General features: G+C 41.2%; 1 protein-coding gene across 1 annotated transcript; it reads left to right on the top strand.

Moving 5' to 3' along the window:
- Positions 1-18,802: 18,802 nt before the first annotated feature.
- Positions 18,803-52,378, top strand: LOC311144276 (ran-binding protein 9-like). The gene is made up of 14 exons (XM_084180290.1): positions 18,803-19,344; positions 22,406-22,517; positions 23,069-23,121; positions 32,487-32,654; positions 36,735-36,757; positions 39,316-39,500; positions 39,947-40,059; positions 42,374-42,482; positions 42,610-42,764; positions 44,092-44,206; positions 45,511-45,635; positions 46,028-46,179; positions 46,967-47,078; positions 48,932-52,378. The coding sequence occupies exons 1-14, from the start codon at positions 19,128-19,130 to the stop codon at positions 49,060-49,062; spliced, it is 1,770 nt and encodes a 589-aa protein (XP_084036416.1). The 5' UTR covers positions 18,803-19,127; the 3' UTR covers positions 49,063-52,378.
- The last annotated feature ends 13,567 nt before the right edge of the window (positions 52,379-65,945 follow it).

Here is a 65,945-nt window from a genome sequence, read left to right as displayed (position 1 = left end):
TCTATTTTAATCAATGTAGGCTACAGAAGTAGGTTTTTACAGTCATTGTCATCTTACTGTATGTTGCCACCATGTAGCCACTGTTTTGATTTTGTGTTGCAAAATTAAAAAGAATAATGATTGGTCATCATCCACAGCTTTGACAGATGTACAGTATCTCTTCATTAAATGGATAACATTTGGTAAAATGTGGGGGTTGGTTAGTTTGTTGATGGACTCTGATGCAAACCAATTTTGATTGCATGAATACAGCGTACTGAGACCATAGATCATATGATACAGCATCATTGTAGCGTGCAGGCACTAAACATGACTTTCTGGAAACAACATACAGTGGGGGAAAAAAGTATTTAGTCAGCCACCAATTGTGCAAGTTCTCCCACTTAAAAAGATGAGAGAGGCCTGTAATTTTCATCATAGGTACACGTCAACTATGACAGACAAAATGAGAAAAAAAATCCAGAAAATCACATTGTAGGATTTTTATGAATTTATTTGCAAATTATGGTGGAAAATAAGTATTTGGTCAATAACAAAAGTTTCTCAATACTTTGTTATATACCCTTTGTTGGCAATGCCACAGGTCAAACGTTTTCTGTAAGTCTTCACAAGGTTTTCACACACTGTTGCTGGTATTTTGGCCCATTCCTCCATGCAGATCTCCTCTAGAGCAGTGATGTTTTGGGGCTGTCGCTGGGCAACACAGACTTTCAACTCCCTCCAAAGATTTTCTATGGGGTTGAGATCTGGAGACTGGCTAGGCCACTCCAGGACCTTGAAATGCTTCTTACGAAGCCACTCCTTCGTTGCCCGGGTGGTGTGTTTGGGATCATTGTCATGCTGAAAGACCCAGCCACATTTCATCTTCAATGCCCTTGCTGATGGAAGGAGGTTTTCACTCAAAATCTCACGATACATGGCCCCATTCATTCTTTCCTTTACACGGATCAGTCGTCCTGGTCCCTTTGCAGAAAAACAGCCCCAAAGCATGATGTTTCCACCCCAATGCTTCACAGTAGGTATGGTGTTCTTTGGATGCAACTCAGCATTCTTTGTCCTCCAAACACGACGAGTTGAGTTTTTACCAAAAAGTTCTATTTTGGTTTCATCCGACCATATGACATTCTCCCAATCCTCTTCTGGATCATCCAAATGCACTCTAGCAAACTTCAGACGGGCCTGGACATGTACTGGCTTAAGCAGGGGGACACGTCTGGCACTGCAGGATTTGAGTCCCTGATAGGCGTAGTGTGTTACTGATGGTAGGCTTTGTTACTTTGGTCCCAGCTCTCTGCAGGTCATTCACTAGGTCCCCCCGTGTGGTTCTGGGATTTTTGCTCACCGTTCTTGTGATCATTTTGACCCCACGGGGTGAGATCTTGCGTGGAGCCCCAGATCGAGGGAGATTATCAGTGGTCTTGTATGTCTTCCATTTCCTAATAATTGCTCCCACAGTTGATTTCTTCAAACCAAGCTGCTTACCTATTGCAGATTCAGTCTTCCCAGCCTGGTGCAGGTCTACAATTTTGTTTCTGGTGTCCTTTGACAGCTCTTTGGTCTTGGCCATAGTGGAGTTTGGAGTGTGACTGTTTGAGGTTGTGGACAGGTGTCTTTTATACTGATAACAAGTTCAAACAGGTGGCATTAATACAGGTAACGAGTGGAGGACAGAGGAGCCTCTTAAAGAAGAAGTTACAGGTCTGTGAGAGCCAGAAATCTTGCTTGTTTGTAGGTGACCAAATACTTATTTTCCACCATAATTTGCAAATAAATTCATTAAAAATCCTACAATGTGATTTTCTGGAAGAAAAAAATCTCAATTTGTCTGTCATAGTTGACGTGTACCTATGATGAAAATTACAGGCCTCTCTCATCTTTTTAAGTGGGAGAACTTGCACAATTGGTGGCTGACTAAATACTTTTTTTCCCCACTGTATGTGCAGGTTTTATTTAGTCCGACTCAGGACAGGTGTGTTTGATAAAAGTTACTGTACATTAAGAATAATAAGTCGCAGTTAATTCTAACTTAAAACAGATTCACTGTAAACAAACATTACTGACAACCTGAAAGGGTTCATCCACACAGACTGTGTGATAAAGAAGGCGTAACAGCGCCTCTTCAACCTCAGGAGGCTGAAGAAATTCAGCTTGGCCCCTAATGCCCTCAAGAACTAATACAGATGCACCATTGAGAGCATCCTGTTGGGCTGTATCAGCAATTGCACCGCCCACAACCGCAGGGCTCTCCAGAGGGTGGTGCGGTCTGCACAACGCATCACCAGGGGCAAACTACCAGGACACCTACAACACCCGATGTCACAGGAAGGCCAAAAAGATCATCAAGGATCTCAGCCACCCGAGCCACGGCCTGTTCACCCCGCTACCATCTAGAAGGCGAATAAAGTACAGGTGCATCAAAGCTGGGACCGAGACTGAAAAACAGCTTTTATCTCCAGGTTAAATAGTCACCACTAGCCGGCCTCCGCCCAGTACCCTGCCCTGAACTTAGTCACTGTTACTAGCCGGCTACCACCCGGTACTCTATCCTGCACCTTAGAGACTGTTGCCCTATGTATGTAGTCATTGAACACTGGTCACTTTAATTATGTTCACATACTGTTTTACCCACTTCATATGCATATACTGTATTCTAGTCAAGGCTCATCCTATAACTACTGCTGTACACACCTCTTCTATTCATATCATGTCCATACTGTCTATACACACAATTATATACAGTGTCTTCAGAAAGTATTCATACCCCTTGACTTATTCCACATTTTGTTGTATTACAGCCTGAATTCAAAATGGATTAAATAAAAACAATTTTGACTCACCCATCTACACACAATAACCCATAATGACAAAGTGAAAACATGTTTTTAGAAAGTTTCACAAATTTATTGAAAATGAAATATAGATATCTCTCATTTACATGAGTATTCACACCCCTTTGCTATGACACTCCAAACTGAACTCAGGCGCATCCAATTTTTTTGATCATCCTTGAGATGTCACTACAACTTGATGGGAGTCCACCTGTGGCAAATTAAGAAATTTGACATGATTTAGAAAGAAACACACCTGTCTATATGAGGTCCCACAGTTGACAGTGCATGTCAGAGCAGAAACTATACCATGAAGTCCAAGGAACTGTCCGTAGATCTCCGACATAGAATTGTGATGAGGCATATATTGGGAAAGGGTATGAAACTATTTCTAGAGTGTTGAAAGTTTCCAAGAGCACAGTGGTCTCCAAATATGGAATTACCCAGACTGCCTAGAGCTGTCCGTCCGACCAAACAGGCAAGAAGGACCTTGGTCAGGGAGGTGACCAATAACCCAATGACCACTCTGACAGAACTACAGAGTACTTTGGCTGAGATGGGAGAACCTGCCAGAAGGACAACAGTCGCTACAGCACTTCACCAATCTGGGCTTTATGGGAGAGTAACCTACCCTAACCAGAAACCGTGGATAGATGGCAGCATTTGCGAAAAACTGAAAGCATGAACCACCGCATTTAACCATGGCAAGGTGACGGGAATATGGCAGAATACAAACACAGTGGTCGTTCCCTCCGCAAGGCAATCAAACAGGCAAAATGTCAATAGAGACAAAGTGGAGTCGCAAACACGAGACGTATGTGGCAGGGTTTACAGACAATCACGGACTACAATAGGAAAACCAGCCACATCACGGACACCGACGTCTTGCTGCCAGACAAGCTAAACAAGTTCTTTGCCCACTTTGAGGATAACACAGTGCCACCGACGCGGCCAGCTAGCAAGGACTGTGGGCTCTCCTTCTCCGAGGCCGACATGAGAAGACGTTTAAACGTGTTAACCCTCGCAAGGCTGCCGGCCCAAACAGCATTCCTAGCCGCGTCCTCAGAGCATGCGCAGACCAGCTGGCTGGTGTGTTTACGGACATATTCAATCTCTCCCTATCCCAGTCTGCTGTCCCCACATGCTTCAAGATGGCCATCATTGTTCCTGTACTCAAGAATGCAAAGGTAACTGAACTAAATGACTATCGCCCCGTAGCACTCACTTCTGTCATCATGAAGTGCATTGAGAGACTAGTCAAAGATCATATCACCTCCACCTTACCTGTCACCCTAGACCCACTTCAATTTGCTTACCGCCCCAATAGGTCCACAGACGATGCAATCACCATCAAACTGCACACTGCCCTATCCCATCTGGACAAGAGGCAAACCTATGTAAGAATGCTGTTCATTGACTATAGCTCAGCATTCAACACCATAGTACCCTCCAAGCTAATCATTAAGCTCAAGGCCCTGGGTCTGAACCCCGCCCTGTGCAATTGGGTCCTGGACTTCCTGACAGGCCGCCCCCAGTTGGTGAAGTTAGGAAACAACATCTCCACTTCGCTGATCCTCAACACTGGGGCCCCACAAGGGTGTGTGCTCAGCCCCCTCCTGTACTCCCTGTTCACCTATTTCTGCGTAGCCATGCACGCCTCCAACTCAATCATCAAGTTTGCAGACGACACAACAGTAGTAGGCTTGATTACCAACAACAACGAGACAGCATACAGGGAGGAGGTGAGGGCTCTCGGAGTGTGGTGTCAGGAAAATAAACTCTCACTCAACGTTAAAAAAAAACAAATGAGATGATCGTGGACTTCAGGAAACAGCAGAGGGAGTATCCCCCTATCCACATCGACGGGACAGCAGTGGAGAAGGTGGAAAATGTTAAAGTTCTTCGGCGTACATATCACTGACAAACTGAAATGGTCCACCCACATAGAGAGTGTGGTGAAGAAGGCGCAACATAATCTCTTTAACCTCAGGAGGCTGAAGAAATTTGGCCTGTCACCTAAAACCCTCACACACTTTTACAGATGCACATTTGAGAGCATCCTGTCGGGCTGTTGTCGTATATGATGAGTGGTAGCAATTATTGCTGTCAACAAAAAGTCCGCTATGCTGCATCGTGTTCGAGGCTTTTATTAAAATCACGAATTTACAGCATAGATACAGACTCGTGATGTCCGGAGAACGGCTCCCCAGATTGCTATGGCCGTTCTGACGTCTCATTGTTTAACCCCTATTTATAAACAATGCAGAGGGAGGGGTGACTCCCTCTTCTGGCCAATCACCAGTCTCCCCTGGGGCATCACCCTCCCAACGCTACATTTGAACTAAGATCATAAAACAACATTCTTTGTTCCTCCAAAACATTTAACAAAGGCATAATCTTCAGATACGATATTCCCCCCTTTCGAGACGAAATAAACGTCTCGAAAACAAACAGAATAAGATTATGACTATTAACCATTTATCTTATTGAGTATCTTTAACATTAAACCAAACACATTCTCCTCTAGAGTGTAAATACCTTTCTATGAAATACCTGTTTATGAAGTGAGAATACATTACTATGACATATGAAGAAATCTCTATGAAGTATGAATACATTACTATGACATATGAAGAAATCTCTATGGAGTATGAATACATTACTATGACATATGAAGAAATCTCTATGGAGTGTAAGAGCGAAAAACTGTCCAGCAGCCATCCATCCATATCAATCAAGACAGTAAAATTCTCTCACGGTCCCTCTGCCCCAGGCAACCACCGTCGGTACTCCAGATAACCTCATAACTCATGTAAATGCATTTGAAACTATAATACAATTAACTACACATGTAAGCCCCTGTAAACAAAATCCTATCCAATAACATCCATTGTACGGCTGGTCAACCCATAGGACCGGACAATGAAACTCTCCCTTCCTAGCCTCTCTGTCCCTAAACATTCACCGAAATAATCAAAAACATCTAAGATCCTTACATGTATCCAATTACATCAAACATCATTCTACAAAAATTAATCCCTGAGGCTATTACACAATTATGTATTACACATCAAATATGTCTATATTTCATTGCAGACACTGGAATGTAGTCCACTACACTTCCTCTCCTCCGTAGTCTCGACCTCCGTATTCTCCTCCGTAGTCTCGACTTCCACTGCATCGTTGATGATGGAATCGGAACCTTTCCACACCCTCCTTGTTTCATCTCCTCCAGTCATATTGTCCCTTCATATTGTCCCTTCATATTGTCCTTGTTTGAATATTTCAATCTCCACATGTTCTCCCAAATGCTTCTGGAAGAAAATAAAAGACCAAACAGTATCTTTTGCAAAACAACATTTTCAAATTAAACCTCAACATCAATTTAAGAATATAAAAATGACATATAAATGATGTATGAATCACATTAACCTATCTCCCCCTTGATTCATAAAATCATTCTAAAATCATACTAAAAAAAAATGTTTTCCTTGAAACAATAAAAATAAAATGATCAAATAATCAAAAAGGATATTTATCCATTCAGTAGTCCATCTAGACCCCCTCGTCCGTCTTCGTCCAGATCCGGAACAGTCAACACCGGCATCATTCTCCAACCTATTTCAATCTCATAGCTTCCTCAAAAGTCAGTAACATATTACACAGTGCTATCAAAGCTGTCATTAACCCATCACTGCCCCTACTGGCCTAATTGATCTTGCAACCAAATCTTCTCAGATCTCCCAAACACATCCCTTATAATGCATATATAACCCCAGTGATCTTATCTAAACTATCTGGACTCAAAAGATAACTAATATTTATCAATATGATCTTCCCAAATGTTACACCATACCATGAATAAAGTCCCCCCTTCTCCCTTAGACTTATTCTTCAATGATAGGCTTGAAGCCTATGACATGTCCCTTTTCATCCTATTTTGAACTCTAATTTCAAATTGATCTGTGTTCGGTGCTATTCCTCTTTTAATAGTAAAAGCCTCATATGGAAGCTTCAACGTTGACATGTAACCAAATCCTGTTAATTCATAATGTAAGAATATATATTTTATCATCACAAACCCACCCAATATCTCTAAAATTCCCCATAGTCATAAGCAAAAGCTAATCTTTTACCCATCAAAGTCCTGCTCTTCTTACTACCTGATACCTAAAAAGTAACATATTTCTCATTACTACCCTTAAGGTCATGCTTATCCAAACTTATCATATAACATCACACTCTGATCTTCCCATAAACATACCCCTTACCTCATATGTTTTATTAGAACAAAAACAACTTTTATCCCTCAATATTTCACCTGAATACTTCATGGTTCCATTGTTACCTGATATTCTTTTCCCATTTAACAATTCCCATAGGGTAATTCATTTAACCCAATTCCACCTAACCCTAGGCTTAAACCACTGTTCTGACAACTACATTATTTTATCTGTCAATGACTGTTGCCAATACCTCAGTCATGACAAATCATAAGACTGACCCACACCTGATAGAGGCTGCGCAACCGTCTAACATGCTTGGGATGGAATTCTCAACAGACATGGACCCTCAAGATTCCTCACTGATCTTACAGAATGAGTTAATCTATCTCTAATTTCCACAACAGAAGAACGAGCGGTACTGATCAGATACCCCTCCCTGTTCCGTCATTAAAATCAAAGACCTCATCCTGTACAGTGGGGAAAAAAAGTATTTAGTCAGCCACCAATTGTGCAAGTTCTCCCACTTAAAAAGATGAGAGAGGCCTGTAATTTTCATCATAGGTACACGTCAACTATGACAGACAAAATGAGAAAAAAAAATCCAGAAAATCACATTGTAGGATTTTTAATGAATTTATTGGCATATGATGGTGGAAAATAAGTATTTGGTCAATAACAAAAGTTTCTCAATACTTTCTTATATACCCTTTGTTGGCAATGACACAGGTCAAACGTTTTCTGTAAGTCTTCACAAGGTTTTCACACACTGTTGCTGGTATTTTGGCCCATTCCTCCATGCAGATCTCCTCTAGAGCAGTGATGTTTTGGGGCTGTGGCTGGGCAACACAGACTTTCAACTCCCTCCAAAGATTTTCTATGGGGTTGAGATCTGGAGACTGGCTAGGCCACTCCAGGACCTTGAAATGCTTCTTACGAAGCCACTCCTTCGTTGCCCGGGCGGTGTGTTTGGGATCATTGTCATGCTGAAAGACCCAGCCACGTTTCATCTTCAATGCCCTTGCTGATGGAAGGAGGGTTTCACTCAAAATCTCACGATACATGGCCCCATTCATTCTTTCCTTTACACGGATCAGTCGTCCTGGTCCCTTTGCAGAAAAACAGCCCCAAAGCATGATGTTTCCAACCCCATGCTTCACAGTTGGTATGGTGTTCTTTGGATGCACTCAGCATTCTTTGTCCTCCAAACATGACGAGTTGAGTTTTTACCAAAAAGTTCTATTTTGGTTTCATCTGACCATATGACATTCTCCCAATCCTCTTCTGGATCATCCAAATGCACTTCAGACGGGCCTGGACATGTACTGGCTTAAGCAGGGGGACACGTCTCGCACTGCAGGATTTGAGTCCCTGGCGGCGTAGTGTGTTACTGATGGTTGGCTTTGTTACTTTGGTCCCAGCTCTCTGCAGGTCATTCACTAGGTCCCCCCGTGTGGTTCTGGGATTTTTGCTCACCGTTCTTGTGATCATTTTGACCCCACGGGGTGAGATCTTGCGTGGAGCCCCAGATCGAGGGAGATTATCAGTGGTCTTGTATGTCTTCCATTTCCTAATAATTGCTCCCACAGTTGATTTCTTCAAACCAAGCTGCTTACCTATTGCAGATTCAGTCTTCCCAGCCTGGTGCAGGTCTACAATTTTGTTTTTGGTGTCCTTTGACAGCTCTTTGGTCTTGGCCATTGTGAAGTTTGGAGTGTGACTGTTTGAGGTTGTGGACAGGTGTCTTTTATACTGATAACAAGTTCAAACAGGTGCCATTAATGCAGGTAACGAGTGGAGGACAGAGGAGCCTCTTAAAGAAGAAGTTACAGGTCTGTGAGAGCCAGAAATCTTGCTTGTTTGTAGGTGACCAAATACTTATTTTCCACCATAATTTGCAAATAAATTCATTAAAAATCCTACAATGGGATTTTCTGGATTTTTTTTCTCAATTTGTCTGTCATAGTTGACGTGTACCTATGATGAAAATTACAGGCCTCTCTCATCTTTTTAAGTGGGAGAACTTGCACAATTGGTGGCTGACTAAATACTTTTTTCCCCCACTGTATCTCCATGATGAATCTATATTCTCTCTACTACTCTCTGTTCTCCTATTTTAACCCTATTCGTACTATCATTGACAGCACTCTCCATCCATAACATAACCCCCTGAGTCCTTCTTGCTAACCCCCTTTAATTTCAGAACAGTTGTTGTCGATGCCATACTCCCTACATCGTATCATTAATCCCTTCCAAAGTTACCATTAAAGTAGTTGATTTAGTTGCTGTATCAACCCTAATTACTTCTAGTGCAAAGGTTCCCATTATCCTCGGTGTATTATCTACTGTTGGAGTGACTACTGTCCATTCAGTTCTACTCCTGAACTCCCTCAATGACTGTGGAGGCTACAACAGACCTCAACTCTTCCATTATAAGCCTTACTTTATGAATTACATAGCCCTTTACCCAATAATTCTGAACCGGAACAAATTCTAATGCTTGCACTAGATAAGTACACATATTCTCCCTGACCTTTCTCTGTAACATTACGCAACATAAGTGAACAGTCCCTCCTAACCCTCTTCTAAACTATACCTCCTTTTACTCCTGGTCCTGATAACAATACTTATTCTCCATAATTATCTCTCCATATGGGAGAAACGTCCCCATCCTAAACCCTAATAAGTATTTTTCCCTAACATTGGTGCTGTATTGATTCCCTTATAACCAAATGCAATATATTCATGACTTTAATAACTATCAATGTTGAAAGAGTTAAATTGCTTCTCCCTGTTGTTCTAATAAACTGAAGTGTTAATGTCCTTAGTTACTCCTAGTTTTCCCCCGTTTTCCCCTAAGACTTTGACCTCTTTACTTGTACTTCCATCCATCACCACTAGTGTCACTTTTTCCCCAAATCTCAGTCCTATCTCTAAATCCATGACTTTCAAACCTTTGATTATAACAAATACACCTATAATTACCTTGATCTTCCTGCTGGAAACTGTAACTATAGATACTCAATCACCCTCAATCTTCTCTTATCAATGCCTCGACTCCTAACAGATCTAAACTCCTACCCTATCTTCCCACTAAACTTTAAAATGTCCTTCCTCACTATTCTCTCTCTGTCTTACTACTAACTTTGAAACTTAGCTTACTGTCTCAGAGTTCTTCCAACCCTAATCTACTCCTAACTTATTTTAATCTAATCTTTTCTCTCATAACATTTAAAACCTTTTCCCCTGATTTATTCACAAAATTCCTTCACCACCAAATTTGTAGAATATGTGATTGGGAAAGTTCCCCACCTGCTTCTGACTCATTACACACAGACTTGGCAAAACGACTAACCACCTTTTAGCCTAGCCTGAAATCCCTTAGTGTAAGAATGTAACCCAGAATAATAATCACCCCTTTTAACTTTTCAGACAGATTGTCTTAATAGACAGTCTAGTAAATTATCATCCTTCCTATGATATTATCTTTTTAAGCAAATGATTCCCAAAAACCCTACTTTTTAAAATATTCTACCAGACAGTCAGTCGTCTAGTGTACATCTTATTGTACGCTTCAATTTACACCATGCATCTCTTTCCCAACAATGCCATAGGTATATTGTCCTAATATTAGTATGTCTCTTTTACTTCCTCTTTGACTTTTATAGCAGAGCTCAATTGATTCCCTAAGAGTAATTAAACTGTTTTACTACATCAAATCCCTATCCTACCCTAATTAATTTTACATAGTGAGATGTTTAACCTCTTTAAGCCTAAACCCAAATAAGTTTTTCCCCTATTCACTATCACTTCTAATGGCCGGTTGTTTCAACTGTTAGCTATTTTCTCTTCTCCTCTAATCGAGGCTCTCAGCAATGCACCCCCCTTCCGGATCTTCTAGACACTAACAGGTGCCATTATGTGTCTGTCCAGAAACTGGCTTTGGATATGAATCAACTGGTACCCCCCTTGACTGGTACAATTGCATTGGATATTGTTCAGTTAAAGCTGTAACAGTGATTGTTGATTTGGTTCACTCTGATTCTTCATAACCAAAACTTATCTTCTCCCCCCGTTGTATGATTGAGTTTTCAGAGTTTCTTCTTCTCCAATTCTTGGGATCCTCTCAGCAGTTTTCTTAGTCCTGTTCCTTCTCGTCATTGACATATCAGTATTCTTCAACCTTAGTTCTAAGTTCTGTCCTCGAAATATCATCTTCCATCATCTTCTTACTTTTCTTCTGTGCCAGTCCTTGTAGGACAAACTCCTCTTGAAAATAAAGCACCTTTAATCTCCAAATCTTCATCGCTTTCTTCATCTTCAACTTCCATCAGAGATCAAATCTCACGTATCCTTCTTCGTTTCTCTCTTGCCAACTTCCTTCTGATCACAGAGTCATATCCACCCATGACCTCTCTCAATCACTCTCATCTTCATCATCCTCATCTCCTTAAGTTCCCAGACATCCCGGTTTTCCTTCCTTCTGGAGTTTTGAATTCATCTTCATCTCTGAGGCAATAATCACTCTCCTGAATGATGACTGAAACTGAGGATAAACATCCCTAAGCTGTACTTTTTCTTCTCGTAAGGTGGGTGTCTTTTTGCTGAATCCATATGTGAGAAAGGTGTACTAACTTCTGCCATTAGTCTCTCCTAACACTACCTTAGTTAAATAATTACTATTTTAGTCAATTTTCCCCTATATCAACCCTTTTAACTTCCTTTATTGTGACTATCTTATTTTAGACTGTATAGCCTCTGGCTTCCCCCCTTAAATTATTAATATAACCCTAACAACCCCAACAAAAAAAAACAAAAAAAAATTCTTTTTTTTCCCCCCCCAAAAAAATACAATAAAATATGAATATTAAAAAATTCAATTAAATGCCTTATTCAAAAACCATTTAATTAAAAAATTAAAAACCAATTAAAAACTCAATTAAAAATTATGAATAATTTAAAACCAATTCTTTATTCCTATATCACCAATTTATCAATTAGTGTTGGCTATCTTACCACAACCCATCAAATGCAAGTAAATGCAAGTTAGTCATCTTCAGACTAAAATACCCATAAACAAAGCCTTCTAACCTTACAACCCTTCAATACTCCAATTCCCATAACCCCTTGCTCTATTAGCTCTAATTATCTTAAATTTACAGAACAATCCTCAATCCATCCTTGATTCCCAACACATCTGTAATCAAACTCCAGTGATACACAGAGCCACCAAAATACAATTTTTAATGAAATAGTATTTGCCAAGCCTATGTAAAATTGTCATAACATCACATATTCTGTTAGGATGATTTTGTGTACTAGCCTGATCCGATCCTCTCGTCTGCCTCGTCACACCTTGTTCGTGACGCACACGTCAGCCCCTTCTCTCTCTCTCCTCTCGTTCCATGTTCCTCTCATATTTCACAAAAACATAGAAACACACACGATTTCAGCAGTTAATGCAATCACTGAGTATTTCCAACCATTCAATATTCATTCGTTCTACATTATTCACTCTAAGACTAAACTCAGAACTAAATAGATCGCTCAAAAACATTTTTTATTTTAATCCGTCTTTTAATTATTTAATTCAATTTATTATAATCCGCTACCATATATCTAATTTATAAATTCAATAGGCTACAAAACAAGTTTCATCTTTAACCAATCGCAGTTTAAACTAGAATCATCGTGTTAAAATTTCTCCTCTGTCTATTTTCCCTTGCAGGGTAACGCCAAATGGGACCTATGACCTTAAGCCACCATTTTGTTTTGTAGGCTTAGCCCAACCTCATTTCGTAGTTTTTAGCCCCGTAAAATCAACACGTGTCCTAATCTCGTGTCATAAACTCCCCCTTTCTGTAGGGTAGTATCGCAAAATTAAACGCATGCGCACATCCATCAAAAACACATTTTCACCTCCACTAAACGGATACCAGTCCAGCTGTACCTTTCGTTCCCCTCCTAGTCAAACAACATTTAACAGCGCTCACAAAACATACAACCTGACTTACAGACAGTGACAAGTTTAAGAGACTTTAATCCATCGCAATGGAATCTCTAAGGATATTCGTTAGCATGTAGCACACCACACAATTAGCATGTAGCATTAGCATTTAGCTTAGCCTAAGGTACACTGCGACACAAAACACAATTAGCATGTAGCATTAGCATCCACCTCAGCCACCATGTAGAATGTAGCATGATTCACACTTTAGCATTAAAACAAATTAGCCTTAGCAACGATGCACCACGTGGCCTGAAACAATCAAGCATTAGCCACGAGGTACCACGTGGCCTGAAACAATCAAGCATTAGCCCTAGCCTCCAGCTAACTGCGGCCTACTAGCTATACAAATGAACACCCAGCACCGTGGCCAAATCATCATCATCGCAATTATCTCCGTCTAACTTTTTGTTGCCTTGAAAGATGAATCTCATATCAAGCGGTTATCCCCAACATATCTCCCGTCGGCTATAGAAGAAGTATAACATAAATACAACCATTCACTTCATAATTCCCGCTTAAGGAATCAACCTGACCCAATCTAACTAAGTCCGGATTTGTAGCCCATTCCTAAAGAATCGCCTCGATCAAGAGGTCTTTTCCGTATTCACGGTGCCCTAACTATGCAGACGTCTTCCAACATTTATACTCTACCAATCCATTGTCACCCGTTACCAATGAATTATACACTTTCAATACTTAAATCCTACCGTTTAATGCTCTACATTCCAATTAACTGCCGTTCTTGATGGAATAAATTTTAGCAGACTCCAGTCGACCGCAATAACACCACCAAGGCCAGGTCATAATGGAACATCCCCTCAGTGTACACAAGTCATATCCAATCTAACAACCTCCGAAGCGGTAAGAACACTCACCCTTTTCCATGCTTCAGAGAGAGAGTTAGGCCGGCGGTTGACTGAAACAAGGAGGAGACGCAAACCCAGCCCCACGTTGGGCGCCATTATGTCGTATATGATGAGTGGTAGCAATTATTGCTGTCAACAAAAAGTCCGCTATGCTGCATCGTGTTCGAGGCTTTTATTAAAATCACGAATTTACAGCATAGATACAGACTCGCGATGTCCGGAGAACGGCTCCCCAGATTGCTATGGCCGTTCTGCCGTCTCATCGTTTAACCCCTATTTATAAACAATGCAGAGGGAGGGGTGACTCCCTCTTCTGGCCAATCACCAGTCTCCCCTGGGGCATCACCCTCCCAACGCTACATTTGAACTAAGATCATAAAACAACATTCTTTGTTCCTCCAAAACATTTAACAAAGGCATAATCTTCAGATACGATACTGTATCACCACCTGGTACGGCAACTGCACCGCCCACAACCGCAGGGCTCTCCAGAGGGTGGTGCAGTCTGCCAAACGCATCACCAGGGCCAAACTACCTGCCCTCCAGGACACCTACAGCACCCAATGTCACAGGAAGGCCAAAAAGATCATCAAGGACAACTACCACCCGAGCCACTGCCTGTTGACCCCACTATCATCCAGAAGGCGAGGTCAGTACAGGTGCATCAAAGCTGGGACCGAGAGACTGAAAAACAGCTTCTATCTCAAGGCCATCAGACTGTTAAACAGCCATCACTAGTACAGAGAGGCTGCTGCCTAGATACAGACTTGAAAATCACTGGCCACTTGGAACACTAGTCACTTTAATAATGCCACTTGAATAATGTTTACATATCTTGCATTACCCATCTCATATGTATTTAATGTATTCTAGACAGAAGCCACTCCTGAGAAAAAGGCACATGACAAAAGGCTGGAGTTTGCAAAAAGGCACGTGAAAGACTCAGATCATAAGGTAAAAGATTCTGTGGTCTGATGAGACAAAACTTTAACTCTTCGGCCTACATGCAAAGTGCTATGTCTGGAGAAAACCAGGCACAGCTCATCACCCATCTAACACCATCCCTACCGTGAAGCATGGTGGTAGCAGCATCATGCTATGGGGATGCTTTTCAGCGGCAGGGACTGGGAGACTGGTAAGGATAGAGGGAAATATGAATGGAGCAAAATACAGGCAAATCCTTGATGAGAACCTGGTTCAGAGTGCAAACAACCTTAGACTGGGGCAAATATTTATATTCCAACAGGACAATGACCCCAACCACACAGCCAAAGCAACACTGGAATGGCTTCAGAACACGAATGTTAAAGTCCTTGAGTGGCCCAGCCAAAGCCCAGACTTGAATCCCATTGAAAATCTGTGGCAAGACTTGAAGATTGCTGTTCACCGTTGCTCCCCACCTAACTTAACAGAGCTTGAGAAAATCTGCAAGGAAGAATGGGAAAAAATCCCCAAATCCATATGTGCAAAGCCGATACAGACATACCCAAGACGACTCAAAGCTGTAATCACCGCCAATGGTGCTTTTACCAAGTATTGACTCAGGTGTGTGAATACTTATGTAAATTAGATATTTCTGTATTACATTTTCACAAAATTTCTAAATACATGTTTTCACTTTGTCATTATGGGGTAATGTGTGTAGATGGGTGAGATTTGTTGTTGTTGAATTCAGGCTGTAACAACAAAATGTGAAATAAGTCAAGGGGAATGAATACTTTCTGAATACAGATTCTGGACTCTGACATCGCTTGTTCTGATATTTCTTAATTACTTTACCTTTTTGGGGATTTGTGTGTATTGTTAGTTACTACTGCACTGTTGGAGCTCGAAACATAAGCTTTTCACTGCACTTGCGATAACACCTGCAATATATGTGTACAATAAAATTTTATTTGATAATTGTGAGCTGCTAAATGTGAACAAAGCTTAAGTATCTCTAATGTTATTTGTTTTTGACATGGCAGAAAAGCACTGGTAAGCTTTCCTACATCTTATCTGTACAATTTGGGAGATATAATATTAATATAGAAAGAAAATGAGCAATTGGCATAATCAACACTGAATTAACTATTCATTATCAACTGCATTTTTTGGGTATTAATATATAGAACTTCTTGCTAGCCATGCAACTGTATTGTTCTGCTTACTTTATGCTCTACCAACTGATTTGGAACCATCTTATTCTTATCCTAACTGTTCCTTTAATAATTCTGAGCAAAATAAATAACAGAAAGTAATCCAGGGAAGCAATCTGGTCATGTCTAGAAGGAACATTACATCACTTCAGATTCCTCTAAAATGATACAATGAGCATTCCCACAGGGTGGTGTGAGGGAACAGATATTTCCAGGGCTGCATTCCAAACCAAAAACTCCCTCCCTCCCTTCTGTGGTTGTCTGTAACTCAGTTGGTAGAGCATGGCGCTTGCAATGTCAGGATAGTAGGTTTTATTCCGGGGGCCACCCATATGTAAAAATGTATGCACGCATGACTAAGTTCCTTTGGATAAAAGTAGCCGCTAAATGGCATATATTATTATATTTTCTCGTCTGTCCTTGATGACCCACCGCTAACAGATTGGATAGCACCAGGATAAGGCAAAGAAACACGGCAGAAACAGTCTCCCAATTGGAGGGCTAGGTGGAGGCATCGCCATATTTGACACCAATTTGATACCTTCATATCAGTTTCTGTAAGAACTATTTGGAATCTTGGCTATTGGAGTATATCTTCACCTCTCAACGCAGCTACACAGGAGAATTCAGTATTCACCAAACAGTTATTCACTAACTAAACCAAGGAGTAAATTGTGGTGTGGTCAAGTAAAGCTGAATGGACTTATGGGGAAAAACACTTCTGGAAATCTATCCAACTGTACAGATGTTTTCATTCCAATCACTGACGTTCAATCCATGTCATGTGTCATATTTTTGAGGAATAACATCAATGACATCACAGTGACATTTCCTCACTACTCCCTTACAAATAATAGTCACTATCTGGGGTGCGTTCATTATGACAGAACGGTGTTCAATGTTTAATTCAATGGAAGGTACCGTACTGAACGACCAGTTGAGGACGGTGTGATTAAGGTGGCCCAGAGGGAGATTGTGTATCGTGTGTGCTGCACAAGTTTTGCAATTTCAAATGTTCACACCCATGTTGGTCAGGCCACACCTCACCGCACCCACCAAAACGAGAGCAAACGTAACTCAAATGCTGTTGAAGAATGATGCACACCGTTTTGGGGAAACGCACCGTACAGTACAAACTGTCACCCAACGTAGCAAACATTGAATCGAACTGAACACACCCCTGGGCAAGTCATAAATCCCACCTATTTCTACAATTAATCTTCTTAAAATCTGATTTTAAACCTAACCCTAAATACACTGCTAACCTTATGCATTAGCCTAACCTTAAAGTAAGACCAAAAAACACTTTGTTATCTTCATAAATGGACGATAAAGAACATGTTGACTTTGCCGCTTTCCCACCTATTGGGAACCCTTACAAACACAGGTGAATGTTTTATAGAATATGGGAGAACAGGGTAAAGTGATAACCTCGCAAAGCCGCCTGATCCCGCGAGTTTACATTAAACACTGACCAGGCGGCTTTGTGAGGCTAGTAAAGTGAGCCAGTGGGTAAGTTGAGCTACACCTATTATCAAGATAAACACACACACAACAAATCAAATAATCACAAATGTTGTATAGGAAGAAGTAGCCAAATCATTTACCCTGGGGGATTTGAGAAAAGTAAAAAAAAAAAAAGTGAGCTAGGTTCAACTTTGAATTATTAGGTGATTATTATATAGATTTTTTATTTCATTTGTGTGACCACAGTGCTAATTGTAAAAAAATGAAATAAAATAATTTAGGAAAATGTGTGATAACGCCATAAGGCTCAATTTACACTGTCTTATTCAAATACCTTCATGGGACAACATATTTATTTCATGTTGACATTGTAGTTCTATAATTATGGCGGCGTTCTAGGTCATGTACATTGCAGACATGTTTTGCAGATTGTAAAGGCATTAATGGGGTTTCTGCACCTTCTGCTTTAAAGGGGAAATCTACTGTTGGGCCTGGAGAAAGGTAACCACTCTCAAATTCATAGACATAGCTATGGATGCAAGGATTGACCAATCAATATATATAAAAATATATTTTTAAGCATGTTTTGAGGCTATACAGTGTATGTTTATATTTACACATATTGGAATAAAACAAGTTTATATTTTGAGTTCTGGTGGGGTATGACTGTCGAACTAAGCTCATGAGGCATTTATAAGTTATATTCTTCAAGAATCAATATGGCTATATTATTAATTTATAAGTCCAAAAATGGATGTAGCAACTGATCTGATACAGATCTGATTGGTACCAGGCTGAATTATATTTGATTATTTCTTCATTCATTGATATAACTTCTTAATTTCCCAAAGATATATAGGACAAGACCTAGAATTACCCCCACTTTCCCCTACTGTCATTTCTGGCATTAGCCTATTTGGTGAAAAAATTAAAATTTTCCAAGAGAAAATTACTTCATATAGAGTTTGGGGTTCTGCAGACCAAGTAGGCTAAACATGATCAACTGTTTGTGAAAAATGTGAGGTTAGAACTTTGAGGGATGCATTCATATGTTTGTTATGTGTCTGTAGCTATTTTCCAGGGGTGTAATAATTACTCCAAACAGCTGCAACGACAACTAGCGTTTATTTTGGACAGGTTCCGCAAACAGACGGACCTACCTGAAACGGTCCATTAGAAACGCTCGTTTTCGACTGGAGTAATGAGTACACCCCAGTCTTCTGGAAGTGTGACTGGACCTCCTCTAAACCAATCAGATATGTGCATTAGCACCGACAAGAAGCCGTACTTTGTCGATGTCTATTAGATCTAATAATATCCTCGAGATAAATATTTTTTCGTAAATGTTACACTTTTCCCCAAAAATGCTTTAGCTTGGTAGGTTTTGTTCGTTATAGCTATGTGTTCGTCTAAGATCAGCTACAGAACCATTTTAACAATACGCTTGTTTAGTTGGCTAGCTAGCTTGTGGCTAGCATTAGCCAGCTAACGTTAGCTAGTTAAACTAGCGAGATTTTAAAATACTTGACAGTTTATTGTGGGACCATTTCGCTTATAATAGTTGTTTGAATCATTCTAACAACGGTTTGATAGCCATGTCTGGAAAGTCATCGGGCTGTGGATTTCTTATGTCGGTTGTTGTTCACGGAGACTCGGCTCTGAACGAGCAGGAAAATGAGCTCAACCACCGACTGAAGCGGCTCTATCCAGCCGTAAACGAACTTGAAAACCCGCTTCCTCATTCCTGGAGTCCGAAGGACAAATTCAGTTACATTGGCCTCTCTCAGAACAACCTTCGAGTGCACTATAAAGGTAACTAGCTAGCTATATGACACGTGGATCAAATGAAGCTTGAATGCTAGCAAAGTGCAAGCTGATGACGCTTATCTAGCTAACTAGTCACATAATTTCTAAACATAGATTACTGTAGCTAATTTACTGTCTGTGTTAGTGGCTAGCTAACGTTAGCAGTTAATCTTAGAAGTTGTCTACCTCTCAAAACGGCTTGACTACAGTAGCTGGCTAAAAACAAAGCAATGTTGGCTAGCTAAATTTGCTAACTAATGTTCAACAACAAGACATATTGCAAACCAGCTGGCTAACGTTACGTTAAGTCCCCAGCCAAAACAAGATATACCCCGTTTAGCTAGCTAACTAGCACAACTAACGTTAGCTGGCTGGTATGTCAAAACTAGCAAAAGTTGATAATTCGATTTTTTTTTACACCCTTGTTAAACTAATGTTAGCAATCTAACTAGCTGGTTTCTTTTTTTTTTTTGCTGTAGAATCCACAAGTTCCGGAAATAAACATGTCACAACAGCTGGGGCTTATTCATTACGTCGATTCTGTTGTAAAACGTTTATTAAAAGGAAGCAAACGGAACGAAACTGAGGGACCCACCTGAATTTGTCCAATAGAAACTCTCATTTTAGTTACAAAACGGAACTAACTGTTTGGCTAATGATTACACCCCTGGTTAGGCTAGTTTTATTGGCAGGGCTCACTGTTAGCGATCTTTTTTATCAAAGGGCCCAGGATTGACTAATTAAGCTACTAGTTAGCTAAATTTGCACATAGCTATATCAGCACGCTAGTTTTGATGTCAAGCTGACAAAACACAAACAAAAAGTGACACAAAGAAGCCCTTACACTGTAGGCATAGACATAGGCCTAGATATGCCTCTTCAGCATTGGCCATTTTATTTAGGATGTGCAATCCGCCCACATTTGGCTCTGTGTAAACTACAATTGTGACTGTGTTTTTAATGTTTAGAAACATCAATAATCATGCCCCTTAACTTTCATGTCAGCGAGAAAGAAGCTTTAAAATAAATAAAAAAAATAGCAGTTTTGTACAGATCCATACACTGTGTGTGCCTCCAGTTGATGAACTACACTTCCTCCCCAGATAGCTTACACAGGTGTCCGGCACACACTAGATAGCTAATTGGCACAGGTGCCGGCCTATGTCTTCCGTAAACAAGCGCTGTAAAATGGAGATATGGCCTTTTGGGAACACTAACCCTATAAAGGTGTGTAGTAATTTAACTTTTTAAACAGTTGAGTTTGATATAATTTAAAAGCTTACGAACAGGGCTGCACGATATCGTTTCAGCATCGACATTTCGATGTATGCAGCCCCGCAATAGTCACATCGCAGAACGTGCGATTTAGTAAGGTAAACATATCAGTCTACAATATATATATTTTTAAAATGTTTAAACTAGCATTATATCTGTCTGATATAACGTAATTTACTCCGATTTATGGGTTGTTGGATACACAGTTTATTATTGTTATTATAATTATTATTTTAAACACGGAGTTCGTTACTGCATGTGGTTGACATGCAGGCTCTGCTTGCGCGTGACGAAATGATGAGCGAGGAACAGGCAAAAAAGACCGAAATTGAGAATTTGGTTGCAAAAAGAAATGCATCGTCAATTATATGGAAATATTTCGGCTACAGAGGATGATGTTGACCAAAAACAGTTACTTTGTCGAGAGTGCCTTGCAATTGTTGCCGCAACACGACCAATTTGTTCGATCATTTAAGGCGGCACCACAAATCTTCGTATGACGAGTGCAAAACATCTCAATGCCCTCCAAAGCAAAAATCTATTTCGGATGCCTTTGCCAATATTACACCATACGAGAAAGGTTCCAAACGGCAGAGAGAAATCACAGATTCAATAACATTTCACGTCACCAAAGACATGTTACCAATTAACACGGTTACCAAAGAGGGTTTTAAAAACATGATCCGGTCGCTTGACAAGCGGTATGTAATGCCATCACGCAACTATTTTTCTCAAGTTGCCATCCCAGAGTTGTACGAGAAATGCAAGGCACAAGTTGAAACAGAGCTGTCACAAGTGGAATATTATACAGCAACAATGGACTTGTGGTCCAGCCTACATAAGCCTGACCGTACACTTTATTAATGAGGACTTCCACCTGAAAAGTCGCTGTTTGCAAACTGCATTTTTCCCAGAGGATCATACATACATCCTGTATTTTTTCATATCGCAATATATATATAGCAGAAAAACAAAATATCGCAATGTCAGTTATTTCCAATATCGTGCAACCCTAATTGTAATAATTCCAGAAAATAAAACATTTTTAATAAACTCAGATTTTATTTAATTTTTTGCATATGTTGTAGTTTAGACCCTAGTTTACATAATCTGAGGTGTGGTGTATGTGTTGTGCCCACCATTGGTTGAGATGTCATACTCTTGAATACAGAGTGGGTGTCATTTCAATCATAAAAATAGAATGGACCTATCCCTTCAGACCACTGCAATTTAGCTGGTACAGCATACGCCATGGAAGTGACGCAGCAAGTAGCCATGTAGTTCCATTATAAAATTCCCCTAAATGTGAATTTTAAACTCATATAATGCAACAATTTCTTTTTCAAAATGCAACATAAAAATGACATTTCCCTGCCGAGAAAAAAAAAAAGTGCCTTGTTATGTACAGGTCATGGTTCACCCTTGGGTGGGAAATCATGGTGCCGGGGATAGGCTTGTTTCTGTTCACCTGCCATTTGTATGTTTCAGTGTCTCTGTCTCTGCCACATGAAACTGAAATAGGCAATGACTGTTAATGCTGAATTCCAATTATACACCCCATCCCCCTAGGCGCACTAGTAGATCTGAAATGGTCTGATAATATGATAGTTATTGTAATTGTTGCTTCACGTTGCCCTCTAAATGGCCAGGTATAATTTTAGACATATTACTACTTACGCCTCTCCAATCATTTTAGATCTACAGCAGTGCCTACTGGGTAAGAGCAAGGGGTTGAATTGGATTAAGGGCTGTCTTGTTTCACTCATTCCCTTCCTCTTCCCTCCACCCACAGGTCATGGAAAGACTCCTAAAGATGCAGCGTCCGTACGAGCCACTCATCCCATCCCAGCCGCCTGCGGGGTCTACTACTTTGAGGTGAAAATCATCAGTAAAGGCCGAGATGGGTAAGGTGGACTCATAGAATTGGGCACCACACACACCCCTCCAATTGGGCACTACCCACCCAAAGCCTGTTGACTTCACTAATCATAGAATCCAGTTGACCTCAATTGACTTCAAACCATCTCATCAGTTCCCTGTAATGGTTCATGGTTCAGAGATGAGTTCTTCCTGACTTATTCAGGCATTAAGGATTTACCCCCCTCAAACTAATAGGCCTATACATATTTTCCTAACCTGAATTTGTCCAATAAGAAAAACTTGATTTCATTTGCAACCGAAAACATTTTGCTATGGTGTGCACAAATGAATACACCCCTGATTTCCATTGTTGTGCTGATCATATCTCTGGACAGTTAGGAATTGACCTTTGCATGAGGATGTCTGTCACGTTGGGATGATTCATGAAATTCCCTTGAGATGATTTAGATATCTGCAGCCAGAAGAACCAAGATATTTATGAAACCGTTAACATGAACACACGCACACATACACACACATCAATGGCTCATGAGCCATCGCAATTTTGACTATGCTCTCTTTGTCTGTTTATCAGGTACATGGGTATCGGCCTCTCGGCTCAAGGTGTCAACATGAACAGACTCCCTGGTAAGAAGACACTGTTGAAAGCTATGCGCTTGCGTGTGTCATTGTTGACTCTGCCTCTGTCTTCGCGAGTGTCGGGAAGACCATTTGGTTTGTGAATTGTCACTGTCTACAGTGTCTGTGATGGCACATTGTGTGAATTTGTGTGTGTGTATTGTCTGAAAGACGTGCTGGTGATGAACAAGCTTGTGTGTCTGTGGATTGTCTATTCTCTATGCAGATGTATTTTCTGAAACACATATGCCTGTGTGTGAGTTTATAATATGTGGGTGTGCCTAGGGCTGTGACGTCATGACATTTTGTCAGCAGGTTATTGTCATGCATTCTTCTTGAGCCACTCCTTTGTTGCCTTGGCCGTGTGTTTTGGGTCATTGTCATGCTGGAATACCCATCCATGACCCATTTTCAATGCCCTGGCTGAGGGAAGGAGGTTCTCACCCAAGATTTGACGGTAGATGGCCCTGTCCATCGTCCCTTTGATGCGGTGAAGTTGTCCTGTCCCCTTAGCAGAAAAACACCCCCAAAGCATAATGTTTCCACCTCCATGTTTGACGGTGGGGATGGTGTTCTTGGGGTCATAGGCAGCATTCCTCCTCCTCCAAACACGGCGAGTTGAGTTGATGCCAAAGAGCTCAATTTTAGTCTCATCTGACCACAACACTTTCACCCAGTTCTCCTCTGAATCATTCAGATGTTCATTGGCAAACTTCAGACGGGCCTGTATATGTGCTTTCTTGAGCAGGGGGACATTGCGGGCACTGCATGATTTCAGTCCTTCACGGCGTAGTGTGTTACTAACTGTTTTCTTGGTGACTATGGTCCCAGCTGCCTTGAGATCATTGACAAGATCCTCCCGTGTAGTTCTGGGCTGATTCCTCACCGTTCTCATGATCATTGCAAGTCCACGAGGTGAGATCTTGCATGGAGCCCCAGGCCGAGGGAGATTGACAGTTCTTTTGTGTTTCTTCCATTTGAGAATAATCGCACCAACTGTTGTCACCTTCTCACCAAGCTGCTTGGCGATGGTCTTGTAGCCCATTCCAGCCTTGTGTAGGTCTACAATCTTGTCCCTGACATCCTTGGAGATCTTTTTGGTCTTGGCCATTGTGGAGAGTTTGGAATCTGATTGATTGCTTCTGTGGACAAGTGTCTTTTATACAGGTAACAAACTGAGATTAGGAGCACTCCCTTTAAGAGTGTGCTCCTAATCTCAGTTCGTTACCTGTATAAAAGACACCTGGGAGCCAGAAATCTTTCTGATTGAGAGGGGGTCAAATACTTATTTCCCTCATTTAAATGCAAATCAATTCATAACATTTTTGACATGCGTTTTTCTGGATTGTTTTGTTGATATTCTCTCTCACTGTTCAAATAAACCTACCATTAAAATTATAGACTGATCATGTCTTTGTCAGTGGGCAAACGTACAAAATCCGCAGGGAATCAAATACATTTTTTCCCTCACTGTATATGCTAGATTTAGAGTTATTTGGCAACTTTAGTTGTGAATTATACAAACATTACAAGATCTTAGAGATCCAAACATACACTGCTCAAAAAAATAAAGGGAACACTTAAACAACACATCCTAGATCTGAATGAATGAAATAATCTTATTAAATACTTTTTTCTTTACATAGTTGAATGTGCTGACAACAAAATCACACAAAAATTATCAATGGAAATCAAATTTATCAACCAATGGAGGTCTGGATTTGGAGTCACCCTCAAAATTAAAGTGGAAAACCACACTACAGGCTGATCCAACTTTGATGTAATGTCCTTAAAACAAGTCAAAATGAGGCTCAGTAGTGTGTGTGTGTGTGGCCTCCACGTGCCTGTATGACCTCCCTACAACGCCTGGGCATGCTCCTGATGAGGTGTCGGATGGTCTCCTGAGGGATCTCCTCCCAGACCTGGACTAAAGCATCCGCCAACTCCTGGACAGTCTGTGGTGCAACGTGGCGTTGGTGGATGGAGTGAGACATGAAGTCCCAGATGTGCTCAATTGGATTCAGGTCTGGGGAACGGGCGGGACAGTCCATAGCATCAATGCCTTCCTCTTGCAGGAACTGCTGACACACTCCAGCCACATGAGGTCTAGCATTGTCTTGCATTAGGAGGAACCCAGGGCCAACCGCACCAGCATATGGTCTCACAAGGGGTCTGAGGATCTCATCTCGATACCTAATGGCAGTCAGGCTACCTCTGGCGAGCACATGGAGGGCTGTGCGGCCCCCCAAAGAAATGCCACCCCACACCATGACTGACCCACCGCCAAACCGGTCATGCTGGAGGATGTTGCAGGCAGCAGAACGTTCTCCACGGCGTCTCCAGACTCTGTCACGTCTGTCACATGTGCTCAGTGTGAACCTGCTTTCATCTGTGAAGAGCACAGGGCGCCAGTGGTGAATTTGCCAATCTTGGTGTTCTCTGGCAAATGCCAAACGTCCTGCACGGTGTTGGGCTGTAAGCACAACCCCCACCTGTAGACGTCGGGCCCTCACACCACCCTCATGGAGTCTGTTTCTGACCGTTTGAGCAGACACATGCACATTTGTGGCCTGCTGGAGGTCATTTTGCAGGGCTCTGGCAGTCACTACTCCTCCTGCTCCTCCTTGCACAAAGGCGGAGGTAGCGGTCCTGCTGCTGGGTTGTTGCCCTTCTACGGCCTCCTCCACGTCTCCTGATGTACTGGCCTGTCTCCTGGTAGCGCCTCCATGCTCTGGACACTACGCTGACAGACACAGTAAACCTTCTTGCCACAGCTCGCATTCATGTGCCATCCTGGATGAGCTGCACTACCTGAGCCACTTGTGTGGGTTGTAGACTCCGTCTCATGCTACCACTAGAGTGAAAGCACCGCCAGCATTCAAAAGTGACCAAAACATCAGCCAGGAAGCATAGGAACTGAGAAGTGGTCTGTGGTCACCACCTGCAGAACCACTTCTTTATTGGGGGTGTCTTGCTAATTGCCTATAATTTCCACCTGTTGTCTATTCCATTTGCACAACAGCATGTGAAATTTATTGTCAATCAGTGTTGCTTCCTAAGTGGACAGATTGATTTCACAGAAGTGTGATTGACTTGGAGTTACATTGTGTTGTTTAAGTGTTCCCTTTATTTCTTTGAGCAGTGTATATACAGTTGAGAGAACAAGTATTTGATACTCTGCCGATTATGCAGGTTTTCCTACTTACAAAGCATGTAGAGGTCTGTAATTTTTATCATAGGTACACTTCAACTGTGAGAGACGGAAATCACATTGTATGATTTTTAAGTAATTCATTTGAATTTTATTGCATGATATAAGTATTTGATACATCAGAAAAGCAGAACTTAATATTTGGTACAGAAACCTTTGTTTGCAATTACAGAGATCATACGTTTCCTGTATGTCTTGACCAGGTTTGCACACACTGCAGCAGGGATTTTGGCCCACTCCTCCATACAGACCTTCTCCAGATCCTTCAGGTTTCTGGGCTGTCGCTGGGCAATACGGACTTTCAGCTCCCTCCAAAGATGTTCTATTGGGTTCAGGTCTGGAGACTGGCTAGGCCACTCCAGGACCTTGAGATGCTTCTTACGGAGCCACTCCTTAGTTGCCCTGGCTGTGTGTTTCGGGTCGTTGTCATGCTGGAAGACCCAGCCACGACCCATCTTCAATGCTCTTACTGAGGGAAGGAGGTTGTTGGCCAAGATCTCGCGATACATGGCCCCATCCATCCTCCCCTCAATACGGTGCAGTCGTCCTGTCCCCTTTGCAGAAAAGCATCCCCAAAGAATGATGTTTCCACCTCCATGCTTTACGGTTGGGATGGTGTTCTTGGGTTTGTACTCATCCTTCTTCTTCCTCCAAACACGGCGAGTGGAGTTTAGACCAAAAAGGTCTATATTTGTCTCATCCGACCACATGACCTTCTCCCATTCCTCCTCTGGATCATCCAGATGGTCATTGGCAAACTTCAGACGGGCCTGGACATGCGCTGGCTTTAATCCATGACGGCGTAGTGTGTTACTAATGGTTTTCTTTGAGACTGTGGTCCCAGCTCTCTTCAGGTCATTGACCAGGTCCTGCCGTGTAGTTCTGGGCTGATCCCTCACCTTCCTCATGATCATTGATGCCCCACGAGGTGAGATCTTGCATGGAGTCCCAGACCGAGGGTGATTGACCGTCATCTTGAACTTCTTCCATTTTCTAATAATTGCGCCACCAGTTGTTGCCTTCTCACCAAGCTGCTTGCCTATTGTCCTGTAGCCCATCCCAGCCTTGTGCAGGTCTACAATTTTATCCCTGATGTCCTTACACAGCTCTCTGGTCTTGGCCATTGTGGAGAGGTTGGAGTCTGTTTGAGTGTGTGGACAGGTGTCTTTTATACAGGTAACGAGTTCAAACAGGTGCAGTTAATACAGGTAATGAGTGGAGAACAGGAGGGCTTCTTAAAGAAAAACTAACAGGTCTGTGAGAGCTGGAATTCTTACTGGTTGGTAGGTGATCAAATACTTATGTCATGCAATAAAATGCAAATTAATTTCTTAAAAATCATATAATGTGATTTTCTAGATTTTTGTTTTAGATTCCGTCTCTCACAGTTGAAGTGTACCTATGATACAAATTACAGACCTCTACATGCTTTGTAAGTAGGAAAACCTGCAAAATCGGCAGTGTATCAAATACTTGTTCTCCCCACTGTGTGTGTGTATGTATGTATGTATATGTATGTATATGTATGTATGTATGTATGTATGTATGTATGTATGTATGTGTGTGTGTGTGTGTGTGTGTGTGTGTATATATATATATATATATGTGTATATATGTATGTGTATATACAGGGCATTCGTTAAGTATTCAGACCTCTTGACTTTTTCCATATTTTGTTACGTTACAGCCTCATTCTAAAATGGATTATAAAAATAAAACATCAATCTACACACAATACCCCATAATGACAAAATGAAAACAGGTTTCTAGAATCTTTTGCACAATTAAAAATTTATAAACGGAAATACCTTATTTACATACGTATTCAGACCCTTCACTTTGAGCTTAGGTGCATCCAGTTTCCATTGATCATCCTTGATGTTTCTACAACTTGATTGGAGTCCACCTGTGGTAAATTCAATTGATTGGACATGATTTGGAAAGGCACACACCTGTCTATATAAGGTCTCACAGTTGACAGTGCATGTCAGAGCAGAAACCCGAGTGGCGCAGTGGTCTAAGGCATTCAAAGCTGTGCCACTAGAGATCCTGGTTCGAATCCAGGCTCTGTCGTAGCCGGCCGTGACCGGGAGACCCATGGGGCAGCGCACAATTGGCCCAGCGTCGTCCAGGGTAGGGGAGGGAATGGCCGGCAGGGATGTTGGTAGAGCATGGTGTTTGCAACGCCAGGGTTGTGGGTTTGATTCCCGCGGGGGGCCAGTATGAAAAATAAATACAAATATGTATGTACTCACTAACTGTAAGTCGCTCTGGATAAGAGCGTCTGCTAAATGACTAAAATGTAAATGTAAACCAAGCCATGAGGTCGAAGGAATTGTCTGTAGAGCTCCGAGACAGGATTGTGTCGAGACACAGATCTTGGGAAGGGTACCAAAATCTTTCTGCAGCATTGAAGGTCCCCAAGAACACAGTGGCCTCCATAATTCTTAAATGGAAGAAGTTTGGAACCACCAAGACTCTTCCTAGAGCTGGCCGCCCGGCCAAACTGAGCAGTCAGGAGAGAAGGGCCTTGGTCACGGAGGTGTCCAAGAACCCGATGGTCACTCTGACAGGGCTCCAGAGTTCCTCTGTGGAGATGGGAGAACCTTCCAGAAGGACAACCATCTCTGGAGTTTGCCAAAAGTCACCTAAAGGACTCTCAGACCATGAGAAACAAGATTCTCTGTTCTGATGAAACCAAGATTGAACTGAGCGTTACGTCTGGAGGAACCCTGGCACCATCCCTACGGAGCAAAGTGCACAGAGATCCTTAATGAAAACCTGCTCCAGAGCTCTCAGGACCTCAGACTGGGTTAAAGGTTCACCTTCCAACAGGACAACGACCCTAGGCACATAGTCAAGACAACGCTGATAGACAGACTTGATCTGTGAGACACATTTGACAGAAGTACCGAAAGATAAACAAATTATAGTACCGATGTTCTAGTATTGACATTTTGGTATGCCGTGCAACACTAAAAGAGACAGATCTAGATTCCATCCGGAGGTAGTTTGGGAGACATCTACACCACATACACCCCTCTGAATGTTGCATTGTAAAGACAATGGCTCTCCCACACCATGTCCCTTCAAGAATGACCTTAATTACCTTCATACCAGTAGTCAGCATTTTTGCTCTGGTAGCCAAAGTGAAAATTAAACGCTTTTGAAAGTATCCACACATTTGTGAATCATAGCGTTAATCAAGTGTGCAACATGATTTAGATGAGAAGCTGCTGTATAGTTTGAATTCCTATCCTTATTTTGTTTGTCTATACATATAAAAAAAATGTAAAATATACTGAACAAAAATATAAACGCAACATGCAACAATTTAAAAGATTTTACTGAGTTACAGTTCATATGAGGAAATCAGTCAAATGAAATAAATTAATTAGGCCCTAATCTATGGATTTCACATGACTGGGAATACAGATATGCATCTGTTGGTTACAGATACCGTAAAACAAATGGGCCTCACAATGGGCCTCAGGATCTCATCATGGTATTTTTTTGCATTCAAATTGCCATCGATAAAATGCAATTGTGATCATTGACATCAGCAAACCGCTCGCCCACATGATGCCATACACATGTGAGGCCAATTGGACATAGTGCCTAATTCTCTAAAATGAAAAATTAACATTCAATTCTCTGGCAACAGCTCTGGTGGACATTCCTACAGTCAGCATGCCAATTGCACACTCCCTCAAAACTTGAGACAATGGCATTGTGTTGTGTGACAAAACTGCACATTACACAAGTTTCACCTGTGTAATGATCATGCTTTTTAATCAGCTTCTTGATATACCACACCTGTCAGGTGGATGGATTACTCAATGAGCTTTATAAGGCCATAAGCAAACAAGAAAATGCTCATCCAGAAGTGGCATTCCTAGTGTCCGGGGACTTTAATTTCTACCAGCATGTCACATGTGCAACGAGGGGAAAAAAACTCTAGACCACCTTTACTCCACACACAGAGAGACGCATACAAAGCTCTCTCTCGCCCTCCATTTGGCAAATCTGACCATAATTCTATCCTCCTGATTCCGCTTTACAAGCAAAAACTAAAGCAGGAAGTACCAGTGACTCGCTCAATACGGAAGTGGTCAGATGACGCGGATGCTACGCTACAGGACTGTTTTGCTAGCACAGACTGGAATATGTCCCGGAATTCAGGAAGTACCAGTGACTCGCTCAATACGGAAGTGGTCAGATGACGCGGATGCTACGCTACAGGACTGTTTTGCTAGCACAGACTGGAATATGTCCCGGAATTCATCCAATGACATTGAGAAGTATACCACCTCAGTCACCGGCTTCATCAAAAAGTGCATAGACGACGTCGTACCTACAGTTACCGTACATACATATCCCAACCAGAAGCCATGGATTACAGGCAACATCCGCTCCGAGCGCTTTCAAGGAGCGGGACACTAATCCGGACGTTTATAAGAAATCCCGCTATGCCCTCAGACTAACCATCAAACAGGCAAAGCGTCAATACAGGACTAAGATTGAATCCTACTACACTGGCTCTGACGCTCGTCAGATATGGCAGGGCTTTGTTAAGTTGCGTCAATTCAAATCTGGTATTAGGAACAAAAGAGGTCAATACACGTCTTCTAAATAGACTAGTATTTTAATTAATGCTAACACTTCAATGGTAAATATGATGTTCGTATATACTGGTCCACTGAAATACCACGCAGGGCACTCAGAGAACTAATCCATTGTTATGAGTTCTCCTTAAAATACTCTGACAGAGATAGTTCCCGCTCCCTGCTGGCCAATCAGAGTAGAGACTGAGCGTGGTTTAGACTTACTCAGCCAATCCGTTGGCGCACCGGCTGGTCCCAGTCCCTTGGCGCTCCACTTGTTGCACACTGTTGCCAGGCATAAGTTTTTATCATAACAACCTGTAGAGTCAGCACCCAAAAAACACCATTCCACTGTACTGTGAGTACCTATGTTCAAGGACGGTTCACAGACAACGGTTCACAGACAACAAAGAGGCAGTGTTCGTATCTGTAAGAAATACAAGTCTTATCTGTCCTACCCCCTAACGTTCCTTACATGAATCACAGCTTGTTATGTGAAACAATTTATATCAGTATAGTACAAACCTTCTATGCTTATCATTAATGCATTCCTTCTAAGCTATTCATCACATACGGATCCAATTATGAGAAAATAGATCCCCACAATCCCCCTTTATCCCCACAGCTTGCAAACTATTACTGCCATATCTTTGCTAAGTAATGGCTAGTTGCTAAATCATGCTAATTGCTAATAAAACTGTTTTTAGAGCTATTTCAGGCATGTTAGCTTTGTTACCCACAGAACAGGATCAACTGTTGGAATGTGGCTAATTCTTAGGAAATCTAATACACACAAGATTCAAATGAGAGAAATTCCTAAATAAATGTGACATTATAGCAGTGAGCTAAAATAGTATAAACAATTCGTTTACATAATACACCAATACACAGAATTATTGTTAGGTCAGAACTTTAAACGGTTCATTCAACATTTGAAACACTAACATAGGTTTTTCCTTGCCCCTGCTTTGTAAAAGGCTGAGCGATGGGGTTGAAGAAATGTAATTACTCTCAAATTCAAACGGAGCTAGGGATGCAAGGACTGACCATCCATGATATCAAAATTATAGTTTTAACCATGTTTTGAGGCTATATAGTGTTTGTTTACATTTACCGACATTGGAGTAAAACAAGCTTATATTTTGGGCTCTGGTGGGGCACGACAGTTAAACTAAGCTGATGAAGCAGTTCTAAGTGATATTCAAGAATCAATGGTTAGATTAATTTATAAGTAAAAAAAATAATATGCAGAAACTGGAGATTGCCCCTTTTTTAAAAAGCCCATACTAAAAGAAATGTGTGCTTCTAACCAGTGCCATGACAGATAGATAGGCCTATATTTCACCCAGGTTTAAGATGGAACGTTTCCGTAGACATTTAGCTTAAAATGCTTATTTTAGTGTCTGTATGTCCATTGTTGTGTATTTGTGTGTTTATTGGTGTTGTATGTATTGGCTACTGAAAACAAATTTCCCCTTTGGGGTTTGATAAAGTACTGTACTTATATTGTAAGTCAAGGCATCATCTTTCAGAGTGTTGACAATGTATGTTTTTCTCAGGTTGGGACAAACACTCGTATGGTTACCACGGAGACGATGGCCACTCCTTCTGCTCCTCCGGCACGGGGCAGCCCTATGGCCCCACGTTCACCACGGGTGACGTGATTGGCTGCTGTGTCAACCTCATCAACAACACGTGCTTCTACACAAAGAATGGCCACAGCTTAGGTACGTTCTGTACACCTGCTGTAGAACATAAAATATAATTTAATTAATAGAAATAGAATTGTGCAAATGAAATGTAGGCCTTTTTTTCCACAAGGGAACTTAAGCTGTGGAATTCAGTTGCTAAACTTTTGGGGGAGTTATTGGGTGATTTCCTAAAGTGGACGAAAAGGTATTTTGGGCTAGTTCTTGTGGTGTTTTGGATCTGGAAAATTATCTGGGTGGCGTTTGGGTCCGGAAAGTTATCCTCATACCAGAAGTCAAAGGTGTACACTGTATTGTTTGCAATACCCATACGTGACATAAATTTACATGGAGCCGGGACGATAAACCGAAAATGATCAAGACCGACTATTTATCGAGGACATTTTACTGATATCAATATTCACGATAAGTAGCCTATACTACAGAAATGTGACGTTTGAAATGAAATAAGTCTGCTAATATGGGCTATTGCTACCTGTACAATAATTGATATTTACAACATTCAAAGTAGTTCTTAGGGTACGATAATATACAAAAGTAGGCTAACCAGTGCACATTAATGTTATAAACGTATCGTTTTAGTTATCGTAATAATTGTCAATTTATCATGATATGGATTTTTATCCATATCGCCAAGCTCTAGGTTTACACAGCAGTAGTCTATGCAGGCAAAAGTGAAGAAAACCCTACCCACTCTGAACTAACATCTAACGTCTTCCCCACCCTTTAACGAGATACTATATTTAATGTCAAATTCAACTTCATGGTTTGAATCAGGTGTTGGAATCGAAGTTATTTTCCAATCGTTTCGTTTTGAACATAACCATTTTTTTTGGGTTCCGTTCCACTATTCCCGACCAGCTAAATAAAGTTCTGAACCAGTTGGAACCCCCAAAAAAATTAGTTTATATTGTTCCTTTTTAAGCCTCTGAAATTTACATTTTTTACATTCAATGACTTCACCAATCAGTGCGGATAAAGCAGCTTGCTATGGAGCGGGCAAGCTATTTACATGCATTGGACAGACAAGTGTAGTGTACATACGCCTATGTAACACTTCCGCATCAGAGCTAGAGCGGTGTTTGTCAGACCATGAGACATCGCGAAAATCATTCTTCTCACAAAATTGTCTGTAGTGTCCGAACGGTTTGGCCTACAAACTATTATGACCCCTCTATGGAAAGATGAGACTCTCTGTTTTGCTCTACGACCCCAACAAGTGTATTGGGACTCGTCTGAAGTCGGTATAGCCGATCTGCCAACGTCTGTCTGTAGCATCCGAACAGTTTGGGCTACAAACTAATATGACACGTACGTGTCGGTTGTTTTGCTCTAGGACCCCACAGGCCTTACAAGACTCGTCTGTAGGTGTTGGAAAAAATAATGGAAGTATACTGTATATGGAGACTGTTTAGTCAAAAGTAAGGGGTTAAATAACAAATGTTTCCCGATCTTTCTTATCTCTCTCAGATATAGGATAGACACTTCAGAACAAACTTCCTTTAGATATTTTTTGGGGGGGCTATCTGTTGTTACAGTGAATCTGTTATTTAATGGGTTTGTATGGGCTAATAGCAGGAAGGCCAAATAACGTTTTTCATAAAATGTTATCTCCCCCGGCTTAGACTGTTTAGTGCCAAAAATAAAGGGTTAAATACATGGGAAAAAAAGAAATCTTTCTTATACACTATGTATACAAATGCATGTGGACAACCCTTCAAATTAGTGGATTTGGCAATTTCAGCCACACCCGTTGCTGACAGGTGTATAACATCGAGCACACAGCCATGCAATCTCCATAGACAAATGTTAGCAGTAGAATGGCCTTACTGAAGAGCTCAGTGACTTTCAACGTGGCACCGTCATAGGATGTCACCTTTCCAACAAGTCAGTTCATCAAATTTCTGCCCTGCTAGAGCTGCCATGGTCAACTATAAGTGCTGTTATTGTGAAGTGGAAACATCTAGGAGCAACAACAGCTCAGCCGCGAAGTGGTAGGCCACACAAGTTTACATAACGGGACCGCCGAGTGCTGAAGTGCGTAGCACGTAAAATCGTCTGTCCTTGGATGCAGCACTCATTACCGAGTTCCAAACTGCCTCTGGAAGCAACGCCAGCATAAGAACTGTTTGTCGGGAACTTCATGAAATGGGTTTCCATGGTCGAGCAGCCACACACAAGCCTAAGATCACCATGTGCAATGCCAAGCGTCGCCTGGAGTGGTGTAAAGCTCGCCCCATTGGACTCTGGAGCAGTGGAAACGTTCTCTGGAGTGATGAATCACGCTTCACCATCTGGCAGTCCGACGGACAAATCTGGGTTTGGCGGATGCCAGGAGAACGCTACCTGCCCGAATGCATAGTGCCAACTGTAAAGTTTGGTGGAGGAGGAATAATTGTCTGGGGCTGTTTTTCATGGTTCGGGCTAGGCCCCTTAGTTCCAGTGAAGGGGAATCTTAACGCTACAGCATACAATGACATTGTAGACGATTCTGTGCTTCCAACTTTGTGGCAACAGTTTGGGAAGGCCCTTTCTTGTTTCAGCATGACAATGCCCCCTTGCACAAAGCGAGGTCCATACAGAAATGGTTTGTCGATATCGGTGTGGAAGAACTTGACTGAGCCCTGACCTCAGCCCCGTCGAACACCTTTGGGATGAGTTGGAACGCCAACTGCGAGCCAGGCCTTATCGCCCAACATCAGTGCCCGACCTCACTAATGCTCTAGTGGCTGAATGGAAGTCCCTGCTGCAATGTTCCAACATCTAGTAGAAAGCCTTCCCAGAAGAGTGGAGGCTGTTATAGCTGCAAAGGGGGGACCAACTCCATATTAATGCCCATGATTTTGGAATGTTCGACAATTGTTGGACAAGCAGTTGTCCACATACTTTTGGTCATGTAGTGTATCTCTCAGATATAGGACAGACACTTCAGAACAAAGTTCCTTTAGATTTTTTGGGGGGACTATCTGTTGTTCCTTGTAGTGGATCTGTTATTCAATGCATTTGTATGGGCTAATAGCGGTAAGTCCCAAAATAAATAGTTTTTCTTTCAATACATTTTGTATATAGTTTTTTGATACTTCAAGGGGTCTTAATTCAAAATCAAAATGATCCCCGGTATGACCTTGTTAAAACAATTCCATATATCTTTGTAGTACCTCCCCCCCGGGGTATCATTATGCCTGGTAAAAAAACAAGCACTGCATTCCACAGTAAGAACCTTATACCAACGGTCAAGCATGGTGGTGGTAGTGTGATGTTTTCGGGATGCTTAAATTGCCTCAGGACCTGGACGACTTGTCTTAATAGAAGGAACCATGAATTCTGTTCTGTATCAGAGAATTTTACAGGAGAATGTCAGGCCATCCTTCTGTGAGCTGAAGCTGAAGCGCAGCTGGGTCATGCAGCAAGACTATCCAAAACAAACAATCAAGTCTACATGAAAATTGCTAAAAAGCAACATCTGAAGATTTGGAATGGCCTAGTCGAAGTCCAGACCTAATCCCAATTGAGAGGTTGTGGCAGGTTCATGCTTGAAAACCCACAAATGTCGCTGAGTTAAAGCATTTCTGCATGGAAGAGTGGGCCAAAATTCCTCCACAGCGACGTGAGAGACTTATCAACAACTACAGGAAGCATTTGGTTGCAGTCATTGGAGCTAAAGGTGGCACAACCAGTTACTGAGTGTAACGGGGAAATTACTTTTTCACACAGGGGCATTGGGTGTTGCATAGCTTTGTTTATGAAATAAATTAAATAAGTATGTAATTGTTGTGTTATTTGCTCACTCAGGTTCCCTTTTATCTAGTATTAGGTTTTGGTTGAAGATCTGATAACATTCAGTATCAAAAATATGCAAAGTAGAGAAAATTTGAAAGGGGGCAAATACTTTTCCACAGCACTGTATATCACTTTCATTTAGGTTCTGACTCAGTTTTAGAGGAACAGTCTTTCTTTTCCAGTTTTCGGTTCTGTTCCCTGAACCGTTTCCAACCCCTGGTTTGAATAGAGTTGATATGCTGCATCATGCATGCCTGTACTCAAAATAAGATATTCAGTCTGAGAGATGCTTTCTTTATCTTTTCTCCTATCCTCTAGGAATAGCCTTTATAGATCTACCGGTAAGTATCCTCCCTCTGCCCATTTCATATTTTTAAAGCTACATTCTGGGATTTTAAAACTGCAGCCCTGCCACTTTTGGTACACAACTGACCTGAGGGATGGGATAAGGGAAATGTAATCCTTCTCACTCATAGGCCGCACTGTAGATGCATGAACTAACATTCAATTACATCTAAAAGAACGTTTTAACCCTATTTGAAGCTATACATTGTTTACATTATTTTTGTTCGTAAACAATAGAGTAATAATCTGGTATTTTGGGTTATGATAAAGACATACAGTTGTGCTAAATTCATGAGACATTTATACATTATATTATTCAAGAATCAATGAGCAGGGTTCGTACATGAAAATCATGGAAAAGTCATGGAATTAAAAAAGTGTTTTTTCTAAGCCTGAAATTTTCGAAAAATGATCAAATCTGAAAAGTCATGGAAATTAATTTCATAATTTATGTTAATGCATTTATCTAGGCACAGTTTTTAAATATCTTTTAAATAAAATAAAAATCTACATATCTGCCACGATCGGAATGGCACTTTAGCGTTTCTGTGTTTGAACATCACCTGCCGTAGTGGTGCACGACTCCAAGATTCTGAGTCAACTCCAACTCCTGTGGTTGGAGTCGAAGGAGTTTACTTTTACTTGACTTCCAAAACACTCTGAAATGGATGCGCACAACTTACGCAGCAGAGTCCTGCTAGGAAGACTACATTTACGTTCTAGAGGACTGACATGAGCATTTGCTCATCAACTTAGCCTATACAGTGCATTCAGAAATTATTCAGAGCACTTCACTTTTTTCACATTTTGGTATGTTACAGCCTAATTCTAAAATGTATTAAATTGTTTTTTATTCCTCATCAATCTACACACAATACCCCATAATGACAAAGCAAAACAGGTTTTTAGAAATCTTTGCAAATGTCTTTACAAATAAAAAACAGAAATACCTTATTAATGTAAGTATTCAGACCCTTTGCTATGAGACTCGAAATTGAGCTCAGATGCATCCTGTTTCCATTGATCATCCTTGAGGTGTTACTACAACTTGATTGGAGTCCAACTGTGGTAAATTCAATTTATTGGACATGATTTGGAAAGGCACACACCTGTCTATATAAGGTCCCACAGTTGACAGTGCATGTCAGAGCAAAAAACAAGCCATGAGGTTGAAGGAATTGTCCGTAGAGCTCCGAGACAGGATTGTGTCAAGGCACAGATCTGGGGAAGGGTACCAAAAAATGTCTGCAGCATTGAAGGTCCCCAAGAACACAGTGGCCTCCATCATTCTTAAATGGAAGATGTTTGGAACCACCAACACTCTTCCTAGAGCTGGCCGCCCGGCCAAACTGAGCAATCGGGGGAGAAGGGTGTTGGTCAGGGAGGTGACCAAGAACCCGATGGTCACTCTGACAGAGCTCTAGAATTCCTCTGTGGAGATGGGAGAACCTTCCAGAAGGACAACCATCTCTGCAGCACTCCACCAATCAGGCCTTTATGGTAGGGTGGCCAGACGGAAGCCACTCCTCAGGAAAAGGCACATGATAGCCGGCTTGGAGTTTGCCGAAAGGCACCTAAAGACTCTCAGACCATGAGAAACAAGATAGTCTGGTCTGATGAAACCAAGATTGAACTCTTTGGCCTGAATGCCAAGCGTCACGTCTGGAGGAAACCTGGCACCATCCCTACGGTGAAGAATGGTGGTGGCAGCATCATGCTGTGGGGTTGTTTTTCAGCGGCAGGGACTGGGAGACTACTCTGGATCGAGGCAAAGATGAACGGAGCAAAGTACAGAGAGATCATTGATGAAATCCTGCTCCAGAGCGCTGACGACCTCAGACTGGGGTGAAGGTTCACTTTCCAACAGGACAAGGACCCTAAGCGCAAAGCCAAGACAATGCAGGAGTGGCTTCGGGACAAGTCCTTGAGTGGCCCAGCCAGAAGACTGGGAGAAACTCCCCGAAAACAGGTGTGCCAAGCTTGTAGCGTCATACCCAAGAAGACTCAAGGCTGTAATCGCTGCCAAAGGTGCTTCAACAAAGTACTGAGTAAAGGGTCTGAATACTTATGTAAATGTGATATTTCAGTTTAAAAAATATATATAAATTAGTAAACTTCTCTAAAAACCTGTTTTTTCTTTAGTATTATGGGGTATTGTGTGGAGATTGATGAGGGGGGAAAAAACAATTTAATCAATTTTAGAGTAAGGCTGTAACATAACAAAATGTGGAAATATTCAAGGGGTCTGAATTCTTTCCGAAGGCACTGTACATTATTCATAATTAAGTAATCATTAACTTTTGGTTCATGCCTGTGACCGACCAATACTTCACGAGGCGGCTTCTCTCCAATCTGAGACCTTGAAACTGAGATATCCCTTTCCGTTCTCAAAACAATGTTCTGGGCGTACTGTCAAATTGTTTATACTGATAGTGAGGATTCCTCCCAGGCACAATCAATCAGTCACTTGCATGAACCCAGTCGAATTGGTTATTAGAAAAGCACAAACAAAAGATTTTCCTTCACACATCCCTTTTGTGTTCCCCCCCACTAGCTCAACATGTACCCCACAGTGGGGCTGCAGACCCCTGGGGAGGTTGTGGACTCCAACTTTGGCCAGCACCCGTTTGTGTTTGACATCGATGACTACATGCGCGAGTGGAGGACCAAGATCCAGGCCCAGATCGACAGATTCCCGATAGGGGACAGGGAGGGAGAGTGGCAGTCCATGATCCAGAAGTAAGTCCCTTCCCTTGTAGCTGTACACACCAAGGGAAACAGGAAACTACATTTCCCACCGGCTTCTGATGTAACTGGATTGACTTGTATTATTCCTGCTTTCAAATGCTCCTTGAAATCTCATATTTCCCAGTTGTGAAGGTGTAAATACGACGTGATTGTGTTAAAGTGATTTTGAAGTTAGAATAATTATTTTTCTAACATAGCTAACTTTATTTTTATTAGCAATCTTACGTACATTGACAAATGGCTTTGTTAAAAAACTGAAAGGTCACTGATGAAATGTATCTCCACTTGTAATTCGGAAAATGGAGGGTTGTTCAAGTGTTTATTTTCGAGTCTGAACCTCGTATTTCCAAATTCCCAACATAATTTGAAGGCAGCAAATCATATTATTTATATTCTCTCTAAGCTGTTATGTTTCTCCCACCTCTTTGTCTCCACAGAATGGTGGCATCCTACCTGGTCCACCATAGTTACTGTGTCACAGCCAAAGCCTTTGCCAAATCCACCAACCAGGCTGTGCACGAGGAGCTGATCTCCATCAAAAACAGACAGAGTGTGTTGTGTGTATGTGCGTGCGTGAAAGATGGGCTTGGGGTATGTGTCCTGTCATTGACTTATGTACAGTTGAAGTCTGAAGTTTACATACACTTAGGTTGTAGTCATTAAAACTTGTTTTTCAACCACACCACAAATTTCTTGTTAACAAACTATAGTTTTGACAAGTCAGTTAGGACATCTTCTTTGTGCATGACACAAGTACTATTTCCAACAATTGTTTACAGACAGATTATTTCACTTATAATTCACTGTATCACAATTCCAGTGGGTCAGAAGTTTACATACACTAAGTTGACTGTGCCTTTAAACGGCTTGGAAAATTCCAGAAAATGATGTAATGGCTTTAGAAACTTCTGATAGGCTAATTACATTTTACATTTACGTCATTTAGCAGACACTTTTATCCAGAGCGACTTACAGTTAGTGAGTATATACATTATTTTATATATATATATATATTTTCATACTGGCCCCCCATGGGAATCGAACCCACAACCCTGGCGTTGCAAACGCCATGCTCTACCAACTGAGCTACATCCCTGCCGGCCATTCCCTCCCCTACCCTGGACGACTTGTGCGCCGCCCCATGGGTCTCCCGGTCGCGGCCGGCTATGACAGTGCCTGGATTCGAACCAGGATCTCTAGTGGCACAGCTAGCACTGCGATGCAGTGCCTTAGACCACTGCGCCACTCGGGAGACATTGAGTCAATTGGAGGTGTACCTTTGGATGTATTTCAAGGCCTACCTTCAAACTCAGTGCCTCTTTGCTTGACATCATGGGAAAATCAAAAGAAATCAGCCAAGACCTCAGAATTTTTTTTTAGACCTCCACAAGTCTGGTTCATCCTTGGGAGCAATTTCCAAACGCCTGAAGGTACCACGTTCATCTGTACAAACAATCATACGCAAGTATAAACAGCATGGGACCACGCAGTCGTCATACCGCTCAGGAAGGAGATGCGTTCTGTCTCCTAGAGATGAACGTACTTTGGTGCGAAAAGTGCAAATCAATCCCAGAACAACAGCAAAGGACCTTGTGAAGATGCTAGAGGAAACAGGTACAAAAGTATCTATATCCACAGTAAAACGAGTCCTATATCGACATTACCTGAAAGGCCGCTCAGCAAGGAAGAAGCCACTACTCCAAAACCGCCATAAAAAAGCCAGACTACGGTTTGCAACTGCACATGGGGACAAAGATCGTACTTTTTGGAGAAATGTCCTCTGGTCTGACGAAACAAAAATAGAACTGTTTGGCCATAATGTTATGTTATCGTTATGTTTGGAGGAAAAGGGGGGATGCTTGCAACCCGAAGAACACCATCCCAACCGTGAAGCACGGGGGTGGCAGCATCATGCTGTGGGGGGTGCTTTGCTGCAGGAGGGACTAGTGCACTTCACAAAATAGATGGCATCATGAAGAAGGAAAATCATGTGGATATATTGAAGCAACATCTCAAGACATCAGTCAGGAAGTTAAAGCTTGGTTGCAAATTGGTCTTCCAAATGGACAATGACCCCAAGCATACTTCCAAAGTTGTGGCAAAATGGCTTAAGGACAACAAAGTCAAGGTATTGGAGTGGCCATCACAAAGCCCTGACCTCAATCCTATAGAAAAGTTGTGGGCAGAACTGAAAAAGCGTGTGCGAGCAAGGAGGCCTACAAACCTGACTCAGTTACACCAGCTCTGTCAGGTTGAATGGGCCAAAATTCACCCAACTTATTGTGGGAAGCTAGTGGAAGGCTACCCAAAACGTTTGACCCAAGTTAAACAATTTAAAGGCAATGCTACCAAATACTAATTTGAGTGTATGTAAACGTCTGACCCACTGGGAATGTGATGAAATAAATAAAAGCTGAAATAAATCATTCTCTCTACTATTATTCTGACATTTCACATTCTTAAAATAAAGTGGTGATCCTAACTGACCTAAAACAGGGAATTTTAATTAGGATTAAATTTCAGGAATTGTGAAAAACTGAGTTTAAATGTATTTGGCTAAGGTGTATGTAAACTTCCGACTTCAACGGTATCTGCTTTGTTGAGTATATTATTAGTATTTTATGCTACATTCACATATTACAGTATGACAGGACTAGATGGATAGTTGTTGGTATAGGTGGAGCCATCACCATATTGCTAAGAGACACACCAAAATGGAATGGGCATAAGATAAATGATTGTCCATAACACTTGTTCACATTTTGATGATCTCCGACCCTTGGAGAAGAATGTGAAATGCCATAACACTCAATAAGAAGTTTCCTAACAATATGTGAATGACTGTAAATGGGATGTGCTTGCAGAGATCCAGAAGCTGGTGTTGTCAGGCAGAATGGGAGAGGCCATCAAGAACACCCAACAGCTGTACCCCAGCCTATTGGAAAGGAACCCTGACCTGTTATTCATGCTGAAGTGAGTCACGGTCAGGGATAGGCAGTTTCGCCACATTTAAGGGGAAGTTCAGGATTTTACAACTTGGTGTTAGATGGTTCTTCAAGCTGAAAGTCGTTATAGATCCCTGAACCCCCTCATCTCTCAGGGTGAGACAGTTCATCGAGATGGTGAACGGGACTGACAGCGAAGTGCGCTGCCTGGGAGGCTGCAATCCCAAGTCCCAGGACAGCTACCCGGGCCCGCCCCCCCCCTTCAGCAGCCACAGCCACAAAGCCAGCAGCTCCCAGGCCTACCTCACAGGTACATGATACAGTGCATTTGGAAAGTATTCAGACCCTTTTCCCCCCACATTTTGTTATGTTATAGCCTTATTCTAAAATTGATTAAATAAATAAAAGTCCTCATCAATCTACACACAATACCCCAGTTTTTAGAATATTTTGCTAATTTATAAAAAATTAAAACAGAAATACATTATTTACATAAGTATTCAGACCCTTTGCTATGAGACTTGAAATTAAGCTCAGGTGCATCATGTTTCCATTGATCATCCTTGAGATGTTTCTACAACTTGATTGGAGTCCACCTGTGGTAAATTAAATTGATTGGACATGATTTGGAAAGGCACACACCTGTCTATATAAGGTCCCACAATTGACAGTGCATATCAAAAACCAAGCCATGAGGTTGAAGGAATTGTCCATAGAGCTCAGAGACAAGTTTGTGTCAAGGCACAGATCTGGGGAAGGGTACCAAAAAATGTCTGCAGCATTGAAGGTCCCCAAGAACAAAGTGTCCTCCATCATTCTTAAATGGAAGACATTTGTAACCACCAAGACTCTTCCTAGAGCTGGCCGCCCGGCCAAACTGAGCAATTGGGGGAAGAAGGGCTGTAATCGAGGCTGTAATCGCTGCCAAAGGTGCTTCAACAAAGTACTGAGTAAAGGGTCTGAACACTTATGTAAATGTGATATTTCCGTTTTTTTTTTTTTTTTTCATAAATGTGCAAACATTTCTAAAAACCTGTTTTTGCTTTGTCATAATTGAGGAGTAAAAATTCAATTTAATCAATTTTAGAATAAGGCTGTAATGTAACAAAATATGGAAAAGGTCAAGGGGTCTTAATACTTCCGAATGCACTGTATATTCACTCATCTTGGTTGTGTTCATTAGGCACTAAACACTAAACAGACCCAAACAGGTATGTACTGTTCATTAAACAGTAAACAGGGATGTGCTGTTTATTAGGCTAAACAGGCCAAAATGGGGATGTACTATCTGAAATGGTCCAATTGTTTATGTTTTCCGTTGCACCACGTTTTGCTACAGTTTTGCTCCCTTATGAATATTACTCTGGGGCGTGTTCATTAGGTACCAAATGGAAGAAAACTGACTGAAACAGGGAGGGACTACCTGCACGTGTCCAATAAGAAATTGTTATTTTGGTTTTTTATTGCAAAATGTTTTAAAATGTTCTCCATTGCATGCCCTAATGAACATGACCCAGACCTGGATCAAATACATTTAGTCAAATACTTGAGGTGTGCTTGATTTAGCTTGCCATTCTCCTTGTTTGTGTCTAGTATGGTGTTTTCACGACTGCATGCATGTCCTGGTTGCACCCCAGGGTTCGACGGCGGCTGCTGCAATGGGGTGACCTCCAGTATGGTCCACCCCGCCCTCCCCACAACCGAGGTCAACGCCCTCAATGGCAGCCACAGCCTGCAGCAGCTTAACACCAGGTACTGAACATGCACAAGACTATAATGTACTGAACACGCACATAAGACTATGTACTGAACAAACTAACCAACATCAGGTACTGACAGGGCTCTATTTATTAATTTTTTTACTGGTGCACCCAACTTTAAGTTAGGAGCACCACATGAAATTGAGGAGCACCAGATTGTGAAGCACCAGTTTATATGCAGGCTGTCCGCGGGTCCTTAAAAAGTCTTAGATTTTCAAGATGCTAGAGAGCTCGACATGTAGCCTACGACTCTGTGTGTGTGCCACTGCAAGTCGGCCTTTGCCAGATGAGAGCACAGCGAGTAAGGTAGGCTACAAAATAGATAGCCAATTCGAAACATTGCTTGTAGCTTGGCTAGTTAGCTCACTTCGTTACCTAGCTAGTTAACTATTTAGCTATTAAATCATTTGGTCAAACAGTAAAGTGCATTCTCTTCAGTGGCGACCCATCATTCAGAGCAGGTGGGGCAGGGCCTGAATGCTAAGCGTCATGTCTGGAGGAAACCTGGTACCATCACTACGGTGAAGCATGGTGGTGGCAGCATCATGCTGTGGGGATGTTTTTCAGTGGCAGATACTGGGAGTCTAGTCAGGATCAAGGGAAAGTACAGAGAGATCCTTGATGAAAACCTGCTCCAGAGCGCTCAGGACCTCAGACTGGGGCGAAGGTTCACCTTCCAACAGGACAACGACCCTAAGCACACAGCCAAGACAACGCAGGAGTGGCTTCGGCACAAGTCTCTGAATGTCCTTGAGTTCACTTGAGCTCATTTTCGAGTCATTGCAAAGGGTCTGAATGCTTATGTAAAGAAGGTATTTGGGTTTTTGATTTTTAATACATTTTCAAAAAATTCTAAAACCTGTTTAAGCTTTGTCATTATGGGATATGTATTGTGTATAGATTGAAAAACAATTAAATCCATTTTAGAATAAGGATGTAATGTAACAAAATGTGGAAAAAGTCCAGGGGTCTGAATACTTTCCGAATGCACTGTATAGCCAATACTAAGTAGCTTGTAAACACCTCAACATGCATCCAACACTAGATAAAAAATTTTTTAAAACATACAATATATACCCAACACTATGCAGTCTTGCACAGCCTGCTTAACATCTACCCCCAACACAATATATTGACAATGTATCACATAACCAACAACTGATCTACAAATCACCTTACATGCCAAATAACTACTCATTATGTTATTAAGATTAGAAATTCTATCACTGTGCCTTGCTTTTCTCAAACTGATCCCCTCAAACACGCTGATTGTCTGCCTACTGTTTTACCCCCCAGTACTGATGTGGACATGAAGGTAGACCACTTCACCAACGGAGTGACTGAGTCCTCCTCTAATGGCTTCCTCCTCAATGCCACCTCCAAACACGGAGCCCAGACCGAGGACTGTGACGCAGACATGGGTGAGTGACAGGCCATGACATCCACATGAGTTGAAACAATTTTGCAGCTATTCATTGTTTACATTCTTGTTGTTGGTAAACGATAAAGTAATAAAACCTTATTTTTGGGGTTATGATAAGACAGTTGTGCTAAACTCATGAGGCATTTATAACTTCTATTATTCAAGAATCAGTGGGAAAATAGCAACAATTGAAATGATCATTTAACAGATTGCACCTTTTTAAAATATTCCCATCGAATATCATGAAATATCATTTGTCACAGAAAAAAGAGGGGGTCTACAACTGACATGATTGACAATCATGTCTGCCTCTTTCAAAACCACCCCTCTGAGTGGCTGAATGGTATGTCCCAATGTGACGCGCATGTTTGATTGGTTCTGTGCCAACAGAGTTGGAATCGGCCCAGTCCAAGAGGCAGCTGTGCGGGGGAAGCCAGGCGGCCATCGAGAGGATGATCCACTTTGGCCGGGAGCTTCAGAGCATGAGTGAGCACAAACGCCGCGAGTGCGGCAAGAACTCGGCCAACAAGAAGATGCTCAAGGTACTCTCCATCTAGCAATAATGTTCAAACGACTTCAGATATATAGCCCTATGTAATACCTATAAAGCCTTGGGGATGTCAATTATTTTGTTGGGAATGTTTGCGTTTATTTCACATTACCATTACTAGGGGTGTGACGTTTCAATGTTTAAACATAATTGGGATCGTTAACATTGACATTTGTATTTTTTTAATCACAGTGCAGTTATTACAAAACTACCACTAACGGGTCCCGATCATCATCATAAAGAAACAAATTATTGTAATACCTACAACCCCTAACGCAACAATGCTGTAACGTTAGGAGGAGATATGCATCTTTCAAATTATTTGCCACGGATATAATCTTTAACAGTTGGAAATATCAAATCAAATCAAAAATATGGCAGAGTGAGACAGAGAAGCGACAGCAGCGAAGTCCTGTATGGCAATACTTTGAGAAGTTAAATGAGAAGGTGGTGAAATGCAAAGTTTGCGAGGTAGAATTGAGCTACAGTGGCAGTACAGGTGTAATGCTGAAAGGGAGGCACAGTGAGACCCTGCATGTGCGGTAGCTAATGGGGATCCTACTAAACGAAACCACCACTGCTAATATAACCACGGATCAGTTACGTCAACTTTAAACGTATTGTATAATTTGAGGTTACTGCACCCCTCTCTCTTTTTGCTGCACTGTCTTCTTCCCATCACTCGTTCTTCTTGGCTGTCTTTTCACTTTCTCTCTTTTCCCTGTCTATCTATTTCTACTTCCCAATCTCTTTCTTTCTTTCTTCCTCTCCCTCTGTAGGATGCATTCAGTCTGCTGGCCTACTCAGACCCGTGGACTAGCCCAGTGGGCTACCAGCTGGACTCTATCCAGAGGGAACCTGTGTGTTCCACACTCAACAGTGCAATACTAGGTAGGTACACCACGACTGGTGAGGGAATACCGCATACAGTTGTGGACAAATATATATTGGCACCCTTGCACTTTTCTTAAATAATTCCTTATTTGTTCTAAAATAAGTTGAGGGAAAAAAAGTGTTTACAGACGTGTTTAATACATTTATGTATTAGATACACTGTATTAGAATATTTATGAAATGCACATTGTTATATTTGGTAGCACTTGGAGTGGAACGAATGTGGGTGCGACTATGTCTATATAAGGGTGCTAATTTAAAAAACTCACAAAAGCTCTGACGAAGGCCTTGAGGCCGATACGTAAAGCTTATTAAAGAGCAGTGATACTGTCAAGAGTTTCTTCTTCTTTTTTTCACATCTTATTCAACTGTTACCATGCATCTGCAAAAAAGATAGCTCAGAGGTGCGAGTGCCTTTTGAATTCTAAAATAAGTTGAAAGAAAAAAAGAAAGAAATTGGTCTCCACACCCTGTTATTGGATTTTCAACATTGCAGAACCAACGACCAAATGAAGCATTCAAAGAAAAGAACACGGGGGAGGTTTGATAATGCTGTGGGGTTGCTTTGCTGCCTCTTGTACTGGAGACCTTGAACCTTTGCAAGACATCAAGAAATCAGCAGATTATCAAGGTGTGGGACTTCCAACAGGATTAACAACCCCGAACACACATCAAAAGCACCCTGGAATGGTTAAAAAAGAAACGCTGGACTGTTCTGGAGTGGCCAGCGAAGAGTCCAGATCTGAATCACATCCATATAACCTATGACGATATCTGAAAATAGCAGTTGGCTGAGGGCACCCCTCAAACATTGAAGAATTAGAACCGTTTGCTGCTGTAGAGTGGGCCAAATTGCCAGTAGAAGGGGGAAGCAAGTTCATTGATGGCTACAAGAAGTGTTTGTCAGCAGTTATCTTGGCCAAAGGCAGTGCAGCGAAGTACTTGCTCCGGGGTGCCAATCATTTTGTTTTACAAAATAAAAATTGTAAACTAAAGTTTACAAAACAAAAATTGGTTCTGCAATGTTGAAAATCCAATAACAAGGTGTGGAGACCAAACTTTATTTTCAATTTCTACTTATTTTACAAGAAAATAGGGAATTATTGAAAAGTGCAAGAGCGTCAATATATTTGGCCGCAACTGTACATATATTCACTTCAAAGCCTATCAGCCAATTCCTAGGTCAATTCCCAGTCCAGCAGTCTATTGTTATACCATACTAGAACATCTCCATTGAACATGCTTTTTAGTCTAGAACTTGGCTTAATCTGTGTCCGGGAAACCGGCCCTGTAAATTTAACATTTTGATTAGACTAATGCTGGTTCTGTATAAATAATGCTCATTTTGTGTATATTTACGTGACATGGACCGAAGTTATTTACCCATGTGGTCATAAATGGAAAGAATGGCAGTATCACCTCATTCCAATTTTTTTAAATTACTCTTTTAGCAGTGTCCTTAGCTACTATTTTGTGGATAATTGGTGTTATGCATTGCCTATGTATGTGCTATGTAGCACTCCTCTCCTAGGGACTTCCCATTGCAAAAAAAGACAGTGTCCTTGGCTACTAGGCCTATGTTATGGATATGAAGTGTAATGTCTTGCCTATTGATGTTAGACATTTATGGATCTAGGAAAGTATGTAGTTTGTGTTGAATCAAATAATATTTTTTTTGTAGATGTAATACAATGTGCACACAAAGGCCCTTATGTAGCTCTTCCCCTTTAGATGAATAGCCTAATTCTTTGGCTACTATGTAGTGGATATGAAGGTGTTATGCATTGCCTATGGATTTGTTATGTATCCCTTACATAGCTGTCCTCTCTCTCTCTCCTCCCCCCCATCAGAGACTCATAACCTGCCAAAGCAGCCCCCTCTGGCCAAGGCTGTGGGACAGGCCACTCAGTGCCTGTCCATCATGGCACACTCCGGAAGTGGCTCCTGCGCTTTCGCTGCTGTGGACGATTACCTGCACTAGCCACACAGACATACACAGGTCCCCCACCTCCACCCTGACACAAACTCAATCTGGATCCCTCCACTCCCCTGACTAGCCTGCATTCAGATTCTCCAACCTACCCATGGTGTGCACTCATTCACTCCACCTAATGCATTTAAAAGCATTGGATTAGTGTATGCCGGGAGGGAAGTGTACGAATGCACACTTTGGGAAAGGGTGGAGAATCGGCATGGTGCAGTCACACAAGCGTGCCCACATTATTTTGGTTGATAGGGGGAGGAGGGAAATGGCAAAGACTATTAAATTATCCACCCTGATCTGTGTGACCATGGCAAACTGTGCAGGCAGCCTAGTCTCATAGACTAGACGTAACATAGTAAAGTAAATCCGGAACACTCAAATTAATATGATATGTTATGTTTGGTATGGTTACATAAGACAGACGGTTACTTAAGGCAAAAACAAAAGTTGGTCGGGGTGGATGGTTGGGCGTCAAGCAACCCAAAGGTTGCGATTTCGAATCTCATCACGGATTGTAGTTAATTAGCAACTTTTCAACTACTTACTGCTTTTTAGCTACTTTGCAAATACTTAGTGTGTTAGCTAACCCTTCCACTAACCCTTTTAGCTAACCCTAACCATTTAACCTAACCTTAACCCCTTACCCTAACATTAGCCACCTAGCTAGAATTTGTAACATATTTTACATTTTTGCAAATTCGTAACATATTGTACATTAAGCAAATTCGTAACATATCATACGGAATGGGTGATGGACATTCACAAATTAATACATACCATACGACACATTTAACATATCATAATAAATCCTTTGTCTCGGATTTACATACAGAATAATACAAAATGCTCTGAGACCAGGTTGGTGCAGGGTATTCATATCCACTCTCCCAAACTACTGTGCAAAGGTGGACAACCCTGGTCTGAAGAACAAGGAATGGCTTTCCAGTGACCACACAACACCAACCCATGGTCGACAATATATGTTGACCATCTACCTTTGCAAATCCAAAATTTGGTCACTTTAAATCTCTGACCAACTACAGTGCATTTGGAAATTATTCAGACCCCTTGACTTTTTCCACATTTTGTTACGTTACAGCCTTCTAAAATTGATAATTATTTTTTCCCTCATCAATCTACACACAATACCCCATAATGACCAAGCGAAAACAGGTTTTAGAAAATGTTAGCAAATGTATTAAAAATTAAAAACAAAAATACTTTATGTACGTAAGTATTCAGACCCTTTGCTATGAGACTCAACATTGAGCTCAGTTGCATCCTGTTTCCATGGATCATCCTTGAGATGTTTCTACAACATGATTGGTCCCCCTGTGGTAAATTCAATTGATTGGACATGATTCGGAAAGACACGCCTGTCTATATAAGGTCCCACAGTTGACAGTTCATGTCAGAGCAAAGACCAAGCCATGAGGTCGAAGGAATTGTCCGTAGAGCTCAGAGACAGGATTGGGGAAGGGTACCAAAACGTTTCTTCAGCATTGAAGGTCCCCAAGAACACAGTGGCCTCCATCATTCTTAAATGGAAGAAGTTTGGAACCACCAAGACTCTTCCTAGAGAAATCGGGGGAGAAGGGCTTTCATCAGGGAGGTGACCAAGAACCCGATGGTCACTCTGACAGAGCTCCAGAGTTCTTCTGTGGAGATGGGAGAACCTTCCAGAAGGACAACCATCTCTGCAGCACTCCACCAATCAGACCTTTATGGTAGAGTGGCCAGACGGAAGCCACTCCTCAGTAAAAGGCACATGACAGCCCGCTTGGAGTTTACCAAAAGGCACCTAAAGGACTCTCAGACCATGAGAAACAAGATTCTCTGGTCTGATAAAACCAATATTGAACTCTTTGGCCTGAATGCAAAGTGTGACGTCTGGAGGAAACCTGGTACCATCCCTATGGTGAAACATGGTGGTGGCAGCATCATGCTGTGGGGATGTTTTTCAGCGACAGGGAGACTAGTCAGGGTTGAGGGAATGATGAACGTAGCAAAGTACAGAGAGATCCTTGATGAAAACCTGCTCCAGACCATTCAGGACCTCAGACTGGGGTGAAGGTTCACCTTCCAACAGGACCACAACCCTAAGCACACAGCCAAGCCAACGAAGGAGTGGCTTCAGGACAAGTCTCTGAATGTCCTTGAGTGGCCCAACCAGAGCCAGAACCCGATCGAACATCTCTGGAGAGACCTGAAAATAGCTGTGCAGCGACGCTCCCCATCCAACCTCACAGAGTTTGAGAGAATCTGCAGAGAAGAATGGGAGAACCTCCCCAAATACAGGTGTGCCAAGCTTGTAGTGTCATACCCAAGAAGACTCAAGGCTGTAATCGCTGCCAAAGGTGCTTTAACAAAGTACTGAGTAAAGGGTCTGAATACTTATGCAAAATTTTATAAAAAACAGTTTTTGCTTTGTCATTATGGGGTATTGTGTGTAGATTGATGAGGGAAAAAAAGCTTTTTAATCCATTTTAAAATAAGGTTGTAACGTAACAAAATGTGGAAAAAGACAAGGGGTCTGAATACTTTCTGAATGCACTGTATATGTACCACACTAACCAACCATGCCAGGCGGGCCAATATAACCACAGAAGACGAGAGTATTCTGACCCATTCTAGTCTATTTATACCCGGGTTTGCAGAGTACGCTATCCAATCCCACCTCGAGAAACCAACTCCTCAGCGGTGCAAAAGATGGCACTCCCCAAATCCCTCGACATCAGTGACTGGTGATGCTTGTGGACTTGACACTTTGAAGAAGCCTGTAAGAGAATCCACAGTCCTGACTTTTCTAATATTTTTTGTGTTTATTTGGGTGAGGGGCAGTAGGTGGGTGGTAAGGCTGTTTCCGTTTCCTGGTTTACAAGGCATTGTGCAAATGATGATGATTATTATTATCCTAGTTATATTATTAGTTTTATTCTTACTTGCATACACAGTATATTTGTTGAGCGCATCAAATAATAAAGGTCCCAATCCCACCAATCCTTACTAGTGACAAGTGTCAGCGTGTGTACATGTTAACATTTCTATGGAAAAAAATCATTAATTAGCTACCAAAAGAAAGGAAACAATCATTTTAAAAAAAGTACCCCCAAAGCATCACCCTAGCTAGGTTTCCATACAATTGGTGACAGATTTTCATGTGAATATTCTAAAATCTGCATAAAAACAATATGCTCATTTTCCCACCAGAGATGTGTTACATATTTTAAGCTGTACGTGATGACAGTGCACATAAAAATACCTTTTGCGGTTAAATTCCCATGTACTGAATAAAAAATACAAGTTAAATGTGTTTCCATCGCATTTTCAACTCTGCTGATATTTTTCTCACAAAAAATGTTGCATTATATAGCGAGTGTGCCCACTCTGGTATTGGCACATGCACTCTAACCAACAGCGCGCAGGCAACATGATGATACTATTATGGACAAAAGAGCTACCCAAGTACCTGACATGTACCCCCTTTTCCCGAACTGCACAGCAGATTTGATGCAATGTTATGATATTTTTGTATTTCCTAATAAAGTAATGTCTATCGCGTATCCTTTACCCACAAAGAACTTGGGAGCCAAAAGCCCTTTTTGCTTGATTTTGAAAGCTAAGATCCAACCCCTGGTGGTATTTTTATTTATATTTATATATTTTTTTTAATGAAATGTCACGCTATATACGAACAACAACTTACAGATGCACACAAACTATGACTACATCTCATCTTCCCAGACCTGCATGCTACGGACAACGAACACAATTGCATTTTATCGATGGCAATGTGAATGCACAGAGATACCGTGACGAGATCCTGAGGCCCATTGTCGTCCCATTCATCCGCCGCCATCACCTCATGTTTCAGCATGATAATGCACAGCCCCAAGATAATCTAAAGCACTCAGACCATGAGAAACTAGATTATCTGGTCTGATGAAACCAAGATTGAACTCTTTGGACTGAATGCCAAGTGTCACATCTGGAAGAAACTTGGCACCATCCCTACGGTGAAGCATGGTGGTGGCAACATCATGCTGTGGGGATGTTTTTCAGCAGCAGGGACTGGGAGACTAGTCAGGATCGAGGGAAAGATGAAGGGAGCAAAGTACTGAGAGATCCTTGATGAAAACCTGCTCAGGACCTCAGACTGGGGTGACGGTTCACCTTCCAACAGGACAACGCCCCTAAGCACACAGCCAAGACAATGCAGGAGTGGTTTCAGGGCAATTCTCTGAATGTCCTTGAGTGGCCCAGCCAGAGCCCGGACTTCAACCAGATCTCTGGAGAGACCTGAAAATAGCTGTGCGGCGACGCTCCACATCCAACCTGACAGAGATTGAGAGGATCTGCAGAGAACAATGGGAGAAACTCCCCAAATACAGTTGTGCCAAGCTTGTAGCGTCATTCCCAAGAAGACTTCAGGCTGTAATCGCTGCCAAAGGTGCTTCAACAAATTACTGAGTAAAGGGTCTGAATACTTATTTCATATTTCTATTTTTACATTTAAAAAAAACTGTTTTTGCTTTGTCTTTATGGGGTATTGTGCGTAGATTGATGAGGAAAAAACTATTTAATCAATTTTAGAAAAGGCTGTAACGTAACTGTCGTATCGAGTGAGTGGTGGCAATTATTGCTGATGAACAAAAGGAGTCTGCTCATACTGAACGTTGATCATAAGGTTTATTCAGATCACAAGCTTCAGCATGGGTGACAGACTCGCGAGGTCTGGAGAGCAGTGTCCTCCCATTCTAGGGGCTGCTCTAACTCTCCGCCTTTCTTCCCCCCTTTATATAGCCTTCCAAGAGTTGAATGGCTCCCTCTACTGTTCAATCCCCGTATCTTACAACCCACTTCCTGTCTGTCATATGTGGCGTCACGCTAAAACCTTCCTTCTTGATACCAAAAATCAACATCCTTTCAGTTCCATTTAAAAACATTTAACACCATCATATTGTCAATACACTACATTCCCCCCTTTTGAGACAACCTAAACGTCTCGAAACCAAACAGAATAGGATTATAACAAGTAACAATTTATCTTATTGAGTATCTTTAACATTAAACCAAAAACATTCTTCTCTAGAGTGCAAATACCTTTCTATGCAATAACTGTTTATGAAGTGTGAATACATTACTATGAAATATGAAGAAATCTCTATGGAGTGTAAATACATTACTATCTTTATGAAGTGTGAATACATTACTATGAAATATGAAGAAATCTCTATGGAGTGTAAGAGCGAAAAACTGTCTGGCAGCCATCCATCCATATCAATCAAGACAGTAAAATTCTCTCACGGTCCCTCTGCCCCAGGCAACCACCGTCGGTACTCCAGATAACCTCATAACTCATGTAAATGCATTTGAAACTATGATGCAATTAAATACACATGTAAGCCCCTGCAAACAAAATCCTATCCATAAACATCCATTGTACGGCTGGTCAACCCATAGGACCGTACAATGAAACTCTCCCTTCCTAGCCTCTCTGTCCCTAAACATTCACGAAATAAACAAAAACATCTAAGATCCTCCCATGTATCCAATTACATCAAACATCATTCTACAAAAATTAATCCCTGAGGCTATTACACAATTATGTATTACACATGTCTATATTTCATTGCCGACACTGGAATGTAGTCCCCTCTTCCAATGGACTTGTTGATGATGGAATCAGCCACACCCTCCTTGTTTCATCTCCTCCAGTCATATTGTCCCTTCATATTGTCTTTGTCTGAATATTCCAATCTCCACATGTTCTCCCAAATGCCTCTGGAATGAAAAGAAAAGAAAAGACCAAACAGTATCTTTTGCAAAACAACCACTTTCAAATTAAACCTCAATTTCACCTAAGAATTTTAAAAAATGATATATAAATGATGTATGAATCACATAAACCTATTCCCCCCTTTGATTCATAAATCATATCAAAATCACCCCAATATTGGAAAAAATTTTTTTTTGAAAAATTATCAACTCATAAAAAATGATATTTATCCATCTGTAGTCCATCCATCTTCCTCCAGATCCGGAACAGTCAACACCGGCATCTGAGTGTTGTCTCCAGGCATCATTCTCCAACCTATCTCAATATCATAGCTTTCTCAAAGATCAGTAACCAATTACAAACATCACACAGTGTTATCAAAGCTGAAACTAAAATCTGACCCATCACTGCCCCTACTGGCCTAACTGATCTTGCAACCAAGTCTTCCAAATGCATCCCTTATAATGCATCTATAACCCCAGTGATATTATCTGAACTATCTGGACTCAAAGTATAACTAATATTTATCAATATGATCTTCCCAAATGTTACACCATACCATGAATAAAGTCCCCCCTTCTCCCTTAGACTTATTCTTCAATGATAGGCTTGAAGCCTATGACATGTCGCCATGTCACCCTTTTAACCCTAGATTCAAATTGATCTGTGTTCGGTGCTACTCCTCTTTTAATAGTAAAAGCCTCATATGGAAGCTTCAACGTTGACATGTAACCAAATCCTGTTAATTCATAATGTAAGAATATATATTTTATCATCACAAACCCACCAAATATCTCTAAAATTCTCCATAATCACATTGTCAGTCAAAAGCTAATCGTTTAACCATCAACGTCCTGCTCTTCTTACTACCTGGTACCTAAAAATTACATCATATTTGTCATCTCTAACCTTATGTTCATGCTTATCCAAAGTTATCATATAACATCACACTCTGATCTTCCCATAAACATACCCCTTACCTCATATGTTTTATTAGAACAAAAACAACTTTTATCCCTCAATATTTCACCTGAATACTTCAGGATTCCGTTGTTACCTGATTTTCCTTTCCCATTTAACAATTCCCATATTAATTCACTTAACCCAATTCCACCTAACCCTAGGCTTAAACCACTGTTCTGACAACTACATTATTTTATCTGTCAATGACTGTTGCCAATACCACAGTCATGACAAATCATAAGACTGACCCATACCTGATAGAGGCCGCGCGACCGTCTAACACATTTGGTGCTGGAATTCTCAACAGACATGGACCTTCAAGATTCCTCACTGATCTTACAGAATGAGTTAATATATCTCTAATTTCCACAACAGAAGAACGAGCGGCACTGACCAGATACCTCCCCCTGTCTGTCATTAAAATCAAAGACCTCATCCTGTATCTCCATGATGAATCTATATTCTCTCTACTACTCTCTGTTCTCCTATTTTAACCCTATTCGTACTATCATTGACAGCACTCTCCATCCATAACATAACCCATGAGTCTAACATTCCCCATTTAATTTCAGAAAAGTTGTTGTCGATGTCATACTCCCTCTTTTGCTATTGCCATCATATCACTAATCCCTTCCAAAGTTACCATTAAAGTAGTTGATTTAGCTGCTGTATCAACCCTAATTACTTCTAGTGCAAAGGTTCCCATTATCCTCGGTGTATTATCTACTGTTGGAGTGACTACTGTCCATTCAGTTCTACTCCTCCTGAACTCCCTCAATGACTGTGGAGGCTACAACAGACCTCAACTCTTCCATTATAAGCGTTACTTTATGAATTACATAGCCCTTTAACCAATAATTCTGAACCGGAACAAATTCTAATGCTTGCACTAGATAAGTACACATATTCTCCCTGACCTTTCTCTGTAACATTACGCAACATAAGTGAACAGTCCCTCCTAACCTCTTCCACTTCATATCGTTGTACAAACTATCCCTCCTTTGACTAGGTGCAACAGCTTCTACTCCTGGTCCTGATAACAATACTTATTCTCCATAATTATCTCTCCATATGGGAGAAACGTCCCCATCCTAAACCCTAATAAGTATTTTTCCCTAACATTGGTGCTGTATTGGTTCCCTTATAATCAAATGCGATATTTTATGACTTTAATAACTATTAATGTTGAAAGAGTTAAATTGCTTCTCACTGTTGTTTTACTAGACTCCCGTGTTGATGTCCTTAGTTACTCCTAATTTGCCCCCAGTTTTCCCCTAAGACTTTGAACTCTTTACTTGTACTTCCCTCGATCACCACTAGTGTCACTTTTTCCCCAAATCTCAGTCCTATCTCTAAATCCCTGACTTTCAAACTACAAAATACCCCTATAATTACCTTGATCTCCCTGCTGGGAACTGTAACTATAGATACTCAATCACCCTCAATCTTTTCTTATCATTCAGCAACACATACTTTCTCAATGCATCTGCTCCTAACCGATCTAAACTCCTACCCTATCTTCCCACTAAACTTTAAAATGTCCTTCCTCACTGTTCTCTCTCTGTCTTACTACTAACTTTGAAACTTAGCTTACTGTCTCAGAGTTCTTTCAACCCTAATCTACTCCTAACTTATTTTAATCTAATCTTTTCTCTCATAACATTTAAAACCTTTTCCCCTGATTTTCACAAAATCCCTTACCACCAAATTTGTAGAATATGTGATTGGGAAAGTTCCCCACCTGCTTCTGACTCATTACACACAGACTTGGCAAAACGACTAACCACCTTTTAGCCTAGCCTGAAATCCCTTAGTGTAAGAATGTAACCCAGAATAATAATCACCCCTTTTAACTTTTCAGACAGATTGTCTTAATAGACAGTCTAGTGTACATCTTATTGTACAATTCAATTCTCTTCCCAACACTGCAATAACAGTATCTTCTAATATTAGTATGTCTATTTTGATTAACTGTTTTACTACCTCAAATCCCTATCCTAATTCGTTATCAATTAGTGAGATGTTTAACCTCTTTAGGCCTAAACCCAAATAAGTTTTTCCCCTATTCACTATCACTTCTAATGGCCGGTTGTTTCAACTGTTAGCTATTTTCTCTTCTCCTCTAATCGAGGCTCTCAGCAATGCACCCCCCTTCCGGATCTTCTAGACACTAACAGGTGCCATTATGTGTCTGTCCAGAAACTGGCTTTGGATATGAATCAACTGGTACCCCCCTTGGCTGGTACAATTGCATTGGATATTGTTCAGTTAAAGCTGTAACAGTGATTGTTGATTTGGTTCACTCTGATTCTTCATAACCAAAACTTATCTTCTCCACCCGTTGTATGATTGAGTTTTCAGAGTTTCTTCTTCTCCAATTCTTGGGATCCTCTCAGCAGTTTCTCCTCTTCTGTATCTTCAACTGTGTTACTTCTAAACTATTTGCTTTATCCAGGCATGATAAGCATCGGTCTATATCTCTATTTCTTCTTTGCCAGTCATTGTAGGATAAAATCCTCTAACATAAAGCACCCTTCATCTCCAAATCTTCATCGCTTTCTTCATCAGAACTCGAATCTCTTGTCCCCTTCTTCGTTCAACTTTCATCAGAGATTAAATCTCGTGTATCCTTCTTCGTTTCTCTCTTGCCAACTTCCTTCTGATCACAGAGTCATATCCACCCATGACCTCTCTCAATCACTCTCATCTTCATCCTCCTCATCTCCTTAAGTTCCCAGACATCCCGGTTTTCCTTCCTTCTGGAGTTTTGAATTCATCTTCATCGTCGTTTCTGCTCGTATTCGTCTTCATCTCTGATGCCATAATCACCATGCTAGATGATCACTGAAAGCTTCCTTCTCATAAGGTGAGTGTCTTTCTGCTGAATCCGTATGTGAGAAAGGTGTACTAACATCTGCCATTAGTCTCTCCTAACACTACCTTAGTTTTGATATAGGGGTAAAATAGTAATTCTTTAACTATCTTATTTTAGACTGTATAGCCTATGGCTTCCCCCCTTAAATTATTAATATAACCCTAACAACCCCAAAATAAAATAAAATAAAATATGAATATTAAAAAATTCAATTAAATGCCTTATTCAAAAACCATTTAATTAAAAATAAAAAACCACTTAAAAACTCAATTAAAAATTATGAATAATTTAAAACCAATTTTTTATTCCTATATCACCAATTTATCAATTAGTGTTGGCTATCTAACCACAACCCATCAACTGCAAGTAAATGCAAGTTAGTCATCTTCAGACTAAAATACCCATAAACAAAGCCTTCTAACCTTACAACCCTTCAATACTCAAATTCCCATCAAACCCCAGTGATACACAGAGCCTCCAAAATGCAATTTTTAATGAAATAGCATTTGCCAAGCCTATGTGAAATTGTCATAACATCACATATTTTGTTAGGATGATTTTGTGTACTAGCCTGATCTGATCCTCTCGTCTGCCTCGTCACACCTTGTCACGTGACGCACAGGTCAGCCCCTCCTCTCTCCTGTCGTATCGTATCGTATTGCTCCACTCATATGACAGGAAAAAAACAGAGACACAGAATAACATCTTAGTAGTTAATGCAATCCCTGAGTTATTTCAACCATTCAATATTCGTTCGTTCTACATTATTCACTCTAAGACTAAACTCAGAACTAAATAGATCGCTCAAAAACATTATTTTATTTTATTTTAACAAAACATTTTTATTTTAATCCGTCATTTAATTCAATGCATTATACTTCGTCAACATATAGTCAATTTATAAATTTACTACATCTCTACAAATAGTTTAACGTTCACATAACAGTTACTTTAACGATTTTAAAAGATTCGTGTTCACCTTTCTTTTCCGGTAGCCATTAAACCCCTGAAAAGAAACGCCACCATTTTGTTTTGTAGGCTCAACGCGACCACATGTCGTAGTTTTAGCCCTGTAAAATCCCGCGCATGCGCACATCCAATCAAAAACACGTTTTCACCTCCACTAAACGGATAACAGTCCAGCTGTACCTTCCGTTCCCCTCCCCTATTTTTTCCCAAAAAATAAAATAAAATAAAATATGAATATTAAAAAATTCAATTAAATGCCTTATTCAAAAACCATTTAATTAAAAATAAAAAACCACTTAAAAACTCAATTAAAAATTATGAATAATTTAAAACCAATTTTTTATTCCTATATCACCAATTTATCAATTAGTGTTGGCTATCTAACCACAACCCATCAACTGCAAGTAAATGCAAGTTAGTCATCTTCAGACTAAAATACCCATAAACAAAGCCTTCTAACCTTACAACCCTTCAATACTCCAATTCCCATCAAACCCCAGTGATACACAGAGCCTCCAAAATGCAATTTTTTATGAAATAGCATTTGCCAAGCCTATGTGAAATTGTCATAACATCACATATTTTGTTAGGATGATTTTGTGTACTAGCCTGATCTGATCCTCTCGTCTGCCTCGTCACACCTTGTCACGTGACGCACACGTCAGCCCCTCCTCTCTCCTGTCGTATCGTATCGTATTGCTCCACTCATATGACAGGAAAAAAACAGAGACACAGAATAACATCTTAGTAGTTAATGCAATCCCTGAGTTATTTCAACCATTCAATATTCGTTCGTTCTACATTATTCACTCTAAGACTAAACTCAGAACTAAATAGATCGCTCAAAAACATTATTTTATTTTATTTTAACAAAACATTTTTATTTTAATCCGTCATTTAATTCAATGCATTATACTTCGTCAACATATAGTCAATTTATACATTTACTACATCTCTACAAATAGTTTAACGTTCACATAACAGTTACTTTAACGATTTTAAAAGATTCGTGTTCACCTTTCTTTTCCGGTAGCCATTAAACCCCTGAAAAGAAACGCCACCATTTTGTTTTGTAGGCTCAACGCGACCACATGTCGTAGTTTTAGCCCTGTAAAATCCTGCGCATGCGCACATCCAATCAAAAACATGTTTTCACCTCCACTAAACGGATAACAGTCCAGCTGTACCTTCCGTTCCCCTCCTAGTCAAACAACATTTAACAGCGCTCACAAAACATACAACCTGACTTACAGACAGTGACAAGTTTAAGAGACTTTAATCCATCGCAATGGAATCTCTAAGGATATCCGTTAGCATGTAGCACGCAACACAATTAGCATGTAGCATTAGCATTTAGCTTAGCCTAAGGTACACTGCGACACAAAACACAATTAGCATGTAGCATTAGCATCCACCTCAGCCACCATGTAGAATGTAGCATGATTCACACTTTAGCCTTACAAAAATTAGCCTTAGCAACGATGTACCACGTGGCCTGAAATAATCAAGCATTAGCCCTAGCCTCCAGCTAACTGCGGCCTACTAGCTATACAAATGAACACCCCGCACCGTGGCCAAATCATCATCATCGCAATTATCTCCGTCTAACTTTTTGTTGCCGTAAGTTCTGGATAATCATAGAGAGGTTACCCCATGCATTATAGTTCGTCAACCATACGATGAGTATATAACATGCATATAATTCATCCAGCTTAATAATTCCCAGAATCAACCTTACACCACCTAACGCGTTGCAAGGATTTTATGGCCCATTCCTAAAGAATCGCCTCGGTCCAAGGTCTTTTCCGTATTCACGGTGCCCTAACTATGCAGACGTATTCCAACATTTATTCTCTACCAATCCATTGTCCTAAACATGCTATTATTCCCCGTTTACCCATCAACCAAATTTAGAAATTTTTCAGACTCCTAGTCAACAGCCATAACGCCACCCGAAACACGGTCGTAATGGTACACTCCTCCAGTGTACACAAGCAGTAACAAAACCAACAACTTAGCTGTATGTAGTCGGGTCATGACTCCAAACCGAAGTCAGCTTGAGTTAGTTTGGCGACTCCAAATGCAGCAAAGAAGGACTGCATAACCATCTCCTGGCAAGCTCGCCATTTGTCGTATCGAGTGAGTGGAGGCAATTATTGCTGATGAACAAAAGGAGTCTGCTCATACTGAACGTTGATCATAAGGTTTATTCAGATCACAAGCTTCAGCATGGGTGACAGACTCGCGAGGTCTGGAGAGCAGTGTCCTCCCATTCTAGGGGCTGCTCTAACTCTCCGCCGTTCTTCCCCCCTTTATATAGCCTTCCAAGAGTTGAATGGCTCCCTCTACTGTTCAATCCCCGTATCTTACAACCCACTTCCTGTCTGTCATATGTGGCGTCACGCTAAAACCTTCCTTCTTGATACCAAAAATCAACATCCTTTCAGTTCCATTTAAAAACATTTAACACCATCATATTGTCAATACACTACATAACAAAATGTGGAAAAGGTTAAGGGGTCAGAATACTTTCCGAATGCACTGTAGAAGACTGGTGATTGCGGACTACGGGGAAAAAGAGAGGACTGAGCACGCCCCCATTCTCATTGACGGGGCTGTAGTGGAACAGGTTGAGACCTTCAAGTTCCTTGGTGTCCACATGAACAACAAACTCATGGTCCAAACACACCAAGACAGTCGTGAAGAGGGCACGACAAAGCCTATTTCCCCTCAGGAGACTGAAAAGATTTGGCACGGGTCCTCAGATCCTTAAAAAGTTCTACAGCTGCACCATCAAGAGCATCCTGACTGGTTGCATCACCGCCTGGTATGGCAACTGCTCGGCCTCCGACCACAAGGCACTACAGAGGGTAGTGCGTTGTGGTCCAGTACATCACTGGGGCCAAGCTTCCTGGCATCCAGGACCTCTATACCAGGCGGTGTCAGAGGAAGGCCCTATAAATTGTCAAAGACTCCAGCCACCCTAGTCATAGACTGTTCTCTCTGCTATCACACGGCAAGCAGTACCGGAGCACCAAGTCTAGGTCCAAAAGGCTTCTTAACAGCTTCTACCCCCAAGCCATAACAGCTAATCATGGCTATCTGGACTATTTGCATCGTCCAAGGTAGGTGATCCAAGGTAGCTTAGTGGTTAAGAGCGTTGTGCCAGTAACCGAAAGGTCGCTGGTTCTAATCCCGAGCCGACTAGGTGAAAAATCTGTCTGTGCCCTTGAGCAAGGCACTTAACCCTAATTGCTCATGTACGTCGCTCTGGATAAGAGCGTCTGCTAAATGACAAAATGTAAAATGTTTACACATCTATAAAATAACATGGACAACGTCAGGGAATAAGCAGGTAAATGTCAAGCTTACCAGTAACCACATTTCCAGGCACAGTTTATGTGAGTAAAGTCATACCGTATATTTTAAAAAATCACGACAGCTGTGATTGAATCAGGTAGTTTCGGTACAATTTTATAAATGCAGACAGAATTTGTTCGTTCGACATGGTGGGGATCTTATGTGTCTAAAATTAATTATGAAAGAAATGATGGTAGAAATTACTTTATGCGCAAATATTGATATAATAACCATCATATCGAAGTAAACTTGGAGTCACGCAATGATATGGTGTGTAGTCCTCTCACTACGACTCGGGAAACCGTGCAGTTTATTGGGCTTCAGATTAAAGATTCACTATGCAGAAATCGCTTCGGCATTTCCTGCTTGCTAAAATTTCAGTTCGTGAGACAAAATAAGCAAGTATAGTGTAGAGAATATGAACCGCTGTGAAATATATTTTCCATAACCAAAAATATTGTATTTTCAGCTGTTTGAAGCTGGAGTGCAAAACTGAAAGTAAGATGCAAAAACTAACCTTAAGAATGGGAAGCATAGAAATAGCGCACATAGAATCGATCTACCGCTTCTTAGACTTGCTTTCAATGACTGATCTATAACTCAGATTTCTATTTGAATTTGGTCGGGTCGCCCAAAAAGTTACATATTGCAGCTTTAAATAATATTTGAGAATATTCACATGAAAATCTGTCGCCAATTGGATGGAAACGTAGCTAATGACAAAATAAACGGTAAATAACATTATCTAGGATAACAACCATTTAGATATTTACATTGTTATACTGGACAGGATGTCACGGATTCTGCCGAGACTGCCCTTCCTTCTGGTTCGGGCAGGCTGCGGCGTTCGTCGTCACCGGAATACTAGCTGCTGACGATCTATGTTTCTATGTTCACCTGGTTGTTGTCTAGTGTTGCACACCTGTTTCCCAATATGGTATTATGTCCTTCCCTATTTAACCTGTTCGCTCCCACTGTGTGTTGTGCGTGTTTGTTGATTGTTACGAGTGTCGTTTGTGAGCGGGTTTGCTCCTCCCTGTGTTTGGAGGTTTTGCTTGTTTCTTTACTATTCAGTAAAGTAGATTTTTGTTTCATTCTGTGTCCTGCGCTTGACTCTGGCATTCCACAGACATTCATGACACAGGAGGCTAGCAAGCTGTTTTCAAAACATTGGATTACCAATTTGAGCAATGAGATCCCAGCTTGCTAGATTGTAAAGTCGACCAAATATAGACCTTCGTAAACAATCATTTTGTAAACTAATGTTAGGGTAGATCAACTTCAATATTGCAGATGGATTGTAGCTTCCATCATTTCCAATCCCCCATATATAGTGGGAAGAACAAGTATTTGATACACTGCCGATTTTGCAGGTTTTCCTACTTACAAAGCATGTAGAGGTCTGTAATTTTTATCATAGGTACACTTCAACTGTGAGAGACGGAATCTAAAACAAAAATCCAGAAAATCACATTGTATGATTTTTAAGTAATTAATTTGCATTTTATTGCATGACATAAGTATTTGATACATCAGAAAAGCAGAACTTAATATTTGGTACAGAAACCTTTGTTTGCAATTACAGAGATCATACGTTTCCTGTAGGTCTTGACCAGGTTTGCACACACTGCAGCAGGGATTTTGGCCCACTCCTCCATTCAGACCTTCTCCAGATCCTTCAGGTTTCGGGGCTGTCGCTGGGCAATACGGACTTTCAGCTCCCTCCAAATATTTTCTATTGGGTTCAGGTCTGGAGACTGGCTAGGCCACTCCAGGACCTTGAGATGCTTCTTACGGAGCCACTCCTTAGTTGCCCTGGCTGTGTGTTTCGGGTCGTTGTCATGCTGGAAGACCCAGCCACGACCCATCTTCAATGCTTTTACTGAGGGAAGGAGGTTGTTGGCAAAGATCTCGCGATACATGGCCCCATCCATCCTCCCCTCAATACGGTGCAGTCGTCCTGGTCCCTTTGCAGAAAAACAGCCCCAAAGCATTATGTTTCCACCCCCATGCTTCACAGTAGGTATGGTGTTCTTTGGATGCAACTCAGCATTCTTTGTCCTCCAAACACGACGACTTGAGTTTTTACCAAAAAGTTCTATTTTGGTTTCATCTGACCATATGACATTCTCCCAATCCTCTTCTGGATCATCCAAATGCACTCTAGCAAACTTCAGACGGGCCTGGACATGTACTGGCTTAAGCAGGGGGACACGTCTGGCACTGCAGGATTTGAGTCCCTGGCGGCGTAGTGTGTTACTGATGGTAGGCTTTGTTACTTTGGTCCCAGCTCCCTGCAGGTCATTCACTAGGTCCCCCCGTGTGGTTCTGGGATTTTTGCTCACCGTTCTTGTGATCATTTTGACCCCACAGAGTGAGATCTTGCGTGGCACCCCGGATCGAGGGAGATTATCAGTGGTCTTGTATGTCTTCCATTTCCTAATAATTGCTCCCACAGTTGATTTCTTCAAACCAAGCTGCTTACCTATTGCAGATTCAGTCTTCCCAGCCTGGTGCAGGTCTACAATTTTGTTTCTGGTGTCCTTTGACAGCTCTTTGGTCTTGGCCATAGTGGAGTTTGGAGTGTGACTGTTTGAGGTTGTGGACAGGTGTCTTTTATACTGATAACAAGTTCAAACAGGTGCCATTAATACAGGTAACGAGTGGAGGACAGAGGAGCCTCTTAAAGAAGAAGTTACAGGTCTGTGAGAGCCAGAAATCTTGCTTGTTTGTAGGTGACCAAATACTTATTTTCCACCATAATTTGCAAATAAATTCATTAAAAATCCTACAATGTGATTTTCTGGAGAAAAAAAATCTCAATTTGTCTGTCATAGTTGACGTGTACCTATGATGAAAATTACAGGCCTCTCTCATCTTTTTAAGTGGGAGAACTTGCACAATTGGTGGCTGACTAAATACTTTTTCCCCCCA

The sequence above is a fragment of the Coregonus lavaretus genome, assembly GCF_964263955.1.
Source record: "Coregonus lavaretus genome assembly, chromosome: 17".
NCBI lineage: Eukaryota > Metazoa > Chordata > Actinopteri > Salmoniformes > Salmonidae > Coregonus > Coregonus lavaretus.
Note: the sequence above shows the minus strand (reverse complement) of the source record. Positions and strands in the feature narration are given on the sequence as shown.

Coding starts and splice junctions, on each gene's coding strand:
- LOC311144276 (XM_084180290.1), top strand. CDS start 19,128: ATGTCTGGAAAGTCATCGGGCTGTGGATTTCTTATGTCGGTTGTTGTT. Junction 40,060..42,373: donor CTCCATCAAAAACAGACAGA/GTGTGTTGTGTG, acceptor ATGTGCTTGCAG/AGATCCAGAAGCTGGTGTTG. Junction 45,636..46,027: donor GGACTGTGACGCAGACATGG/GTGAGTGACAGG, acceptor CTGTGCCAACAG/AGTTGGAATCGGCCCAGTCC.